This window comes from Salmo salar, chromosome 03, assembly GCF_965601325.2.
Source record: "Salmo salar chromosome 03, fSalSal1, whole genome shotgun sequence".
NCBI lineage: Eukaryota > Metazoa > Chordata > Actinopteri > Salmoniformes > Salmonidae > Salmo > Salmo salar.
This window is the reverse complement of record NC_138293.1, coordinates 81,084,286-81,156,374: the sequence shown is the minus strand read 5'-3', so window position 1 is coordinate 81,156,374 and position 72,089 is coordinate 81,084,286. Positions and strand designations below refer to the sequence as shown.

Genomic DNA, 72,089 nt, shown 5'->3' with positions numbered 1-72,089 from the left:
CACAGTGGATAACAGCTAATGAAACACCCAGAGAGAGAGAGAGAGAGAGAGAGAGAGAGAGAGCTCACAGGCCAAGGCCAAGACATACATCTGCAATGTAAAGGCAACTACAATAGTAGTTTCACGTGCAAATTAGTGTTTAATCTCAGTGCCTTAATAGAGAACCATGGCAACAGAGACAGTCCTAATGAAGCAGAGGCTCAGGTTAAGAGCTGCCTACATGTTGCTACCACTCACATTCAATCAGCATATACATACATATACACACTCACTCAAAAACACACATGCACTCACACACGTTCTATAGCAGTTTATACATCCCTCAGCTGTGTTCATTGTCATGTGACTATGACTCTAGGTTCTGCCTCTCTTATTTCCAGCCATATCAAAGCTATTAGGAGACCAGACCTCCTACTGCCAGACAAGACCCAGACGGCACTGCAGACTGATGAAAACTACTGCCAGACAAGACCCAGACGGCACTGCAGACTGATGAAAACTGCTGCCAGACAAGACCCAGGCGGCACTGCAGACTGATGAAAACTGCTGCCAGACAAGACCCAGACGGCACTGCAGACTGATGAAAACTACTGCCAGACAAGACCCAGACGGCACTGCAGACTGATGAAAACTACTGCCAGACAAGACCCAGACAGCACTGCAGACTGATGAAAACTACTGCCAGACAAGATCCAGGACGCACTGCAGACTGATGAAAACTACTGCCAGACAAGACCCAGACGGCACTGCAGACTGATGAAAACTACTGCCAGACAAGATCCAGACGGCACTGCAGACTGATGAAAACTACTGCAAGACAAGACCCAGACGGCACTGCAGACTGATGAAAACTACTGCCAGACAAGACCCAGACGGCACTGCAGACTGATGAAAACTACTGCCAGACAAGACCCAGACGGCACTGCAGACTGATGAAAACTACTGCCAGACAAGACCCAGACGGCACTGCAGACTGATGAAAACTACTGCCAGACAAGACCCAGGCGGCACTGCAGACTGATGAAAACTACTGCCAGACAAGACCCAGACGGCACTGCAGACTGATGAAAACTACTGCCAGACAAGACCCAGGCGGCACTGCAGACTGATGAAAACTACTGCCAGACAAGACCCAGGCGGCACTGCAGACTGATGAAAACTGCTGCCAGACACATACAGGCTTTTACTGTCATGCATGACAATTATACAAAGAGAGAGTCACCCACACACAGAGAGAACGAGATAGAAAGAGAGAGAGGGAGAAAGAGAGAGAGAGAGATAGAAAGAAGAGAGAGAGACAGAAAGAGAGAGAGAGAAATAAAGAGAGAGAGAGTGAGAGAAAGAGAGAGTAAGAGAGAGAGAAAGAGAAAGAGAGAGAGAGAGAGAGAGAGAGCGAGAGAGAGAGAGAGATTACCTATTCAAAATAATAAACTTACAAACATAGACCGTGACAGTCCTTCTGGCACGTCTGAAAGCTTCATGTACAGAAGTGTATTATCATTCATTCATATTGTGTTGATCTATAATCCGAGTCAGGGCTTTACAGTAAGATTGACAACTGGTGGCTGGGCTGGGGACTATAAACACATGTGCATGTCTCCAACACTTCATTCATTTTACTAATAATTCCCACCTCTCCTACACTGGAGGTTGGGGGTTGGCATCCAAGGAAATGTTCAACTCTCAGACCTTTTATTCTATTTTCATGTCAGTCCTTTTATTTTATTTGTTTACGCATAATGTACACGTAGCCTTATGTACGGTAGGTGTTAATGTGGGGAAACAAGAAAAACACCACCACTAGAACCACACTAGTTCACTTCCCCTTCCTGTCACTATCCAGTCTCTCCACTGTCTCTCCAGAGACCTTCTCCACTACCTTCAGAATAAACATCCCTCACCACGTAGGACACACCAGGAACAGATGGACACATGTATCTTCTGCTCCTACGGTTTTAATTGCCTGTGAATATAAACACATCAGTCTCACCTTGTTCCTGCAGTCTGCTGTCTGTACGTGCTACTGTCCTAATTATCAGGTAATCACCAGAGCCCTGTAAACAAACATCCTCAATAATGCCAACACAGAATAAAGGTGTGTGTGTGGAAAATGATTGTTTGATACGACAGGTATTTGCAACAAGGACAGAAATATAATCCATGAGCTATGTGTTAGGTAACTTTTCTTCATCTTATCTAAATCTCTCTAAATTGATCAATCAGAAGAAAATCAATGGCATTTGGACATCTTGGAATGCGTCCATAAATCAATACAAAACCTGAACGCAAGACACCGTAAATCCTTTTGTTCACTGGAACTGCCAACTAATAAAAGGCATTAATTTATAGCCGGTGCAGGAAGGGAAGTGAAGTATGAAATATGAGTAGGTAATCACAGGCTGGGATTTCTTCCGGCAGGACGGGATGCTGAGAATGCGGAACCCTGCGGAACATTGAGTGTCCGAGTGTCAAAGTTCCACTGAAATAAATAAAAATAAGAGACAAAGAGAGAGAGAGACAAAGAGAGTGAGAGATAGAGAGAGAGAGAGAGAGAGAGAGAGAGACAGAGAGAGAGTGAGAGACAGAGAGAGACAGAGAGATAGAAAGAATTAGAGAGAGAGAGAGTGAGAGACAGAGAGAGACAGAGAGAGAGAGTGAGAGACAGAGATAGAGAGAATTAGAGAGAGAGAGAGAGAGAGAGAGATAGAGAGAGAGAGACAGAGATAGAGAGAATTAGAGAGAGAGAGAGAGACAGAGAGACAGAGAGAGAGAGACAGAGAGATAGTGAGAGACAGAGATAGAGAGAATTAGAGAGAGAGAGAGAGAATTAGAGAGAGAGAGAGAGAGAGAGACAGAGAGAGTGAGAGACAGAGAGAGACAGAGAGAGAGAGAGTGAGAGAGAGAGAGAGAGTGAGAGACAGAGAGAGAGAGAGACAGAGATAGAGATAATTAGAGAGAGAGAGAGAGAGAGACAGAGACAGAGAATTAGAGAGAGAGAGAGAGAGACAGAGAGACAGAGAGTGAGAGACAGAGATAGAGAGAATTAGAGAGAGAGAGACAGAGAGAGAGAGAGAGAGAGAGACAGAGAGACAGAGAGAGAGAGACAGAGAGACAGAGACAGTGAGAGACAGAGAGAGAGAGTGAGAGAGAGAGAGACAGAGAGAGAGAGAGTGAGAGAGAGAGAGAGAGTGAGAGACAGAGATAGAGAGAATTAGAGAGAGAGAGAGACAGAGAGAGAGAGAGTGAGACAGAGAGACAGAGAGAGAGAGACAGAGAGACAGAGAGAGAGAGAGTGAGAGACAGAGAGAGATAGAGTTAGAGAGATAGAGAGAATTAGAGAGAGTCATGCTCAACATGAGCTCCCGATATATTTCATATTTTTTTGTTTTTAGAATGAGAAACACTCTAATCGAAAAAGAATTCCAGACAAGAAGTGATGAAGAACAACTCTATTAATTCAGAATAGAAAATAAAGTAACTTTGCGCCTCAAGTTAAGAAGTTTTGACTCTAGCTAGCTAGCTACACAACAAAGACCTAGCCAGCAGACTAAAAAGCTAGCCAGAAGAAATGAGCTAGAACAAACCTAGCAAGGGGAGTTATTACAACTACATCAAACGACCAAACTGAGTGAGTAAACCAAAAAGGAGCACGGACTAACTTTAAACATATCTTCTGTTTTTTTGTGTGAAGATTTGTCACTCGTTTTTGCTGGTTTTGAACTAAATTAGAGCTAGCTAGCAACAGCAGCAGACAAACAAGCCGGTTGCTATGGCAACGGGGCAGCGGAACAGAGCAGCAGCAGCAGCAGTAGTAGCAGAGCCCACGGGCACCATGTCCCCACTCCCCCTCAGCGCTGAATCCATTCTCTACCCTCTAGAGGCCAAAAATGACACAACGAGGAAAGCTTTTAAACAGAAATTACTAAAGGGGAGGCCAGAAACCCTTTTCGCAGACCTCTACAAAAACGGTGATGTGAGTAATCTCATCTTTCTCACTGACTAGCCAAATGCATGGTGCTCAGCAGTCTGTTCTCACTACCCATCCATAAAGAAAGAGGGAATCTGTAATGGGTGGAAGCTGAAAATCAAAGAGACAGATGACCCTGACAGCACCATGATAACAATCAACCTCTACAAGACTGGGACTGTCATGGTGCCAGGTAACATTAGGCTGTTTGAAACAGACTGGGACTGTCATGGTGCCAGGTAACAGACTGGGACTGTCATGGTGCCAGGTAACAGACTGGGACTGTCATGGTGCCAGGTAACAGACTGGGACTGTCATGGTGCCAGGTAACATTAGGCTGTATGAAACAGACTGGGACTGTCATGGTGCCAGGTAACATTAGGCTGTTTGAAACAGACGGACTGTCATGGTGCCAGGTAACATCAGACTGTTTGAAACAGACTGGGACTGTCATGGTGCCAGGTAACATTAGGCTGTTTGAAACAGACTGGGACTGTCATGGTGCCAGGTAACATCAGGCTGTTTGAAACAGACTGGGACTGTCATGGTGCCAGGTAACATTAGGCTGTTTGAAACAGACTGGGACTGTCATGGTGCCAGGTAACATTAGGCTGTATGAAACAGACTGGGACTGTCATGGTGCCAGGTAACATCAGGCTGTTTGAAACAGACTGGGACTGTCATGGTGCCAGGTAACATCAGGCTGTTTGAAACAGACTGGGACTGTCATGGTGCCAGGTAACATTAGGCTGTTTGAAACAGACTGGGACTGTCATGGTGCCAGGTAACATTAGGCTGTTTGAAACAGACTGGGACTGTCATGGTGCCAGGTAACATTAGGCTGTATGAAACAGACTGGGACTGTCATGGTGCCAGGTAACATCAGGCTGTTTGAAACAGACTGGGACTGTCATGGTGCCAGGTAACATCAGGCTGTTTGAAACAGACTGGGACTGTCATGGTGCCAGGTAACATCAGGCTGTTTGAAACAGACTGGGACTGTCATGGTGCCAGGTAACATCAGGCTGTTTGAAACAGACTGGGACTGTCATGGTGCCAGGTAACATCAGGCTGTTTGAAACAGACTGGGACTGTCATGGTGCCAGGTAACATCAGGCTGTTTGAAACAGACTGGGACTGTCATGGTGCCAGGTAACATTAGGCTGTATGAAACAGACTGGGACTGTCATGGTGCCAGGTAACATTAGGCTGTATGAAACAGACTGGGACTGTCATGGTGCCAGGTAACATTAGGCTGTTTGAAACAGACTGGGACTGTCATGGTGCCAGGTAACATTAGGCTGTATGAAACAGACTGGGACTGTCATGGTGCCAGGTAACATTAGGCTGTTTGAAACAGACTGGGACTGTCATGGTTCCAGGTAACATTAGGCTGTATGAAACAGACTGGGACTGTCATGGTGCCAGGTAACATCAGGCTGTTTGAAACAGACTGGGACTGTCATGGTGCCAGGTAACATTAGGCTGTTTGAAACAGACTGGGACTGTCATGGTGCCAGGTAACATTAGGCTGTATGAAACAGACTGGGACTGTCATGGTGCCAGGTAACATTAGGCTGTATGAAACAGACTGGGACTGTCATGGTGCCAGGTAACATTAGGCTGTATAAAACAGACTGGGACTGTCATGGTGCCAGGTAACATCAGGCTGTTTGAAACAGACTGGGACTGTCATGGTGCCAGGTAACATCAGGCTGTTTGAAACAGACTTTCAGACCATTAAGGAGAGAGCGGAGAGAGAGAAGGACACCACCAGTGACATGCCCTCCCACAAGACAAACTCCACCAGCACCACCCTCACCCCTCACTATCCCCACCCAAAAAGGCACATCCAGCACCTCTCTTCCCACCATAGAGGAGGACACGCCCCAGGAGGAGAGCGACCCCCTCAGTGCAGAGCAGGCTCAGGCCCTCCTCACCACCATGGCTGCCATGAGGGATGAGTTCACCAAACTGGAGGGAGAGGTGGTCCTGCTCACCACCATGGCTGCCATGAGGGATGAGTTCACCAAACTGGAGGGAGAGGTGGTACTGCTCACCACCATGGCTGCCATGAGGGATGAGTTCACCAAACTGGAGGGAGAGGTGGTCCTGCTCACCACCATGGCTGCCATGAGGGATGAGTTCACCAGACTGGAGGGGGAGGTGGTCCTCCTCACCACCATGGCTGCCATGAGGGATGAGTTCACCAAACTGGAGGGAGATGTGGTCCTGCTCAGGAGAGCAAACAGCAACCAGACAACCTCACCTTAGAGGAGCTCCTAACCAAGGTGTTAACATCAACCACACCTTAGAGGAGCTCCTAACCAAGGTGCAGACAGAGCAGGGCAGCAGCCTTGCAACACAGCTGAAAGAGGTTCAGCAAGAGAGAGACGGACTCAAGAGAGAGCTGGCTGATCTAACAAAGGAGGTGAAAGAGCTCCAAAAAGACAGGCAGAACAGTAATAACGATCTGACCTCACTAAGAGAGGACAGGCTGGAGAGAAAGAGAACAGAGGACAGGCTGCAGGAGAGAAAGAGAACAGAGGACAGGCTGCAGGAGAGAAAGAGAACAGAGGACAGGCTCCAGGAGAGAAAGAGAACAGAGGACAGGCTGGAGGAGAGAAAGAGAACAGAGGACAGGCTGCAGGAGAGAAAGAGAACAGAGGACAGGCTGCAGGAGAGAAAGAGAACAGAGGACAGGCTGGAGGAGAGAAAGAGAACAGAGGACAGGCTGCAGGAGAGAAAGAGAACAGAGGACAGGCTGCAGGAGAGAAAGAGAACAGAGGACAGGCTGGAGAGAAAGAGAACAGAGGACAGGCTGCAGGAGAGAAAGAGAACAGAGGACAGGCTGCAGGAGAGAAAGAGAACAGAGGACAGGCTCCAGGAGAGAAAGAGAACAGAGGACAGGCTGCAGGAGAGAAAGAGAACAGAGGACAGGCTGCAGGAGAGAAAGAGAACAGAGGACAGGCTGCAGGAGAGAAAGAGAACAGAGGACAGGCTGCAGGAGAGAAAGAGAACAGAGGACAGGCTGCGGGAGAGAAAGAGAACAGAGGACAGGCTGCAGGAGAGAAAGAGAACAGAGGACAGGCTGCAGGAGAGAAAGAGAACAGAGGACAGGCTGCAGGAGAGAAAGAGAACAGAGGACAGGCTGCAGGAGAGAAAGAGAACAGAGGACAGGCTGCAGGAGAGAAAGAGAACAGAGGACAGGCTCCAGGAGAGAAAGAGAACAGAGGACAGGCTGCAGGAGAGAAAGAGAACAGAGGACAGGCTGGAGGAGAGAAAGAGAACAGAGGACAGGCTGCAGGAGAGAAAGAGAACAGAGGACAGGCTCCAGGAGAGAAAGAGAACAGAGGACAGGCTGCAGGAGAGAAAGAGAACAGAGGACAGGCTGCAGGAGAGAAAGAGAACAGAGGACAGGCTGCAGGAGAGAAAGAGAACAGAGGACAGACTGCAGGAGAGAAAGAGAACAGAGGACAGGCTGCAGGAGAGAAAGAGAACAGAGGACAGGCTGCAGGAGAGAAAGAGAACAGAGGACAGGCTGCAGGAGAGAAAGAGAACAGAGGACAGGCTGGAGGAGAGAAAGAGAACAGAGGACAGGCTGCAGGAGAGAAAGAGAACAGAGGACAGGCTGCAGGAGCAGCTAGATCGCCACTCTATGACCTGCCCTCACACAGCAGAGGAGCCGAGCTCAACCAGCCAGGCTTCCCCAGCCCTGCCTGCTGTACCCCTCCTCCCCAACCCACAGAACAGCCTCCCACTGACAGCGGCACCGGCACAGACCAGCCACACCCCAGCTCCAACACCCACCAGCCACACCCCAGCTCCAACACCCACCAGCCACACCCCAGCTCCAACACCCACCAGCCACACCCCAGCTCCAACACCCACCAGCCACACCCCAGCTCCAACACCCACCAGCCACACCCCAGCTCCAACACCCACCAGCCACACCCCAGCTCCAACACCCACCAGCCACACCCCAGCTCCAACACCCACCAGCCACACCCCAGCTCCAACACCCACCAGCCACACCCCAGCTCCAACACCCACCAGCCCCCCCTCTGCCCCCTCCAGTCCAGAAGAAACACTGGCTGACATCGTCCTGTTGATGGACTCAAATGGGAAGTTTGTTCAGGAGAAGAAACTTTTCCCTCGACACAAAAGGAGAAAGGTGTGGTGCCCAACAAGGCAGAGTGCCATGGAGCTGCTTGATAAGGCCCATCTGGTCGCCAAGCCACATAATCATACACACCGGAAGCAACGACCTGCGTGCTCAGCAGGAGAGGGTGGCGTCTTCACTGCGGGGAGTGATTGAGAAGGCCTCCGCAATCTTCCCCAACTCAAGAATCGTGGTGTCAACCCTTCTACAGAGGAAGGACTTCCACCCTGCCACAATCCAAAGAATAAACGCAAGCCTCTCCCGGGACTGTGCGCTGTGACCCAATGTACACCTGGCCCACCATCCCACCCTCCATCTGGACTGTCTCTATGACCATGTTCACCTGTACAGGGAGACAGTCCCCATCCTTGCCAAGACTCTCAAGGACGTCGCTTTAAACCGCAGCCCGACCTCTCCACCCAGGAACAGCGGAGCAATCTCCACCCCGCCGAGATCACTGAGACAACACCCCGGACCAGCAACCTGGACCTCCAGCCACGACCACAGCACCACCAACCTCAATGCCCACCACAGCTAGCGCAGCACAGACCACCCCAGCCCAGCTTCAGAGCCACCCAGACGAGGCCTCCCACCCCCCTGCCCCCCACCGCAGACCCACACTTGGAGGAGCCACAGCCCAGCAGGCAGAGCTACGCACAGGCTGTGAGAGGAGCAACTGGCCCAGCCCCCACCAACCAAATGAGTGACATTAAACAAATGCTGAGTCTACTATGCTCACGTGATAGGCCGAGGGTCATGGTAAGATGAGCACAACAACTCCACCATCCTCACACTACATCCACCCAAGTGGCATGACACAAATGCTATCCTAAATGATAAACACATGACATTTGCATAATAAGAGTTTACGTTAATTGAAAAATCTAATAGTTCTTGTTGGATTGTGAGTGTTTGTCTCATTTTGAAGGTAAAGAAAAAAAAAGTTATGAAATCTTTTTACATTGCGTGTTGGAATTTACAAGGATTGAAGTTCTCTGCTTTTGGGCTAAAGAGTAGAAACCCAGACTTCCTGAAAGAAATTGATGATGTTGATATTGTAGTACTACAGGAAACATGGTGCAGAGGTGATGTTTCCACTGGCTGTCCACTAGGTTAAAGGGAGATAATCCTACCATCCACTAAATTAAAAGGAATCAGACAGGGCAGAGACTCAGGACAGGGCAGAGACTCAGGACAGGGCAGAGACTCAGGCAGGGCAGAGACTCAGGACAGGGCAGAGACTCAGGAAAGGGCAGAGACTCAGGAAAGGGCAGAGTCTCAGGACAGGGCAGAGACTCAGGACAGGGCAGAGACTCAGGACAGGGCAGAGACTCAGGACAGGGCAGAGACTCAGGAAAGGGCAGAGACTCAGGAAAGGGCAGAGACTCAGGGGGAATGCTAATATGGTATAAATCTGAACTAATTCATTCAATCGAATTGATCAAAACAGGAGATTTCTTTATCTGGTTAAAAATCAACAAGGAGGCTATCTTGACAGATAAAAACGTTTTCCTCTGTGCCACATACATTCCCCCCTCAGAGTCACCCTATTTCAATGAAGAGAGTTTCTCCATTCTAGAGCAGGAAATTAGTCACTTTCAGGCCCAAGGCAACGTACTGGTCTGTGGAGACCTGAACGCTAGAACAGCAGAAGAACAAGACACTATTAACAGTCATGGAGATAAACACCTACCAGGAAGCAACAACCTTTCCCTCCCCACAGACCCCCACAGAAACAACTATGACAAAGTGAAAAACAAAAATGGAGTACAGCTCGTGAAGCTCTGTGGAACACTGGGTCTGTACATAGTCAATGGTAGGCTGAGAGGGGACTCATTTGGTAGGTACACCTACAGCTCATCCCTTGGCAGCAGCACTGTAGACTACTTCCTCACCGATCTAAACCCAGAGTCTCTCAGAGCCTTCACAGTCAGCCCACTAACACCTCTCTCAGACCACAGTAAAATCACAGTGTATCTGAGAAGAGCGGAACCCAACCATGAAGCATCACGGCCCAGTAAATGACATGGTACTAAACAGGCCTATAGATGGAGTGCAAACCGTACAGACATCTACCAAAAAAGCAATTAGTAGCCAAAAAATACAATCTCTCCTGGACAACTTTTTAGCCTTCTCTTACAGCAACGAAGGTGTAAATTTGGCCGTTTGGAACATAAACTTTATATTTGACAAATTAGCCTCCTTGGCTAATCTAAAGAAGCTTAAGAGCAAACCAGAAATAACAGAAAATTAAAAATGGTTTGATAATGATTGCAAAAATCTAAGAAAGTAATTGAGAAATATACTGCTCAAAAAAATAAAGGGAACACTTAAACAACACAATGTAACTCCAAGTCAATCACACTTCTGTGAAATCAAACTGTCCACTTAGGAAGCAACACTGATTGACAATAAATTTCACATGCTGTTGTGCAAATGGAATAGACAACAGGTGGAAAGTATAGGCAATTAGCAAGACACCCCCAAAAAGGAGTGGTTCTGCAGGTGGTAACCACAGATCACTTCTCAGTTCCTATGCTTCCTGGCTGATGTTTTGGTCACTTTTGAATGCTGGCGGTGCTTTCACTCTAGTGGTAGCATGAGACAGAGTCTACAACCCACACAAGTGGCTCAGGTAGTGCAGCTCATCCAGGATGGCACATCAATGCGAGCTGTGGCAAGAAGGTTTGCTGTGTCTGTCAGCGTAGTGTCCAGAGCATGGAGGCGCTACCAGGAGACAGGCCAGTACATCAGGAGACGTGGAGGAGGCCATAGGAGGGCAACAACCCAGCAGCAGGACCGCTACCTCCACCTTTGTGCAAGGAGGAGCAGGAGGAGCACTGCCAGAGCCCTGCAAAATGACCTCCAGCAGGCCACAAATGTGCATGTGTCTGCTCAAACGGTCAGAAACAGACTCCATGAGGGTGGTATGAGGGCCCGACATCCACAAGTGGGGGTTGTGCTTACAGCCCAACACCGTGCAGGACGTTTGGCATTTGCCAGAGAACACCAAGATTGGCAAATTCGCCACTGGCACCCTGTGCTCTTCACAGATGAAAGCAGGTTCACACTGAGCACATGTGACAGACGTGACAGTCTGGAGACACCGTGGAGAACGTTCTGCTGCCTGCAACATCCTCCAGCATGACCGGTTTGGCGGTGGGTCAGTCATGGTGTGGGGTGGCATTTCTTTGGGGGGCTGCACAGCCCTCCATGTGCTCGCCAGAGGTAGCCTGACTGCCATTAGGTACCGAGATGAGATCCTCAGACCCCTTGTGAGACCATATGCTGGTGTGGTTGGCCCTGGGTTCCTCCTAATGCAAGACAATGCTAGACCTCATGTGGCTGGAGTGTGTCAGCAGTTCCTGCAAGAGGAAGGCATTGATGCTATGGACTGGCCCGCCCGTTCCCCAGACCTGAATCCAATTGAGCACATCTGGGACATCATGTCTCGCTCCATCCACCAACGCCACGTTGCACCACAGACTGTCCAGGAGTTGGCGGATGCTTTAGTCCAGGTCTGGGAGGAGATCCCTCAGGAGACCATCCGCCACCTCATCAGGAGCATGCCCAGGCGTTGTAGGGAGGTCATACAGGCACGTGGAGGCCACACACACTTCTGAGCCTCATTTTCATTGTTTTAAGGACATTACATCAAAGTTGGATCAGCCTGTAGTGTGGTTTTCCACTTTAATTTTGAATGGGACTCCAAATCCAGACCTCCATGGGTTGATAAATTGGATTTCCATTGATTATTTTTGTGTGATTTTGTTGTCAGCACATTCAACTATGTAAAGAAAAAAGTATTTAATAAGATTATTTCATTCATTCAGATCTAGGATGTGTTATTTTAGTGTTCCCTTTATTTTTTTGAGCAGTGTATATCTAATCAAAAACACAGAGAACCAGACAACAAAAATATACACCTTCAATATGGGGAAACACTGAAACAATACAAACACACCCTAAGAACAAAAAAGGAAAAGCACATTAGAAAACAGCTGGATGTAATTGAGGAATCCATAGAATCAAACCACTTCTGGGAGAATTTGAATAAATTAAACAAACCTCATCAGGAGGAATTGGCTATCCAAAATGGGGATGTGTGGAGAAATCACTTTGCAAACCTCTACAGCAATATAACAAAAAGCCCAGAACAAAAAGTTATACAAGAAAAATTACAAATCCTTGAATCAGCAGTCAAAGACTATCAGAATCCTGTGGATACCCCAATTACAGAAGAATAATTATTGGGAAAACTACGCACTCTCCAACCCAAAAAGGCCTGTGGTGCTGATGGTATTTTAAATGAAATGATCAAATATACAGACCACAAATTCAAATTGGCTATACTCAAACTCTTCAACATTATCCTCACTGCAGGTATTTTCCCCGATATTTGGAACCAGGGATTGATCACACCAATCTATTTTATTTTTTTTCTACTGCATCATTGATTGTATGTTGTTTTACTCCATGTGTAACTCTGTGTTGTTGTATGTTGTCGAACTGCTTTGCTTTATCTTGGCCAGGTCGCAATTGTAAATGAGAACTTGTTCTCAACTTGCCTACCTGGTTAAATAAAGGTGAAATAATATTTTTTTTTTTTAAATAAAATAAAATGGAGACAAATTTGACCCAAATAATTACAGAGGAATTTGCGTTAACAGCAACTTGGGGAAAATTCTCTGCAGTATTATAAATAGCAGACTACACCATTTCCTTGACGAACACAACGTCCTGAGCAGAAGACAGATTGGATTTTTTTTTAATTATCGTACAACAGACCACATTTACACCCTCCACACTCTAATTGACTAACAAGTAAACCAAAACAAAGGCAAAATCTACTCGTGTTTTGTAGATTTCAAGAAAAGCATTTGATTCAATTTGGCACGAAGGTCTTTTTATAAACTAATAGAAAGTGGTATTGGAGGGAAAACATATGATGTTATTAAATCAATGTACACTAAAAACAAATGTGCGGTTAAAATTGGCAACAAGCAAACAGTCTTCTTCTCTCAGGGACGGGGAGTGAAACAGGGCTGCCCAATAAGTCCAACACTATTTAACATCTACATTAATGAATTGGCAAAAACATTAGAAGAATCGGAAGCACCTGGTATCACCCTACACAACACTGAAATCAAGTGTCTGCTATACGCAGATGACCTGGTGCTGCTGTCTCCCACTACAGAGGGGTTACAGCAGCACCTAGATCGTCTTCACAGGTTCTATCAGACCTGGGCTCTGATCTTTAACCTAAAAAAAACGAATATAATGATATTCCAAAAAAGGTCCGGAAATCAGGATGACAAATATAAATTCAATTTGGACACAGTTCTATTAGAACACACCAAAAACTACACATATCTAGGACTAAATATCAGCAACACAGGTAGCCTTCACATGGCTGTGAATGAGCTGAGAGACAAAGCAAGAAGAGCATTCTATGCCATTAAAAGGAGCAGTTATGGTGGATCGAGACAGATACGACCCGTCTCAATCTCTCTAGTTGAAAACGGATACATTTTAATGGGTATTTTTTACATTAATTTACTTTGATTCACGTACTGATGCGTCAATCGACTCAAAATAAAGGAGTTCCAATCTTTTTGAAGTCTTATTTTTTCATTTTCTCTTTTAAAATAGTAATTGATCTCATTTTGCTCTTTATTCATTTACAGTTTGCATTTACATTTCATCATCAGTTTGCTGTCGCGGCTGAAGAAGACAGAATGTGAAAGACACAGCAGATGAACTACAGAAGACTTGAACTGAAGCCTGGTCAACAGTTTGGAAGACTGTTATGCTCACAAGTATAGCACAAACGCTCACATGAGGTTCAATCTTTCCAAGCACCATGGACAAGTCAATCGATATCCTCACTGTCATTGCTGCAGAAAGCTAAAGAATATAATTTTGTATAAGGCTCGTTGGTCTAGGGGTATGATTCTCGCATAGGGTGCGAGAGATCCCGGCTTCAAATCCCAGATGATCCCTTTTGCAGATCCTTTAAAAGGAACATTAAAATCGAAATTCCAATTAGAATCTGGCTCAAAATGTTCCAATCGGTTATAGAACCAATTGCTCTATATGGCAGTGAAGTATGGGGTTCACTCTCTAATAATGAATTCACCAAATGGGACAAACATCCAATTGAAATACTGCATGCAGAGTTTTGCAAGACTGTATTGCAAGTGCAAAAAAAACCTCCAAATAACGCATGTAGAGCAGAATCGGGCTAATACCCCTTCCTCATTCAAATAGAAAAAAGAGCCATCAAATTTTACAACCATCTAAAAACAAGTGATCCCAAAACATTCCATCACACAGCTCTTCAGTGTCAAGAGATGAAACCAGAGAAGAATCCCCTCAGCCAGCTGGTTCTGAGGCTCAGTTCACTAACCCAAACCAACCCCATAGAGCCTCAGGACAGCACTCAGAAAATCTGGCCCAACCAAATCATCACAAAACAAAAAGAAAAATATATCACCTATTGGAAAGACACCACAAAAAATCTAAGTAAACTTCAATGCTATTTGGCTCTACCACTGTGACTGATAGAAAACTGAGGAAAACACTGACTAGGTACAGACTCAGTGAGCACAGTCTGGCTATAGAGACTGGTCGTCACAGACAAACCTGGCTGCCCAGAGAGGACAGGCTGTGCTCACTCTGTTCCAGGGGAGAGGTAGAGACAGAGCTGCATTTCCTATTACACTGTGACAAATATTCAGCCCTAGGAGAATATTTCTTTCCCAAAATTACAATTCAATACAAAGAATTTGAAACTATAAAAGATGAAGAAAAAATCCAATATTTATTGGGTGAAAAGACAAAATGTGCAGTTTTGGCAGCCAGATATGTGTCCTCCTGCCACAACCTGAGGGACAACCAGTGAAAAGTGCAATGTAATGTTGATAAATTTTCCCATCTTGTTTTGTTTCATCTTTCATACCATGTCATGTGTCTTCTCAGTCATGTTGACACTGATGTACTACCATTGCTTTAATGTATTGTTGTTCTGATTAATATTGTTGTTGTAGTTGTTGTGATTGGTAATCCCATGTCCACTACTACTATTATTATTGCTGTTGGTCCCACCATTTATTTATATATAAATATATATATATTTTATATATCTTTTAAAAAAAATTCTATATGTATACTTTCACAATGTAAGTAATAATGAACTTACCATGTCAATAAAGTCAATTGAATTGAATTGAATTGAGAGAGAGAGAGAGAGAGAGAGAGAGAGAGAGAGAGAGAGAGAGAGAGAGAGAGAGGAGAGAGAGGCTGAGTGAAGGAGGAAGAGCTGTAGGAAACTGAGGATAGGAAAGGTATTTAGGTGACAAGGAAAGGGGGAATAACCACTATGTGTATACAAAGGATTTGTGTATTTTACAATTTGTGTAATGTACAGATCATACAATTTACATGTTGATAGTACATACATTAAATACAGTATACACAACATAATCAACTCTTTGAGTATTCATTGAACTAATATCTGAGTCTCACTGAGCCCAACAGTATGATGGGCATGTGAGAATGTTTATTATGGAGTGTTTATTATGGAGCTCACTACCCAACTCATCCCAAATCCATTTAGAAAGGATTTGATGACAATCATCTCTTATTCCTCACCCTTTCTTTTCCAGCCCCCAAAACCTTCTCCCATAGTGGTAATATACTGGACCATCCCACCATTCACCATCCACCTCATTAGCATGTTCTGTACATGCAGCTCATGAACTCATCCCGCTCAACAAAGATCAGAATTCACTATAAATAAGGAAAGTCTCACATCCCGAGGGAGAAAAGATGCATGAAAAGATGCATGAAAAGATGCATGAACCCCGTTGTACAATACAATTCAGAGGTGTGAAAATCTCCCCCTTAATCCAGAAATCTGAGCGCTATAAAGAGGGGGTTTGTGTCTGTCAGTGCTAAGGTCCTTGTCCCTGCTGCATTATTCCAGTCACAGTGTAGAGGAGACAACAACCAGACCATGTTGCTGCAGCATCTTCAGAGTCACGTTGTTGATGTGCTGGAAGAAAAAGTCATTTCAGTCCATCTCAGCACACCATTTCAGTGCATGTCAGTCCATTAGCTACTGAAATCTGTTTGACACATGCTATTTTGCTCATCTCAACACAGCTGTATTAGTGACTATGAAATGCAACATTTCCATTTAGCACTGCCATCTTCAGTTACATAGCTGACATGCTGAGATGAGCATCAGGGACTGACTGAATAGACCCCCGACACCCCATAGGATAAGCATCTAAACAATGGAAGTGAATGCTAATCCTAATGTCTGCATGAATAAACACGTCTGGTACTGTAGAGTTCCATTCAAAGGAACAATCAAGAGAAAATGATTTAAGATGAATGTGCCTCCTCAGTTTATTCTTTCCCCATTTAGTGCATTTGAACATGACACAGGATGTATTCCCTGCAGACCTGGTGAAGACAGTAGTTAGTGAGCTGGTGTTAGGTATGCGTAACTGGCTGTAAGGGAGTCAGGCGCAGGAGAGCAAAAGTTGGGTAGCCAAAGGAGCCTTTTATTTCGGCGAACAAACACACGGCACTAAGAACACTAAACACAATACAGGTTGACATAACCCAGCGCAAACCAGTGGAGTGTGTACATACACGAATCAACATGAAAAGTGGATCGATGATGGCTAGAAGACCGGTGACGCCGACCGCCGAACGCTGCCCGAACAAGGAGAGGAACTGACTTCGGTGGAAGTCATGACAGTACCCCGGCCCCAGCCGCGCACCGACACCGGCCTCGAGGACGACCCGGAGGGTGAGGTGCAGGGCGATCCGGACGGAGACGGTGGAACTCCCGCAGCATTGAAGGGTCCAACACGTCCTCCACCGGAACCCAGCATCTCTCCTCCGGACCGTACCCCTCCCAGTCCACGAGATACTGAAGGCCCCTCGCCCGACGCCTCGAATCCAGTATGGATCGAACGGAGTACGGCGGGGCCCCCTCGATGTCCAGAGGGGGCGGAGGAACCTCCCGCACCTCAGACTAGAGCGGGCCAGCCACCACTGGCCTGAGGAGAGACACATGGAACGAGGGGTTAATACGGTAATCGGGGGGGAAGATGCAACCTGTAACTCACCTCGTTCACACTCTTCAGGACTTTAACCTGTTGGGTCTAGGGGGCAGCATTTGCACGTCTGGATAAAAAAAATGTACCCGATTTAATCTGGTTACTAATCCTACCCAGTAACTAGAATATGCATATACTTATTATATATGGATAGAAAACACTCTAAAGTTTCCAAAACTGTTTGAATGGTGTCTGTGAGTATAACAGAACTCATTTGGCAGGCAAAACCCTGAGACATTTTCTGACAGGAAGTGGATACCTGATGTGTTGTATTGACTTTAAACCTCTCCCATTGAAAAACACAGGGGTTTAGGAATATTTTGGCACTTCCTATTGCTTCCACTAGATGTCACCAGCCTTTACAAAGTGTTTTGAGTCTTCTGGAGGGAGATCTGACCGAACAAGAGCCATGGAACGGTGATGTCCCATTAGACACCTGGCGCGCTACTTCATGTTGGGTACCCTCGTTCCAATACGTTATAAAATGGCCTCACAAACAGCGGACCTAGCTTCCGGCAGGGCAGGCGGAGGGGCAGGTTTCGGGTCGAGAGCCAGACCCGGTCCCCCGGTGCGAACACCGGGGCCTCACTGCGGTGAAGGTCTGCACTGGCTTTCTGGTGCAGCACGGCGCGCTGAAGGTGAACATGAGCGGCGTCCCATGTCTCCTCCTCGCGCCGGAACCAGTCGACCACCGCAGGAGCCTCGGTCTGACTCTGATGCCAAGGATACCCCAGTATGCACTGGCTGATACCCCAGTATGCACTGGAAGGGGGAGAGGTTAGTGGAGGAGTGGCGGAGCGAGTTCTGGGCCATCTCTGCCCAGGGCACAAACGTCGCCCACTCCCCCGGCCAGTCCTGGCAATAAGACCTCAGAAACCTACCCACATCCTGGTTAACTCTCTCCACCTGCCCGTTACTCTCGGGGTGATAACCCAAGGTAAGGCTGATCGAGACCCCCAGACGTTTCATGAACGCCCTCCAGACCCTCGAAGTGAACTGGGGACCCGATCAGACACTATATCCTCAGGCACCCCGTAGTGCCGGAAGACGTGCGTAAACAAGGTCTCCGCAGTCTGTAGGGCCGTAGGGAGACCGGGCAGAGGAAGGAGACGGCCGGACTTAGAGAAACGATCCACAACAACCAGGATCGTGGTGTTTCCCTGTGATGGGGGAGATCGGTCAGGAAATCAATCGATAGGTGCGACCATGGCTGTTGTGGAACGGGTAAGGGGTGTAGCTTACCTCTGGGCAGGTGCCTAGGAGCCTTACACTGAGCAAACACCGAGCAAGAGGAAACATAAACCCTCACGTCCTTGGCCATGGTGGGCCACCAGTACTTCCCACTCAGACAGCGCACCGTCTGACCGATGACTGGATGACCAGAGGAAGGTGACGTGTGGGCCCAATAGATCAGCCGATCACGGACAGCAGACGGAACGTACAGACGCCCAGCGGGACACTGGAGGGGAGCGGGCTCTGCACGTAACGTCTGCTCAATGTCCGCGTCCAGCTCCCACACTACCGGTGCCACCAGGCAGGAGGCCAGGAGTATGGGGGTGGGATCCATGGGCCGTTCCTCTGTGTCATACAGCCGGGACAGTGCGTCTGCCTTCACGTTCTGGGAACCTGGTCTGTAAGAAAGTGTGAAAATAAAACAGGTGAAAAACATGGCCCACCTTGCCTGGCGAGGGTTCAGTCTCCTCGCTGCCCGGATGTACTCCAGATTGCGGTGGTCAGTCCAGATGAGAAAAGGGTGTTTAGCCCCCTCAAACCTATGTCTCCATGCCTTCAAGGCCTTGACAACAGCCAACAGCTCCCGGTCCCCCACGTCATAGTTTCGCTCCGCAGGGCTGAGCTTCCTCGAGAAGAAGGCACAGGGGCGGAGCTTTGGTGGCGTACCCGAGCGCTGAGAGAGCACGGCTCCTATCCCAGCCTCGGACGCGTCCACCTCCACTATGAACACCAAAGAGGGATCCTGATGGGCCAGCACGGGAGCCGAGGTAAACAGAGCCCTCAGCTGACCAAAAGCCCTGTCCGCCTCAGCCGACCACTACAAACGTATCGGTCCCCCCTTCAGCAGTGAGGTAATGGGAGCCGCTACCTGACCAAAACCCCAGATAAACCTCCGGTAGTAATTGGCAAACCCTAGGAACCGCTGCACGTCCTTTACCATGGTGGGAGTCGGCCAATTACGCACAGCTGAAATGCGGTCACTCTCCATCTCCACCCGTGAGGTGGAAATGCGGTACCCTAGGAAGGAGACGGACTGTTGGAAGAACAGGAATTTCTCAGCCTTGACGTACAGTTCATGCTCCAACAGTCGACCAAGCACCCTGCGCACCAGGGACACATGCTCGGCGCGTGTAGCGGAGTATATCAGAATGTCATCAATATACACCACTACACCCTGCCCATGCAGCTCCCTGAAAATCTCGTCTACAAAGGCTTGGAAGACTGATGGAGCATTCATCAACCCGTATGACAAGGTACTCATAATGTCCTGAGGTCGTACTGAATGCCGTCTTCCACTCGTCTCCCTCCCTGATACGCACCAGGTTGTAAGCACTCCTGAGATCTAGTTTGGTGAAGAAGTGCGCCAAGTGCATTGACTCAATCGCTGTGGCGATAAGAGGTAGCGGGTAACTGTACCTCGCCGTGATCTGATTTAGGCCTCGGTAGTCAATACACGAGCACAGACCTCCCTCCTTCTTTTTCACAAAAAAGAAACCCGAGGAGGCGGGTGAAGTGGAGGACCGAATATATCCCTGACGCAGGGATTCGGAGACATATGTTTCTATAGCCGCCGTCTCCGCCTGTGACAGGGGATACACGTGACTCCTGGGAAGTGCAGCGTCTACCAAGAGATTTATCTCACAATCCCCCCCGTCGATGGGGTGGTAATTGAGTCGCCTGCTTTTTGGAGAAGGCGAGAGCCAAATCGGCATATTCGGGGGGAATGCGCACGGTGGAGACCTGGTCTGGACTTTCCACCGTAGTAGCACCAACGGAAACCCCTAAACACCTCCCTGAGCACTCTCGTGACCACCCCGTGAGAGCCCTCTGTTGCCATGAAATGGTGGGGTCATGACGAGCTAACCAGGGAAGGCCTAGTACCATGGGAAACGCAGGAGAGTCAATGAGGAAGAGACTGATTCTCTCCTCGTGACCCCTCCGCGTCACCATGCCCAGGGGGATGGTAGCTTCCCTAATTAACCCGGACCCTAATGGTCGACTGTCCAGAGCGTGAACTGGGAAAGGCCTAACCGCTGGAACAATAGAGATCCCTAACCTATGGGTGAATGCTCTGTTGATACAATTCCCAGCCGCGCCTGAATCGATGAGCGCCTTATGCTGGGAATGCGGGGAAAACTCAGGAATGTAAACATGCACAAACAGGTGTACAACAGAGGGCTCTTGATGAGAGTGGTGCATGCTCACCTAGGGAGTGCCCTGCCTGCTGCCTCGACCCCTAGAGGAACCAACCCAGCACCGACCAGCAGTGTGACCTCTGCGGCCACAGATGGTACACGTGAAAGCCCCTCCTCCGGCCTCCCTGAGCCCAGCACCTCCCAGCTCCATAGGCACCGGAGCGGTGGTGCTGGGAGAGGGAATTGACAGAGCCCTCTCTGGACGTCCGCGGGTGACCAGCAGGTTATCCAACCGAATGGACAGGTCCACCAGCTGGTCGAAGGTGAGGGTGGTATCCCTGCAGGCCAACTCCCGACGGACATCTTTGCGCAGGCTGCAATGGTAGTGGTCGATAAGGGCCCTGTCGTTCCATCCCGCTCCTGCGTCCAGGGTCCGAAATTCCAGGGCGAACTCCTGGGTGCTCCTCGTCCCCTGCCTCAGGTGGAAAAGACGTTCACCCGCCGCAGTCGAAGACTGAACTCCGTGAAGTCGTCCAACGCCTCATCTCCTTCTCCCCACAGGGCGTTAGCCCACTCCAGAGCTCTCCCTGAGAGGCACGAGACGAGGGAGGACACCCTCTCTTTTCCCAGGTATAGGTCCAGCTGTAGCAGGAAACCCTGGCACCGTGCTGCCGTCCCATCATACTCCCTGGGAAGGGCGAGACGCATCCCACTGGGACCGGGTACAGGAGGGACGAGTAGTGGGAACCCCTGTTGTGCTGGTGGAGGCGCTGGGTTGGTTCCATCACGACGTCAAAATGTTGTAGCATCGCTGACGTGCTCCTCGACTCCTATAACCGGCGTACCTGCTCCTGCTGACTCCATGGTGTGGTGTAGAATTCTGTTAGGTATGCGTAACTGGCTGTAAGGGAGTCAGGTTGGGTAGCCAAAGGAGCCTTTTATTTCGGCTAACAAACACACGGCACTAAGAACACTAAACACAATATGGGTTGACATAACCCAGCGCAAACCAGTCTAGTGTGTACATACACAAAACAACAAACAATTCCACACACAGACATGGGGAGGAACAGAGGCTTAAATACACAACACTTAATGAGGGAAATGAGAACCAGGTGTGTAGGAAAACAAGACAAAACAAATGGAAAATGAAAAGTGGATCGACGATGGCTAGAAGACCGGTTACACCGACCGCCGAACGCCGCCCAAACAAGGAGAGGAACCGACTTTGGTGGAAGTCGTGACAGCTGGCTGGATCACGACACAGGATGTTTTCCCTGCAGACCTGGTGAAGACAGTAGTCAGTGAGCTGGCTGGAACATGACACAGGATGTGTTCCCTGCAGACCTGGTGAAGACAGTAGTCAGTGAGCTGGCTGGATCACGACACAGGATGTATTCCCTGCAGACCTGGTGAAGACAGTAGTCAGTGAGCTGGCTGGAACATGACACAGGATGTGTTCCCTGCAGACCTGGTGAAGACAGTAGTTAGTGAGCTGGCTGGAACATGACACAGGATGTGTTCCCTGCAGACCTGGTGAAGACAGTAGTTAGTGAGCTGGCTGGAACATGACACAGGATGTGTTCCCTGCAGACCTGGTGAAGACAGTAGTCAGTGAGCTGGCTAGGTTACTGTAGAGCAGGGCTAAGTGTAAGGGCTGGCGGGCAGGGAGGCACGGAGGTGAGTGGTTCGCTGTTCGCTGTTCCAGCCCTGAGCTAAACATAGACCCAGACGATTGCAGGTTCACCCTCCAGGGAACGGAGTTGATGGAGAGGGAGAGGGAGAGGGAAAGAGAGAGGGAGGGGGAAAGATAATAGGGAGATGGTGGAAGGAGGGAAAGATTGAGGGGAAGAAGAAGGAGATGAAGGAGAGAAAGGGGGATGGGAAAGGAGAGGAAGAAAGAGAGAAAGGGGGATGGAGAAAGGAGAGGTAGGAGAAGAGAAAGGGGGATGGAGAAAGGAGAGGAAGAAAGAGAGAAAGGGGGATGGAGAAAGGAGAGGTAGAAGGAGAGAAAAGGGGATGAGAAAGGAGAGGTAGGAGGAGAGAAAGGGGGATGGAGAAAGGAGAGGAAGAAAGAGAGAAAGAGAGATGGGAGAAAGGAAAGGTAGGAGGAGAGAAAGGGGGATGGAGAAAGAAGAGGAAGAAAGAGAGAAACTGGGGTGGAGAAAGGAGATGAAGAAGGAGATAAAGGGGGATGAGGAAGAAAGAGGGATGGAGAATGGAGAGGTAGAAGGCAGAGGAAAATCAAGGTAGAGGGAAGAAGGAGCGGCTGCAGGAGAAGTAGGAGGAGAGAGAAGGAGATGAAGGGAAATGGAGAGAGAAAAGGAGAGGGAGAGAGGCAGAAAGGGAGAAGGAATGGAATAGGGAGAGATAGAGGACAATAGGATGAGTCATTGTAATAACTGTAATAAAGGATTGAATTAAAAAGTGTTTCAATCTTTCCATTCATTCCATTCCAGCCATTACAATGAGTCCCATCCAACGATTTGTCCAATCACAAGCCTCCGCTGGATGAGTTGGTGAGATAGGCTTGAGGACCTTACACACACTTCAGATCCAGAAGCATGACAGACCTGTTTCAATGCAGCCATTGCAGTGTTCTGTTCTAAAGGGGGAACAAACATCCCTGTGCACTGGAGAATGTATCCTCCTGGTCTCACTCCAGTGCTCTCTCTCATGAACCCACAAGGCCAGACAAAGGAAGAGACTAGCCGCCACAAACATGGACATGGTGCTTTTCTGACAGCCTGGCCCTGCCTCTGTCACCACCAGCTGTGACGTGAGTCTTAGAGTCAGAGAGGCTGGTGTCACTGGGATGATTGGGATGATCCTCTATGACCTGGTTACTCAACCCTGCACCTTAGAGGCTGCTGCCCTATATACATACACATGGAATCACTTTAATAATGTTTACATACTGCTTCACTCATCTCATACGTATATCCTGTATTCTATTCTACTGTATTTTAGTCAATGCCACTGTGACATTGCTCGTCCTAATATTTATATATTTTTTAATTCTATTATTTTACTTTTAGATTTGTGTGTATTGTTGTGAATTGTTAAATACCACTGCACTGTTGGAGCTAGGAACACAAGCATTTCGCTACACCCACAATAACATCTGCTAAATGTGTGTATGTGACCAATAAAATTAGATTTGATATCTGTGACCACATTGTGATCGGGACCCAGAGGAATCAGAAGAATCATCTATCACCTGCATCTAAATCTTCTGGTCCAGTGTGAGGACTCCAGGAAAACTCCTTCCCTACTTCACCTCCGTACCGTCAACTTCAACAGATATCAGCCCTCAGTGTCTCCTACTACGTCTCAGCCTGTCTGCATCTCAAATGGTACCCTATTCCCTGTATAGTGCACGACTTTTGCCCAGGGCCTATAGGGTAAGTAGTGCACTACATAGGGAATAAGATGCCATTTGAGACGCAGACAGTCTCTCTCCATTATGTCTGTCTGTGTTCCTCCTGCCAGATTCCAGAGAGGGAGGAATGCAATGAGGAGAGGCCCTCATAGCGCGCCAATTAACATTTCAACAGTGTTCCCACACCTATGAGGTCACACCTATGAGGTCACTGCTTAATGACAACATATTCATGAAAGGAAAATATTTGCCCAAAGCTGTTTCCAAGCGGCCACGGAGCGGTGTACAGTAAACACTATAAGATCATAGAAAGCCGTTGGATCGGGGGTTTAGAAAGATGAGGGGAGAGGAGGAGAGAGGAGGAGAAGAGACAAACGACGGCATTGGCTTTGAAGACGCGGGTCGGCGTGCTGAGTGGACTCCCTGTGAAGGGTCTCTAATGACAGAAGAATGCCCCCACTGTTAGAGCTGGCACCAAGCAGAGGGAGGTAGACAACATTACCAGATAACCACCCAACCAGGAGGGCATCTGCACAGAGGGAGAGAGAGAGGGGGGGAAAGACAGAGATGCATACATGGGTAGAAGGAGAGAGCAAGAGAGTGCTAGAGGGATGGATAGAGACATGTTGAAAGGAGAGACAGGGTTAAATGGTGAGAGAGAGGGAGAGCAATTACAGAAAAGAAAGAGTTACAGTCTCAATCAAAGAGACAGAGAGAGGAGAAAGAGAGAGAGGAGATGAGAGAGAGAGAGGAGAAGGAAAGAGAGAGAGAAGGAGAGAGAGGAGAGAAGAGAAAGAGAGAAGGAGAGAGAGAGACACAGCAGGAGGCAGATCGTCCTCCAAACGAGCAGACTGCACGCTGTCCTCCATTTCCCCAAATAACATCCCTCCCTGCTGCTGCCCCCGACTGAGAGATACACACCACACAGCCCCAGTCTGGGGGAGGGGAACAGAGACAGAGAGACGGAGGGAGGGAGACGGAGAGACGAAGGAGGAGGGAGGGGGTAGGAAGAGCAAGGGATAGCGAGGGAGAGAAATAGAAGGGAGAATGAGAAAGGGAGAGGGAGAAGGAGGAAGAATGGGAGAGAATAAGAAAGATACAGAGGTGAAGGAAAAGAGAGGAACGGGGGAAGGAGAAATGAAAGTAAGGGGAAGGGAAGGAGAGATGGTAGGACGAGATGGAAGACTAATGGAAGGAATATGAAAGATATCCAGAGACTTGGGATTGAATGAAATCCATTAACCACTTTCCAGGATAGGTGGATATTAGCATTTGTCCTGTGCAGTGAGAAAATCCATGTTGGAATGATGAGTCCAAGTCCACACCTGCTTCTCTTCACCATGGAAACATTATCCACATCTACAACATCCCCCACCTGACTCAGCATCCACACACACACACACACACACACACACACACACACACACACACACATTTAACTAGGCAAGTCAGTTAAGAACAAATTCTTATTTTCAATGACAGCCTAGGAACAGTGGGTTAACTGCCTTGTTCAGAGGCAGAACAACAGATTTGAACCTTGTCAGCTCAGGGATTCAAACTTGCAACCTTTCGGTTACTAGTCCAACGCACTAACCACTAGGCTACCCTGCCGCAATAATACCACTATGACATAACCACACTCCACCATCATCATCCTCCTCCTCCCATCCACAACCAAGCAGCAGCAGTAGACAGCTGGGGCTATCAAATCAAAGCCTGGGAGACTTCCTCTTTCAGATGGGTTTGAGATGGTGGGCTTTACGCTCTCGTCTGGCTGCCAGGGATCTACTGCTGGGAATGAGACAGCACTTGAAGCCACTGCAACCTTATAAGGCAAGACTCTCTCTGCCAGAGTGGGGGAGGGAGGAGGCTGCTTTCAATTATCTGTGACAAAGACCAAATTAAGGCACCTGTCTTTTTCAGTATGGTTCGTTATGATATCGTTTCCTGGGATCACAATCAATGGGATGTGATTCAGATTTAGTCAAAGTGAAAATATAGATGGGTTCATTGCAGGGAAATTAGATGAAGTATGGTATTTCATTCACATCCTTAGAAATGTAGGCCTAATATTTTGATTGTATGAATTATTGATCACAGGTCCACCGCTTCATATTGGGAGAATGCTAACTGTCCTCTCACATTGACTGGTTCTCAATCAATACCACCTGATTATGGGGGTGGACTGACCAGCCATATGCTGGCGCACACACACGAATATTTGAGGCTTTGAGTGTAATACTATTTTAGCTGTACTGGCCACACAGTTAGCCCACACAGTTATGTGCCACACAGTTATAGCCCACACAGTTATGTGCCACACAGTTATAGCCCACACAGTTATGTGCCACACAGTTATAGCCCACACAGTTATAGCCCACACAGTTGTGTCACACAGTTATAGCCCACACAGTTATGTGCCACACAGTTATAGCCCACACAGTTATGTGCCACACAGTTATAGCCCACACAGTTATGTGCCACACAGTTATAGCCCACACAGTTATGTGTCACACAGTTATAGCCCACACAGTTATGTGCCACACAGTTATAGCCCACACAGTTATGTGCCACACAGTTATAGCCCACACAGTTATGTGCCACACAGTTAAAGCCCACACAGTTATAGCCCACACAGTTATGTGTCACACAGTTGTGTCACACAGTTATATGTCACACAGTTATGTGTCACACAGTTATAGCCCACACAGTTATAGCCCACAGTTATAGCCCACACAGTTGTGTTACACAGTTATAGCCCACACAGTTATAGCCCACAGTTATAGCCCACACAGTTGTGTCACACAGTTATAGCCCACACAGTTATAGCCCACACAGTTATGTGCCACACAGTTATAACCCACACAGTTATGTGCCACACAGTTATAGCCCACACAGTTATGTGCCACACAGTTATAGCCCACACAGTTATAGCCCACACAGTTATAGCCCACACAGTTGTGTCACACAGTTATAGCCCACACAGTTATGTGCCACACAGTTATAGCCCACACAGTTATGTGCCACACAGTTATAGCCCACACAGTTATGTGTCACACAGTTATGTGCCACACAGTTATGTGTCACACAGTTGTGTCACACAGTTATAGCCCACACAGTTATAGCCCACACAGTTGTAGCCCACACAGTTATGTGTCACACAGTTATGTGCCACACAGTTATAGCCCACACAGTTATGTGCCACACAGTTATAGCCCACACAGTTATGTGCCACACAGTTATAGCCCACACAGTTATGTGTCACACAGTTATGTGCCACACAGTTATGTGTCACACAGTTGTGTCACACAGTTATAGCCCACACAGTTATAGCCCACACAGTTGTAGCCCACACAGTTATGTGTCACACAGTTATGTGCCACACAGTTAGCCCACACAGTTATGTGCCACACAGTTATAGCCCACACAGTTATGTGCCACACAGTTATAGCCCACACAGTTATGTGCCACACAGTTATAGCCCACACAGTTATAGCCCACACAGTTGTGTCACACAGTTATAGCCCACACAGTTATGTGCCACACAGTTATAGCCCACACAGTTATGTGCCACACAGTTATAGCCCACACAGTTATGTGCCACACAGTTATAGCCCACACAGTTATGTGTCACACAGTTATAGCCCACACAGTTATGTGCCACACAGTTATGTGCCACACAGTTATGTGCCACACAGTTATAGCCCACACAGTTATAGCCCACACAGTTATGTGTCACACAGTTATGTGCCACACAGTTATGTGTCACACAGTTGTGTCACACAGTTATAGCCCACACAGTTGTAGCCCACACAGTTATGTGCCACACAGTTATAGCCCACACAGTTATGTGCCACACAGTTATAGCCCACACAGTTATGTGCCACACAGTTATAGCCCACACAGTTATGTGCCACACAGTTATGTGTCACACAGTTGTGTCACACAGGTTATAGCCCACACAGTTATAGCCCACACAGTTGTAGCCCACACAGTTATGTGTCACACAGTTATGTGCCACACAGTTATGTGCCACACAGTTATAGCCCACACAGTTATGTGCCACACAGTTATAGCCCACACAGTTATGTGCCACACAGTTATAGCCCACACAGTTATAGCCCACACAGTTGTGTCACACAGTTATAGCCCACACAGTTATGTGCCACATAGTTATAGCCCACACAGTTATGTGCCACACAGTTATAGCCCACACAGTTATGTGCCACACAGTTATAGCCCACACAGTTATGTGCCACACAGTTATAGCCCACACAGTTATGTGCCACACAGTTATAGCCCACACAGTTATGTGCCACACAGTTATAGCCCACACAGTTATGTGCCACACAGTTATAGCCCACACAGTTATGTGCCACACAGTTAAAGCCCACACAGTTATAGCCCACACAGTTATGTGTCACACAGTTATAGCCCACACAGTTATGTGTCACACAGTTGTGTCACACAGTTATATGTCACACAGTTATGTGTCACACAGTTATAGCCCACACAGTTATAGCCCACAGTTATAGCCCACACAGTTGTGTTACACAGTTATAGCCCACACAGTTATGTGCCACACAGTTATAGCCCACACAGTTATGTGCCACACAGTTATAGCCCACACAGTTATAGCCCACACAGTTATAGCCCACACAGTTGTGTCACACAGTTATAGCCCACACAGTTATGTGCCACACAGTTATAGCCCACACAGTTATGTGCCACACAGTTATAGCCCACACAGTTATGTGTCACACAGTTATAGCCCACACAGTTATGTGCCACACAGTTATGTGCCACACAGTTATGTGCCACACAGTTATAGCCCACACAGTTATGTGTCACACAGTTATGTGCCACACAGTTATGTGTCACACAGTTGTGTCACACAGTTATAGCCCACACAGTTATAGCCCACACAGTTGTAGCCCACACAGTTATGTGTCACACAGTTATGTGCCACACAGTTATAGCCCACACAGTTATGTGCCACACAGTTATAGCCCACACAGTTATGTGCCACACAGTTATAGCCCACACAGTTATGAGCCCACACAGTTATGAGCCCACACAGTTGTGTCACACAGTTATAGCCCACACAGTTATGTGCCACACAGTTATAGCCCACACAGTTATGTGCCACACAGTTATAGCCCACACAGTTATGTGCCACACAGTTATAGCCCACACAGTTATGTGCCACACAGTTATGTGCCCACACAGTTATGTGCCACACAGTTATAGCCCACACAGTTATGTGTCACACAGTTATGTGCCCACACAGTTATGTGTCACACAGTTGTGTCCACACAGTTATGAGCCCACACAGTTATAGCCCACACAGTTGTAGCCCACACAGTTATGTGTCACACAGTTATGTGCCCACACAGTTATGTGTCACACAGTTGTGTCACACAGTTATAGCCCACACAGTTATGTGCCACACAGTTATAGCCCACACAGTTATGTGCCACACAGTTATAGCCCACACAGTTATGTGCCACACAGTTATAGCCCACACAGTTGTAGCCCACACAGTTATGTGTCCACACAGTTATGTGCCACACAGTTATGTGTCACACAGTTGTGTCACACAGTTATAGCCCACACAGTTATGTGCCACACAGTTATAGCCCACACAGTTATGTGCCACACAGTTATAGCCCACACAGTTATGTGCCACACAGTTATAGCCCACACAGTTATGTGTCACACAGTTATAGCCCACACAGTTATGTGCCACACAGTTATAGCCCACACAGTTATGTGCCACACAGTTATAGCCCACACAGTTATGTGCCACACAGTTAAAGCCCACACAGTTATAGCCCACACAGTTATGTGTCACACAGTTATGAGCCCACACAGTTATGTGTCACACAGTTGTGTCACACAGTTATATGTCACACAGTTATGTGTCACACAGTTATAGCCCACACAGTTATAGCCCACACGTTATGAGCCCACACAGTTGTGTGCCACACAGTTATAGCCCACACAGTTATGAGCCCACAGTTATAGCCCACACAGTTGTGTGCCACACAGTTATGAGCCCACACAGTTATAGCCCACACAGTTATAGCCCACAGAGTTATAGCCCACACAGTTATGTGCCACACAGTTATGTGCCACACAGTTATGTGCCACACAGTTATGTGCCACACAGTTAAAGCCCACACAGTTATAGCCCACACAGTTATAGCCCACACAGTTATGTGCCACACAGTTATGTGTCACACAGTTAAAGCCCATACAGTTGTAGCCCACACAGTTATGTGTCACACAGTTATAGCCCACACAGTTATGTGCCACACAGTTATGTGCCACACAGTTATAGCCCACACAGTTATAGCCCATGCAGTTATGTGCCACACAGTTATGTGCCACACAGTTATGTGCCACACAGTTATAACCCACACAGGCAGTACCTGCAAAACAGGTGAGGTGGCCGTACAACTGCCATCGTGCCAACTGGCATGGAGTAATGCCATGAAGAAAACTGGCATGGTGTCACACTGAATATATGAACGTGAGGGTTTTTAGACTCGTATCCACATTTTTTGTTAAGCATGCTGTCTAATGTGGAATACCTGAACTGTAGCATTTTTCTAGTGTGAAATGAATGTTTGAGTAACATTTAAAATAATATACAACATCACCACTCAAACATCCAGCACTCATCTTACTGATCACCCCTTGTATAGTTGACACTGTATTCAAGAAACCTAAAACAAGGACCTAAAGTACCAACACCTCTCCAGTGTGAGTGTTCTCTGACACCTTCTCCCGTCTCCACATAGTGACCTGGCTGCAAAAGGAGCAAGCAACCCCTCGCAGAAACCAAGGCCTCGTCGTGCCTCGTCTGTGTTGGGTAATCCCTTGAGCTGCTAAAGAAGAGAGTGCTGACTGTGCCCTTTCCCATCCTAATCCCGGGCTGTGGGCCCTGCCAGAATAATCCTGGATTTAGGAGCTGCTCCCTACGGAGCGACCGGGGACTCCAAATGTCGCTGATCGTACACAGCTGCGCCTCAGGCACCGGCTTTACCCCCTCACAGTCACTCACAGAGGAACGGAGAGGAGACAATCCATCCAATCCAATAACACAGACAAACACAGGCTTATTAGACAAAATGGCATCAAACCCTACCCCAGCCAAGGCAGGCAGTCGCCTCAGGGGCATTGCATTGATTCAACCAGTTATGAGAGAAAAGCAGGGGGAGATGAATGATATTGAATGATGATGGTTGATAAAGAGGGATAATAGTGGATGATATTTGTATTCAACAGAATTTAATTTACGATCTAAGAGGTTGGTGGTGAGATTGTTAGAAGAGAGCCACCAACGATGTGTGGTTATGGTGCAGCACTAGACTAAATCATCTTCATAGCCCAAGGCGGGCCATTTTGTCATTGAACGCTCAGCCGCTCACCACACATAACACACTCCCACTCTGTAAAATATCAAATTTTATTTGAAGAGACAATGAAACATGAAACAAACATGCCTTCTGTACACGTATAAAAGCATTGGGCGAGGCTGCTGTACAGGAATAATCCTGTATGCTGACATACAGAGAGCCCTTCCAGGTGTCTTCTGTCTGGTAAAGGGATGTTTTGACAGTCATTGTAGGTCACAGGCTCGGCAGCCATTAGGGTAAGGCCTGAAACAATCTCAAGTAGATATACGCCAAAGACTTTTGGTTTGAATGTTCCATGGCATTGACTGGGACCACTGGAATTTATTATCACATATTCACGTCATGAGTAAAACAAAATAACAAAGTAGACGTGTCAGGTGAACGCCCTGAATGGTGGGAGGGAGGAAAGGAGGAAGGGGGAGAGAGAGACAGAGAGAGAGAGAGAGAGAGAGAGAGAGATACAGAGAGGGAGAGAGATACAAGAGAATGAGAGAATAGAAAAAGGTATGACCGAGAGAATGAAAGAATGAAAGCGTGAACCACAGATATGGAACAAAGCCAGAGTTGCCTGAGGGGACAACCAGAGGTAGGGACCACAAAAGAGGGACCTCACCATCCTTTCTAAAACCACAAGGGGGTTTTACAGGACATTAGAGAGTGACAAATCACCCCTTTAATGTTGGTCCTCCTAGACGTGAGAGAGTCACCATGCTCTGAGCAACATCAACAGGTGTGTCAACACATCCAGCCTGCTAGGAATGACCCCAGTACTACCCTCCCAGAGAGAGCACATCATAGGGAACGCTAGTTAACAGCAGATCCAGTGACTGTCCTCCCAGAGAGAGCACATCATAGGGAACGCTAGTTAACAGCAGATCCAGTGACTGTCCTCTCAGAGAGAGCACATCATAGGGAACGCTAGTTAACAGCAGATCCAGTGACTGCCCTCCCAGAGAGAGCACATCATAGGGAACGCTAGTTAACAGCAGATCCAGTGACTGTCCTCCCAGAGAGAGCACATCATAGGGAACGCTAGTTAACAGCAGATCCAGTGACTGTCCTCTCAGAGAGAGCACATCATAGGGAACGCTAGTTAACAGCAGATCCAGTGACTGTCCTCTCAGAGAGAGCACATCATAGGGAACGCTAGTTAACAGCAGATCCAGTGACTGTCCTCCCAGAGAGAGCACATCATAGGGAACGCTAGTTAACAGCAGATCCAGTGACTGTCCTCTCAGAGAGAGCACATCATAGGGAACGCTAGTTAACAGCAGATCCAGTGACTGTCCTCCCCGAGAGAGCACATCATAGGGAACGCTAGTTAACAGCAGATCCAGTGACTGTCCTCCCAGAGAGAGCACATCATAGGGAACGCTAGTTAACAGCAGATCCAGTGACAATCCTCCCAGAGAGAGCACATCATAGGGAACGCTAGTTAACAGCAGATCCAGTGACTGTCCTCTGTACTGTTTGAGTTCGGCTTGAAGAATGGATGGTTAACGGATGATAGCCAGAACCTTTATCATTTCCTTTGGCGTTTAATTTGTCAAAACAAGGACTGATAGTAAGATGGTGTTCAATCAATGGTAAATCAGTTTTCAGATGCTTACATTTCACTGTGATGGTTAAAACTCAAACAGAAATATAAACCAGGTTGCTGAATACAGATGACACAGTGTAAAGCCCTGGGGAATTGGACTGGAGATATTGTATGTCAGTGACAAAATATTAACCTGATAACTACTGCACTATGATACTAAAATATAACCTACATTGTAAATTACATTAAGTCAATCAAATCAGTGTATAAAATAAAAGGATAGCCTTCCAGTGAAAATTCATCATATATTTTGTTTTGATCAACATGGCTCACTGTTTATCATCGGTGTTACTGTGCCTTCAACCGCTGAGCTCTGCTAACCTGACTGCTTATTTACTTGCTGGCTCGTGTCGTGTGGGGTTTTAACTTGCGTCATCACCCGTATCCCATGGCTCCGGTGGAGCATGTCAGGGGAGAGACTGGAGCTAAAGTTTTAACCCTTAACAACCCTTAAATGTCCAATGCAGCTGTTTTTTATCACAATATCAAATCATTTCTGGGTAACAATTAAGTACCTTAATGTGATTGTTTTCAAATAAAATTGTCAAAAAGAAACAAAAATAGCTTCTTAGCAAAGAGCAATTTCTCAAGCAATATTTTGTATCTAGGACTATCTGGGATTGGTCTAAGTGGGGAGGGGGAAAACTAGCACTTATTGGCAGAGGAGCTTGAAACTCTCTTTCTATTGGTCTATCAACTAATTTACCGCCTGGTGATGTCACCATGGAATGCCAAAACTCCATCCCACCAAAACAGGCAGAAATTTCAGGCGGTCTTTTCAAAACAGCTGTTACACAAAAAATGCATTATCATAATTTTCACAGTATTATTCCAACCTCATGTTGTGGAAATCTATATAGCACACAGGAAAATCTAGTTTGACTGCACTGGGCCTTTAACAGCACCACTGTGACCATGTTACATCATTCACATTATACAGTACATGAGTCACGTTACCCCAAGCAAGAGTTTCATCATCTTCACAGAGCAGTTGTTATTCTAGTCTATTGTATTTTATTCTATTCTGAGAGTCTTACGTTGAGAAAAATACTAATATCTTATATAGTTTCTTACATACATTTTATTTTAAGAACGATGCAATATTTAAAAAACAGAGGTTCAACCTAATGTATCAAAAGCAGTCAACAATCTTTTGTTGTATGAGCCATTGAACGACTGTGGCACAGAAACAGTGACGTTTAGTCTGATGAGGTGATATGACATAGAGGCTACAGTAAATTCATCACCATGGCAACACATTTTCCATGCTTCATTCCATGTGGTCTACATTAACCTGAAAGCTGAGTTACAAAGTGAGGGCTGCACCTGAACAGCTGATCTAACATCAGTTTTCCTCACCCTGACTTTGCCATTATAAGTCAGAGAGCCCAACTGTTCCATAGTATCCAAATATTTTCCATCTCCACTCAATTCCAGAACCATTATGATTACAATTTTAGAAAAATAAATACGCAGCTCTCTTAGTTATTCATTTTCTCTCTCTCTGGATGTTCATTACAGTAGCTTACACACATCCACAAGCATGCACATACAGTTGAAGTCGGAAGTTTACATACATCTTAGCCAAATACATTTAAACTCCGTTTTTCACAATTCCTGTCATTTACTGTAATCCTAGTAAGAATTCCCTGTTTTAGGTCAGTTAGGATCACCACTTTATTTTAAGAATGTGAAATGTCAGAATAATAGTTGAGAGAATTATTTATTTCAGCTTTTATTTCTTTCATCATATTCCCAGTTGGTCAGAAGTTTACATGCACTGAATCAGTATTTGGTACCATTGCCTTTAAATTGTTTAACTTGGGTCAAATGTTTCGGGTAGCCTTCCACAAGCTTCCCACAATAAGTTGGGTGAATTTTGGCCCATTCCTCCTGACAGAGCTGGTGTAACTGAGTCAGGTTTGTAAGCCTCCTTGCTCGCACACACTTTTTCAGTTCTGCCTACAAACTTTCTATGGGATTGAGGTCAGAGCATTGTGATGGCCACTCCAATACCTTGACGTTGTTGTCCTTAAGCCATTTTGCCACAACTTTGGAAGTATTCTTGGAGTCATTGTCTATTTGGAAGACCCATTTGCGACCAAGCTTTAGCTTCCTGACTGATGTCTTGAGTTGTTGCTTCAATATATCCACACAATTTTCCTTCCTCACGATGCCATCTATTTTGTTAAGTGCACCAGTCCCTCCTGCAGCAAAGCACCCCCACAACATGATGCTGCCACCCCGTGCTTCATGGTTGGGATGGTGTTCTTTGGCTTGCAATCCTCCCCCTTTTTCCTCCAAACATAACGATGGTCATTATGGCCGAAGTTCTATTTTTGTTTCATCAGACCAGAGGACATTTCTCCAAAAAGTATGATCTTTGTCCCCATGTGCAGTTGCAAACCGTAGTCTGGTTTTACTGTGGATATAGATACTTTTGTACCTGTTTCCTCCAGCATCTTCACAGGGTCCTTTGCTGTTGTTCTGGGATTGATTTGCACTTTTCGCACCAAAGTACGTTCATCTCTAGGCAACAGAACGCATCTCCTTCCTGAGCGGTATGACGGCTGCGTGGTCCCATGGTGTTTATACTTGCGTACTATTGTTTGTACAGATGAACGTGGTACCTTCAGGCATTTGGAAATTGCTCCCAAGGATGAACCGGACTTGTGGAGGTCTACCATTTATTTTCTGAGGTCTTGGCTGATTTCTTTTGATTTTCCCATGATGTCAAGCAGAGGCACAGAGTTTGAAGGTAGGCCTTGAAATACATCCACAGGTACACCTCCAATTGACTCAAATAATGTCAATTAGCCTATCAGAAGCTTCTAACGCCATGACATCATTTTCTGGAATTTTCCAAGCTGTTTAAAGGCACAGTCATCTTAGTGGATGTAAACTTCTGACCCACTGGAATTGTGATACAGTGAATTATAAGTGAAATAATCTGTCTGTAAACAATTGTTGGAAAAATTACTTGTGTCATGCACAAAGTAGATGTCCTAACCGACTTGCCAAAACTATGGTTTGTTAACAAGAAATTTGTGGAGTGGTTGAAAAATGAGTTTTAATGATTCCAACCTAAGTGTACATAAACTTCAGACTTCAACTGCACACACAATTTGACACAAAGTGCCCATTTCAAAGTTACTACTGTTTCGCACAGACGACCAAGCATAATATGTTGCTATTATTTCTGTAATAAGTCATACTTTTCACCAACATGCCACCAATGTTAGAATAGTACCGTTGTGGCAGAGTTGAGTTTTGACATTATGGTGAGAGGCAAGTTAAGCAAGTTAAGCAAGACAAGTTAAGCCATTTGCATTAGAGAGTGAACATGAATCTATTTTTGCCCTGATCCTAACATGGACAGGGAACACAGAGTACAGGCAAGATGGCTGCTCCCAAAGTGACAGATCGGAGGCGATATACAATGAGTGTACAAAACATTAGGAACATTTTCCCTCAGAACAGCCTCAATTGATTGGGGCATGGACTCTACAAGGTGTCGAAAGTGTTCCACAGGGATGCTGACCCATGTTGACTCCAATGCTTCCCACAGTTGTGTCAAGTTGGCTGGATGTCCTTTAGGTGGTGGACCATTCTTGATACACACAGTAAACTGTTGAGTGTGGAAAAACCCAGCAGCGTTACAGTTCTTGGCACACTCAAACCGGGGCACCTAGCACCTACTACCATACCACGTTCAAAGGAACTCAAATATGTTGTCTTGCCCATTCACCCTCTCAATGGCACACATACACAATCCACGTCTCAATTGTCTACGCTTAAAAATCCTTCTTTAACATGTCTTCTCCCCTTCATCTACACTGATTGAAGTGGATTTAACGAGTGACATTAATAAGGGATCATAGCTTTCATCTGAATTCACCTGGTCAGGTTTTCGTACTTCTATCAATAAGGCAGTCATCTGAGTATATTCAATAAGTCATATCTCTCTCTCTCGCTCTCTCTCTCAGCTTCCCTTACTGAATTGCAGCCAACAACCTTTGAGTGACAGTGTGGGGCCTCACTCACTCACTCACTCACTCACTCACTCACTCACTCACTCACTCACTCACTCACTCACTCACTCACTCACTCACTCACTCACTCACATGCAATGATAATAGCATAGATAGTGTGGCCAATTTAGGAGAGCAAAACTGTGCCTGTATCATTGATCATAAAATATCTAAGCTCCATAATCGCATTGAAAGCTAAACTAAGCCTGTGGACTGGGTCTTTATAAAATGATGTTTCAGAGTCATTGTTGTATCCAGTACTTCTCCATATAACACTACTGTATATTTATTCTGGACTACTGTTACTGTACTGAAGAACACAACATATCATATCATGAGTTTGAACAAATTAACTGGAAAACGTCAGTAATGAATAAAAAAATTTGTACAAAGCCTAAATAAATTCCAAAACAATAAACCAAAACAAACATAAAATCCAACCGAACAATATCAGGAAATGAGCCAATGAACACAGAGAACATAGTAGCTTCCACAAGCACCAAGCTTCCCCGTCACTCTCCATTCACTACTGTTTTATGGTGGTGACTGACTGTGGCAGTGGCAGGTCCATTAACACCTCCGCACCACACCGCCCAGCCCCCTCGATAAACAGCCCAGCCGGGGTCCACCCTCATGGGCCAAACTCATTCTCAGCCCAGCCTGTCTCCAGGTGTGGAAGTGTGGCCCTGTAATTGATAATTAAGGGGCAATAGCCCAGTGGTCAATGCAGACCCACAGCAGGGGAGGGAGAGGGAGGGGCCAGGCCCCACACTGTCACTCAAAGAAAAGAGAGAGGGAGAGAGATGGGGGGTAGGTTGTTGGCTGCAATTCAGTAAGGGAAGTTTGGAGAGACAAACACACAAGCATGGCTTGCACATAGGCAGGCATGAACGCAGGTCTGAACTTAAGCAGGCAGGCATGCCCTTACGCACACACACAATGCTGAGAAACAGATAGATGTGATCATCAAAACAATCAAAACAAACACACACACACACACACACACACAGTGTTAGTGCTGTAGGTGTGGCACAGGTACTGACTGGAACGTGTCTGTATGTCTATGGTGGCAGCAGTGTGAGGTTGCAGACGGTGCTGGTTGGTTGGTTGGTTGGTTGGGCTTCCACCCAAGTCTGAGATAGATAGAGCACTTACAGTTACACCTCAGATCTTATCAATCACACAGAGCTGTGATGACAGCTGTTTAATCCACCTCGCCACTGTAGGTTTAAGCAAAGCAGCACATCACGATGAGCGCCTCTCAGATGAACACTTTACATGAACACGAAGGCAGAAGATGACAACATCTGCTTTTCCTGCAATGCTGCTGCACACAGATCAGTTTATCCTTTAGATCATAATGTATAAGATATGTTCAGGGGGAAAAATTATCCTAGATCAGCACTCCTACTCTAAGACGCTTCATGAATACGGGCCCCCACAGATCTTATAGTGCTCTTCCTTCACATGTGCAATTCCTCAGTCAGCTTCCATCATCATTCAACAGTAATGTTGTTGTGTAGATGAACCTAACAGGAGTTACTCAAAGGAGACTGTAGATAGGAGTAATGAGAAGTGGCGTTTTATTCATTTATGTATTTATTGTCATTTTCCCTTTATCTGGTTCACTGCTCTTGAAAAGCATTAAGCCTGACAGGGGCTATCAATCAGCTGCTAATGGGTTGTGTAATTGCAGTCAGTTCCAAGCATAGAAATATAGTTATTAGAACGGAAATAAAACGTGCATTCTAATGGGTACACTCAATATGGCTGCCGATCCACCAATTAAAGATCATTGACTTGAATGGGGATGTCCGTTCTAGTCATGGTATTTCTTTGGTTAAAATCTGAGAGGCAGTAGCGTCACTCAGGATGAAACTGGCCAATAGGCCTGCAGCATCAGCCAGTGAACTACAATGAACATTACCACATTTTGAAATCATGTCTAATTTATTTTACATTTCTAAATGTCATAGAACATTGCTATCAAATTCTTGTTGGCTAGTTTCAGCAACCTCCCCCTTTTCAAACGATGAACTACGATAAATATGTCAGAGTTGCAGTGATATCTTAAATTAAACAGACAGAGACCATCTTCTTATAAGGCTTCAATCGATCCAACATGAGTAAAGAGCAGAGACCGGGGGATTTAGACATATCTGGCAACCCTGGTTTGAGTGTTCCTGTTGCTCTCCAAGACAAGGCCACCTGGCGATCATTCTGATGCCATCTTAACAGATGTTGATGACAGGCAGTTTAAGAATCCAGCACGTGTTACAGTCCTCCAACCATAATGAGAAGCTACAGCAAACAATCATTCCAGATTAAATTGGGTACTAAATAGCCTAGTTTTCAGGGTGGAACTCGAGGAAAAACACCTGTACTGTCACCATGTTAACAACCCTTTACTGGCAGACACCGATTCTATCTGGTTCTTGTTCATTAGCAATAGAAATCATTTTAAAACAGCTTCAACAGGAAAACAGAAAAATGGATTCTTATTGGACAAGTCCAAGTAGTCCCTCGCTGTTATTGAGTTCTCTTTCATTTGGGGGCCAATTCAGACCTAGGAAATGTATGCCTTTTCCTACACTCACTTCTCAGTAGTTGCTATTAGACTTAAAGACGATTTATGGTTGATCTAGGAATGTGGTCCGGAGGCTCCGTATGGAGGTGTGACACAATTGAGGAGCCTCCGGAAGCTTGCAGAGGCCAAATCGAGCTCTGTACTGCGTTGTCATGCACCTCCTAAATGTTGTAACAATGTGGAGGGCTCCGCATAGCTCCACATTGACATGATTGGTTGACGGTAGGTGGGGGCGGTACATCCTGTATAAACACAAACTCACTTCCTTGACATCACACACGGATAATCTTTGACGAAAGGCTATTATAACAAGATCACAAATAAAATACATCTTTATGATACCTTGTGTTGGGATTTCAAAAGACACCAAAATGGGTTTGAACTCCTGGAAAGAGATCGGGATGTAATGGGGATAGATGGATGTTATGGGGATAGATGGATGTAATGGGGATAGATGGATGTAATGGGGATAGATGGATGTAATGGGGATAGATGGATGTAATGGGGATAGATGGATGTAATGCGGATAGATGGATAAAATGGGGATAGATGGATGGAATGGGGATAGATGGATGGAATGGGGATAGATGGATGGAATGGGGATAGATGGATGGAATGGGGATAGATGGATGGAATGGGGATAGATGTATGGAATGGGGATAGATGTATGGAATGGGGATAGATGTATGGAATGGGGATAGATGTATGGAATTGGGATAGATGTATGTAATGGGGCAAGATGTATGTAATGGGGATAGATGTATGTAATGGGGATAGATGTATGTAATGGGGATAGATGTATGTAATGGGGCAAGATGTATGGAATGGGGATAGATGGATGGAATGGGGATAGATGTATGTAATGGGGATAGATGTATGTAATGGGGATAGATGTATGTAATGGGGCAAGATGTATGGAATGGGGATAGATGGATGGAATGGGGATAGATGTATGTAATGGGGATAGATGTATGTAATGGGGATAGATGGATGGAATGGGGATAGATGGATGGAATGGGGATAGATGGATGGAATGGGGATAGATGGATGGAATGGGGATAGATGGATGGAATGGGGATAGATGTAATGGGGAAGATGCGGTAAAGAGGTTAATGGAATTCAGACTGTTTGGGATAGAAGGACAGTGGATAGGCGCACATTCAACAAATCTGATTCTAACAAAGTGGATATTTGTCAAATCCGTCATGATTGAGTTATTGCAACACACCCACAATGTGGTTACTAAAATCTGATTGTTTTCGCTGCATAACATTTAGAAGTGACTGCTCATTTAGAAGAAACCCTTTTCAGGTTTAGAAGAAGTGACTGCTAAATGCTAACTCCCATTGGTATAAGCTGATTCGTATAGCTAGCATAGAGAAATGGGTGGTGGTAGACAGTCATTTTTAACTGTAATGCAGTTGATTGGTAACGATGACATGAACATGTATTGGGGTTGACATCATACCAGCATTATACTCCGATGTTTACCTCAACATACTGTCAAATACACATATAAACAGCAGCCTAAATGTAGGCTAATTTTGCTGGGGGGCAGTGAGGAGATTCAGGATGGAGATGCAGGTGGGAAAACAGTGCAGCCTTTTTACTTCATGCCATCTTGGCTGTGCTCTTATATCAACCACCGGGAAACAGACTCCAACATCTCAAAAGCGGTAAGGTCTTGTCTTTTTGTTTAGCCAGTTGCTCATAATTAGCTGGATGCCTATAGAGATCAGTCCTGAATCACTACGAGTGGTGCGGTGCAGAACAATTTATTGGATGCATATGAAAGCTCCCTGATGCACAAGAAGTCTGAGTGCTCTGACTTCTGCAGAGGCCCCATTGCTGTAAATGCTGTACTGCTTCTGCAGATGTCCAATTGAGCATAAAACGTATTTTACCGTATGAAGGTGTGTAACAAGGTTTGCGGGTGTGGCTCCCTTGCGCACACTCAATAAATATAATTCCACCCCAGAATACACACCCACTGGGTAGCCTACCAATTTGATGAGGGAGTTGTTGTTCAATTTGTTTTTCTGTTATTTTATCTAAAATAATCCCTTTAATACTGTGTACCTTTAATTTGAATTGGGTCAGCACCAGACTAGAATGTAGACTATGGAGAATGTGTTCACAATATGGAAAGATAGCCATGAAAACATATACACAGTGTACAAAGCATGCCAGGCCAATCCAGGCCAATCCTGGTGAAAGCTATGATCCCTTATTAATGTCACCTGTTATATTCATTTCAATCAGTGTAGATGAAGGGGAGGAGACAGGTTAAATAACGATGTTTAAGCCTCGAGACATGGACATGTGTATGTGTGCCATTCAGAGGGGTGAATGGGCAAGAAAAAATATTTAAGTGCCTTTGAACAGGGTATAGTAGTAGGTGCCAAGGCAACCGTTTGAGTGTGTCAAGAACTGCAACACTGCTGTGTTTTTCACACTCAACCGCTTCCTGTGTGTATCGAGAATGGTCCACCACCCAAAGGACACCCAGCCAACTTGACACAACTGTGGTAAGCATTGGAGTCAACATGAGCCAGCATCCCTGTGGAAGGCTTGACACCTTGTAGTCCATGCCCCAACGAATTGAGTCATGTTCCTAATGTTTTGTACAATCAGTGGATAATTGTCTCCATTTCAGAACCCACAATTAGATTGAAAAACAGTGATTTTACACATTTATGTTTAGGGAATAATCACGAATCCTACTTAATGGAAAAATAGCATAAAGGTGTTGAAGTTATTAGGGAAGGTCAGAAAGTTCTGAATACATGTAGAGAATCTGTAGACACACCTCTGCCAGACCGCCATTTATGTGATCTCCACCCAAACGAATAGCTGGCTGGCACATGCAGTTCCTCATGCTTAAGTTCAAGGTCAGAATGCAGAGAGAAAAGTGTGTGAAAAATAAAAGTTCCATTTACACCATTTATTTCAAATCACCAATGTTTCTGCCTTCACCACGGCCCTTCAGCATGTGAAAGCCAGTCTTGCATGTGTTGGCTATACTAAAGCAGAGGACCACAGTAGACCCTCATCAGTGGCCTGTGTATTATTATAGAACCTTATAGAACTGTACATTCAGTGATAACTCAGTCACAAACCGTTTTTAAATAGAGCTAAACCCAAAGACATGTTACAGTGACTCACGTGCAGAAACAGTTTCAACATGTGAGATAAGCAGTCCATGGAAAGAGATGAAGAATCGAGATAAGCAACACACACACACACAAACACACACACAGCCCCGCCGCCTTGCCACCCAATTATTTTCCAAATCACGTTACCATCCATCGGTTAGCCCTTTATAAAGTGGTTGGTACAATCTAAATCTCCAGGCTTTTTCAGCGAGCAGCAGCCACAGATGACTAATGGACGCAGGGGCCAGTAATGCATGTCATTTGCAGAGACTGCATGTTGAGCAGGAGAGAGAGGGGAAGCAGCTTGAAGATCCTAATGTTACCTTTTAGTGGCAATTTGAAGATGTTTTTCCCCCAGGAGTGGCACTCTAACACCCACCCCCAGAACCCTCGCCACCGTGAGAACTCACAGATTACAGGAAACATGCAGATCTCAACACTTCACTTGATAGGCCTTGATAATTCTCTGGGAAATAAATTCAAATGTAAAAAATTTAAATCTTTCAAATACTTTAAGCTTTTGGTGTCATCTGCCTGCCTTTTGGGACTAATCTATTGGCCCATTATTCAGCCAGGCAAGCTCACTCAACCACAAATAAACCACTTAAAATTAGTTCAAATAGTATTTGGACCAGGTCGGGTTCTCTTTCGCCCGCTCTCCCCCTTTCTCTCTCTCTCTCTGTGATGTGTTGTGTAATTGAGATCGGTCAGTGGAGGCCTATTGGTGGCTGCTCCCCAACTCATTACCAGATGTTGGGAGGTCACTGCCGTTTACACACACACACACACACACACACACACACACACACACGTGAAATAAACAGTGAAGAGAATAGAAAGCAACAAAGTGGATACATTCATATGGACAAATTCACTTGGTTGGTGCAGGTGAAGAACCTTGAGATTTCATTGTATTTGATTGAAGCTGTGCTGTACAAATCAAATTACTTATAATATTGTTTAGTGCAGTGACAACAATGTGGTGTTCATTCACTTGGAGGTCAAGGTGGAGGTCAATGTGTTTCTAGATATGAAAAAAAAAAACACTCTGTTGAGCTTATACACAACCGCCATGTCTGACATTTAACAAAAACAAACTTAAAGTAAACTTACAAACACAATGTCTAATATCCTGCCTCGTATTCGATATGTAGCTAGCTGACCAAACTGTACACTGACTGGTAATGGTGTGATATCCACAACCATCACTGCATATTTTTCACAAACTCTACATCTAGTCTAATTTTTATTTTTCAATCCCTATTGCTTTGATAGATGCCATATTTATTCATATCCCCTCTTATCAAAGATAAATTAAATCCCACCTTCCTTGTGGCTGACAGGCAGTGTCATCTGATAACGTCAGAATAAATGAGCAGGTTTCTGAACAAGAATCTAATAATGTCAGAATAAATGAGCAGGTTTCTGAACAGGAATCTAATAACGTCAGAATAAATGAGCAGGTTTCTGAACAGGAATCTGATAATGTCAGAATAAATGAGCAGGTTTCTGAACAGGAATCTGATAATGTCAGAATAAATGAGCAGGTTTCTGAACAGGAATCTGATAATGTCAGAATAAATGAGCAGGTTTCTGAACAGGAATCTGATAATGTCAGAATAAATGAGCAGGTTTCTGAACAGGAATCTGATAATGTCAGAATAAATGAACAGGTTTCTGAACAGGAATCTGGATAAGGATGTTTGTAGAAAACTGTTTCCACAACACGTTTCCTACATACCTCTGTTTTGGGCTTTGTGTTATTCGCTAAACAGGTTGTGCCCTATATACTTAAAGGGTTGCTCATGCAAGGATATAATTGTACTATATTGCTAAATATTGTAATCGCAAACCCACAGATACACATACTCCCTCTTTGAAGGGAACGGAAAAAATATATGATTGGAAAAGTAACAATATTTCAAGTTACTGACAGTTGAAATGACAACTTGCCTCTCTTGGTTGATGGAGGTTTATAAGTGTGTAGTGTTAAAAGGCTTCATTCAGCCTGATTGCAATATGCTGAGATAATATATAATTCCATTATTCACACAAACATTCCATTGTCAGCATATGAAAACCTTTCGATGGAGTTCAAAGTACGACAACACACCTCAAGTCAGTATCTGACCGTTGGAGTCACCTTGAATCCAGTCCAGCAACCTTAGACCACAGTGTGGACCCTGAACGGTTACAGTCCAACACAGAGTGATGATTGGACAATCTCCTCCAATAGCAGAGCAGCTTCTTCTTCTTCATGGGAACCGTAGTGCCAAGTGTCTGTGGTACTGAATGTTCCAAATAAATATACATTCTTATAAGGCAGTGTTCCATGTCACACCGGACAAAAGGATCAGGTGGAAAATCCCTTTAATAAGATGGGGATTGTGAAAAGGGGGAGAGTGTGAAGAGAAGTATCAGAGAGAAGCACATACAGTATGTTGGGAATCCAAGTGGCAGAAAAGTGGTACTGGAGCTCCTGATCGACTCAACAGTTACAGTTAGCACCATTGTCTCCCTCCCCCCTATTTCAACTCAGGACTGCTTCCGAAACATGAAGATGTCTCTGGTCTTGGAGCCTCTCTTGCCCTCGGGGAGTGGGGTGGGGTTGGGTGAGGGGGAGGGCGACGGGGAGGGCTGGGGGGTGGCTGTGCCTCCATAGGGGCAGCTCTGGGAGTCGGGATGCTCCCCGGAACACTCCACGGCCGGGATGTAGCGACTGTCCCACATCCCTGGACCGCACAGCTTACACAGGTCATGGAGGCTGCACGGGATTCTGGGTAACAGACGGAACTGGTAGAGTAGACTACGGGCCTGGTAGTAGGAAGGGTGGGAGAGAGAGAGGAAGAGAGAGAACATAAGAGAGGGTCAAGAAATGGAGAGAAGAAATGGAGAGAAAGAGAGCATGTGAGAGAACAAGGGACTGGAGGAGAGGAGGAGTGGCAGTGTATGAGAGAAAGGTTAAACATGAGGAAAACACGTAGAGAGGAGGAAATAGAAGGCAGCTAAACCTCTAGACTTGCAAAACAGCTAACAGTATCACACTTAGTATCATGGAGATTTGAATAACATTTGACTAAATCAATAGCTCCTTCAGACGTGGAAGAACATGATCTAACGCAGCCAAAATCAATTAACGTGATCTAATTTAAACTAAATAGGGCTGAGCTGTTCACAGACACAGAGATATCAAATCTGATAGGGGTTCTATAACAGTCCTAACACCTGCATGCTAAAATGTGCTGTTGCTGCAGCAGCAGTACTAACATGGCATCCATAAACATGAGGAGAAGACAAACACACTACAGGCCATGACTCAGAAATCCTCAACATGGCAGGATCACAGCAAGTATTTCAACACTCCTTGAGGGCTGGGGAGCAACAAGGACTATTATGCTTTGTTGTATTACAAACGCCATTCCTTTAAATCCATTCGGTGCAGTCGATGAGTGTACACTGAGGGGATGAGTTAAGAATTAAACAACCACCATAGTATGCTAACTAGAGGGTAAAATGCTAGCGTTGCATAAAATGCTAGTATAGCCTAGCATAGCATGAGGTAAAGTAGCCCAGCCTTGGATGGAGTAGCGCATCATCATGCTAAGGCTAACTGCTGGCGTTACCTTGCGCAGCACCAGCTCCCCGTTCATGTGCATGGAGAGGTTGCTGAAGTGGAGCAACATCTGGTCAGTGGCTAACTGCTGCTCCGTCACGTCATCACCGTACAGCACGATGATGGCCACACACGCAAACAGATGGAAGTAGTCCGTCTGAGGGAGCGACAGCGTGTTATTGACAAAGTACATTTATACTGGACTGTGGAGAGCCTGCCTACAGTACAGTTTGTGTGTGTGTGGTTGTGTCTACATCCAACTCTAATCTCTATAACTAGTGTGTAGTATGAATGATGGTTATACCTATACCAGGCTAAAAACTCCTAACACTGTTACACACAGTTGTTAATACACACATTGTTTGATATTGGTGTATGTATGCCAATGTTGTGTGTTTGATATTGCTCTGTGTACACCAATGCCATGTACAACATGTTGCTGTGCGTATGCTGATGTAAAGTTGCGTACCTGGTAGTGTGCCCAGCAGGCCTCCCACATACGCAGGGCCTCTGTGTCGGGGAACTCCCGTTTGAAGCAGAGCAGGATCCAGCGGTGACAGAAGAGCAGCTGGAGCCCGTCCTCCCCCAGCTGGGTCAGGTGCTGGTGGAACCGGGGCAGCATCAGACGCAACAGCTCCCTCAGGTACATCTGGAACGGGAGAGAGATGGTTAGGGCACTAATGTGGATATGAATGTAACGCCACACACACACACACACACACACAAAACAATACACAAACACGAGAATCTCAGATAGCGAGAGAGAAGAGAGAAAAGTGTGTATAATAAAAAGAGAGAGAAAGAAAGACACTCTCCCTCTGTCCCCTTACCAGTTGTCTCTCCATGTCCTCGTCGCGGGGAGAGCTGATGAAGATGGTGTTCTCCATCAGGCCTACGAAGCACCAGAACGTGTCACTCTCATCCTGCACCTCGGTCAGCAGGGGGGCCACCAGGTCAGACATGCCCTGGCAGTAGCCCATCTCTGGGTTGAACACCGCGTAGTTCAGCAGCACACACCTGGAGGAATGGAGGAACACCACCACAGACAATATCAAGAGATCATAGTCACCTCATCCTAAGTTATACATATTACCTCAAACTAAGTTATACATATTACCTCAAACTAAGTTACACATATTACCTCAAACTAAGTTACACATATTACCTCATACTAAGTTACACATATTACCTCATACTAAGTTACACATACAAAGTCATACTGACCGATCACACTAACCAACAGGTCATATAGATGTTTAGACACTGTCGTTAAAACAATCAATTAGATCAAATCAAATTGTATTTTTCACATGCTTTGTAAACCGGTGTAGACCAACAGTGAAATGCTTACTTCTCATCCCAACTATTCAGAGAGAAAAATGCAGAAATAATAGGTAACAGGATAGATAATAAACAGTAACAGCAGTGTATGTACATATAGGTAGGGATAAAGTGACTAGGTAACAGGATAGATAATAAACAGTAACAGCAGTGTATGTACATATAGGTAGGGATAAAGTGACAGGTAACAGGATAGATAATAAACAGTAACAGCAGTGTATGTACATATAGGTAGGGATAAAGTGACTAGGTAACAGGATAGATAATAAACAGTAACAGCAGTGTATGTACATATAGGTAGGGATAAAGTGACAGGTAACAGGAGAGATAATAAACAGTAACAGCAGTGTATGTACATATAGGTAGGGATAAAGTGACTAGGTAACAGGATAGATAATAAATAGTAACAGCAGTGTATGTACATATAGGTAGGGATAAAGTGACAGGTAACAGGATAGATAATAAACAGTAACAGCAGTGTATGTACATATAGGTAGGGATAAAGTGACTAGGTAACAGGATAGATAATAAACAGTAACAGCAGTGTATGTACATATAGGTAGGGATAAAGTGACAGGTAACAGGAGAGATAATAAACAGTAACAGCAGTGTATGTACATATAGGTAGGGATAAAGTGACAGGTAACAGGATAGATAATAAATAGTAACAGCAGTGTATGTACATATAGGTAGGGATAAAGTGACAGGTAACAGGATAGATAATAAACAGTAACAGCAGTGTATGTACATATAGGTAGGGATAAAGTGACTAGGTAACAGGATAGATAATAAACAGTAACAGCAGTGTATGTACATATAGGTAGGGATAAAGTGACTAGGTAACAGGAGAGATAATAAACAGTAACAGCAGTGTATGTACATATAGGTAGGTTTAAAGTGACTAGGTAACAGGATAGATAATAAACAGTAACAGCAGTGTATGTACATATAGGTAGGGATAAAGTGACTAGGTAACAGGATAGATAATAAACAGTAACAGCAGTGTATGTACATATAGGTAGGGATAAAGTGACTAGGTAACAGGATAGATAATAAACAGTAACAGCAGTGTATGTACATATAGGTAGGGATAAAGTGACTAGGTAACAGGATAGATAATAAACAGTAACAGCAGTGTATGTACATATAGGTAGGGATAAAGTGACAGGTAACAGGATAGATAATAAATAGTAACAGCAGTGTATGTACATATAGGTAGGGATAAAGTGACTAGGTAACAGGATAGATAATAAACAGTAACAGCAGTGTATGTACATATAGGTAGGGATAAAGTGACTAGGTAACAGGATAGATAATAAACAGTAACAGCAGTGTATGTACATATAGGTAGGGATAAAGTGACTAGGTAACAGGATAGATAATAAACAGTAACAGCAGTGTATGTACATATAGGTAGGGATAAAGTGACTAGGTAACAGGATAGATAATAAACAGTAACAGCAGTGTATGTACATATAGGTAGGGATAAAGTGACTAGGTAACAGGATAGATAATAAACAGTAACAGCAGTGTATGTACATATAGGTAGGGATAAAGTGACTAGGTAACAGGATAGATAATAAACAGTAACAGCAGTGTATGTACATATAGGTAGGGATAAAGTGACAGGTAACAGGATAGATAATAAACAGTAACAGCAGTGTATGCGATGAGTCTAAAAAGTTAAGGCAAAAAGGGTCACTGCAGATAGTTAAATAGTTAACCAAATAGCCACCCAGACTAACTATTTAACAGTCTAATGGCTTGGGGATAGTAGCTGTTCAGGGTCCTGTTGGTTCCAGACTTGGTGAATTGGTACCGCTTGACGTGCGGTATCAGAGAGAACAGTCTATGACTTGGGTGGCTGGAGTCTGACAATTGTTAGGGCCTTTCTTTGACACCGCCTGGTCCTTAATGGCAGGAAGCTTGGCCCCAGTGATGTACTGGGCCGTACACACTACCCTCTGTAGAGCCTTGCGGTCAGATGCCAAGCAGTTGCCAAACCAAGAGGTGATGCAGCCAGTCAAGATGCTCTCAATGGTGCAGCTGTAGAACTTTATAACGATCCGAGGGTCCCTGCCAAATCTTTTCATCCTCCTGAGGGGGAAGAGGTGTTGTTGTGCCTTCACGACTGTGTTGAGTGTGTGGACCATGATCATTCCTTAGTGATGTGGACACAGAGGAACTTAAAGCTAATTAACACTATGGCATTAAAACAGAGTAAGCGAATGAATAAGACATATGAAAAGTGGTGAGATAATATTGGGCCATAATAATACATGAGAGTTCTAACCTCCCCACCCCTACTCTACTTGACCCAGTTACTTTCACCAATACTGAGATCCAGCCATGAGAGTCACTTAAACAGCCTGGTTTTGAAAGCCTTTAGCTCCTCATTTAGGAAGCTATTAGCTGTAAGTATGCATCAGAACTAGTCCTCTAACAACTTACTGGGAGTCAATAAAGCATGAAAGTCATTAGTTAGTTTCCCCCAGGGTTCAGAATATGATATTCATGTACAATATTACCTCCTGTGCACTGGACTACGGGATAGGAAAGATGATGAGAAATTGAAAAGGTGAGGAAGAAAGGGGGGAGAATAGAGTGGGGAAGAGTGGTAAGAGAGGAGAGAGTGAAAAATAGAATAAAGACAGAGAGGAAAGGATATGGATAGAGATGAGAGGAAAGAGAAGTGGTAGGGGAGAGAAAGTATAAGATTGAAAGAAAAATAATGACAGCAGAGAGGAGAGTGAGTAAGAGAAAAGAGGGACATGCCCAGACAGAGCCATCTGTCCTGACCTCATGATCTCCACATTGGGGTTGTTCTCTCCCCTGAAGAAGTGGTTGCTGCGGTCTGTCCTCACCACGTCCTTGTCCACGGTGAACTGAACCTTCCTCCAGAAGTCACTGTGCTCCTCAGGACTCATAGACAACCTGGGGATGGCAGGGACAGACACAGGGAGGAAGGGGATTTAAACTGGGTTAAATACTGGGGCTATGCACTAATGTCAACCAAACTGAAAGGCAGTTACTCAACTTAAAAAATGTACTTTTAATTTAACCCTTGATAGGATGTCAGAAAAAGGGTAGGGTGAGGATGTTGGGGCAATGTAAACCACTTAAACAACCTATGATCTAACCCTAACCCCCTCCTATCACTCTCTGGCTGAGAACCTGAACACTGAGGACCTGACCCCTACCCTAACGAGCAGAGCAGAGGGGATTTAATTAACACTATTTGTTTTCCATTGAGCCCCGCCAGGAACAATAACACTAGGCCTGATGCAACTTCACGCAACTGTTTACTTTCTGGGTCTGTGTTGTGTCTGCCTCTCCCTCAGCATCTCCTCCCTCACTCCTTCTCTCTCCCAGTCCCTTGATCCCTCTTTCCCTCTCTCCCAGTCCCTTGTCCCCTCTCTCCCTCCATGCCTCACTCTCTCTTCTTCCCTTTCTGGAGAACTGTCAGCAGCTGTACCTGGTCCTGCTACCAGAATCCCCTAATCGTGTAACTCAACATTAACATGTAAGACCACAGAGACATAAGACCTTGTAGAAAATAGACGAGCAAACTGAATCAACTCTCCACAACTCTCTCCTCCTCCTGTGTTTGTTCAGAACAGGTATATATTGACATCTCTCTCCTCTCCAGCAGGATCATCCATGTTTAACATCTTCAACAGTACTGGCTACGGCACAGAACATCAAATCAAACAAGCATGTGACTTATAAGCATGTGACTTCAAAATGTGACTTATATAAATAATCTAATGTTATATTTCCATATAGAACTAAATTATTTAATTAACAGGGGCTGGTCTTTAGTCAGGATCATAAACAGATGATTATAAGGGTGTCATACATGTTCATGACAAGTCTAATCAGTTATGATACCTGCATCATAATGCATTATATCTGCAGGCTTTAAGTAGAGTGGTACCAGTGCCACCACCTTTAGAAGGCAGAGACTGTAGTTCCAGGGTCTTAATGATGAGCCAATGGCCCCTGGAGGCTCAGTCAAGTGTTTTTCCATCAGCCTCATCACATCACAGGAGGAATAGAGCGTCTAATTGGCTGGTTTGGATTACATCTTCTGATGTATTCTAAAGGTTAATATGCCATTCCGCTGAAGACCGGCCAATTATCATATCAATTCTGTGCACTCGTGCACACACACTTGCGCACACATGCACACTGTGTGGAAGCTTAGGAAGCCTAGCGGTTAAGAGCGTACGGCCATTAACCAAAAGGTCGCTGGTTCGAATATCCAAGCCGACTACGTGAAACATCTGCCAATGTGCCCTTGATCAAGGCACTTAACCCTAATTGCTCCTTTAAGTTGCTCTGGACAAGTGTCTGCTAAATGAGTCAAATGTCAAATGTAAATGTATTGAAAAAGAAAGAGGATTAGGGACAGTAACGCTGGGAGGTTAAAATAAACTCTGACTGGTTGCACCCTTTATTCTCTTTTAGTGCGTGTGTGCTGCGTGCATCGAGCTGCAGCCATCATATTGATAGAATATGAGAATATGATTTGATCAGCGATGACATGTTTTTACCCAGGAGGCCTGTTAATTTACACCCAGCACTCCCATAACACGTTCTGTAATTGTGTCTATTGATTGCTCCATTTGCAAAGTGAAACCACAAGGTGTGTGTGTAACAGTTAGCAGGATATGGCTTGGTGCCACCTTATTCCTTTGTATAAATTAACCACATATGTTCCAGTGTTATGAATGTCCTTCTTTCATCGAAAACGACACACTAGAACCCCCCCCCCCCCCCCCCCCCCCGCACACACACAGACACTGAGAGGCACATGGTCAGCAGCAGTGCAGCTGCCCTGGATGGAGAGCCATTAGTTATAGTAAACCCCCAGCTACCTACCTCCTCTACTGGATGGAGAGCCATTAGTTATAGTAAATCCCCAGCTACCTACCTCCTCTGCTGGATGGAGAGCCATTAGTATAGTAAACCCCCAGCCACCTACCTCCTCTGCTGGATGGAGAGCCATTAGTTATAGTAAACCCCCAGCTACCTACCTCCTCTGGTGGATGGAGAGCCATTAGTATAGTAAACCCCCAGCCACCTACCTCCTCTGCTGGATGGAGAGCCATTAGTTATAGTAAACCCCCAGCCACCTACCTCCTCTGGTGGATGGAGAGCCATTAGTATAGTAAACCCCCAGCCACCTACCTCCTCTACTGGATGGAGAGCCATTAGTTATAGTAAACCCCCAGCCACCTACCTCCTCCTACTGGATGGAGAGCCATTAGTTATAGTAAACCCCCTGCTACCTACCTCCTCTACTGGATGGAGAGCCATTAGTTATAGTAAACCCCCAGCTACCTACCTCCTCTACTGGATGGAGAGCCATTAGTTATAGTAAACCCCCAGCTACCTACCTCCTCTACTGGATGGAGAGCCATTAGTTATAGTAAACCCCCAGCCACCTACCTCCTCTACTGGATGGAGAGCCATTAGTTATAGTAAACCCCCAGCCACCTACCTCCTCTACTGGATGGAGAGCCATTAGTATAGTAAACCCCCAGCCACCTACCTCCTCTGCTGGATGGAGAGCCATTAGTTATAGTAAACCCCCAGCTACCTACCTCCTCTGCTGGATGGAGAGCCATTAGTTATAGTAAACCCCCAGCTACCTACCTCCTCTGCTGGATGGAGAGCCATTAGTTATAGTAAACCCCCAGCCACCTACCTCCTCTGCTGGATGGAGAGCCATTAGTTATAGTAAACCCCCAGCCACCTACCTCCTCTGCTGGATGGAGAGCCATTAGTATAGTAAACCCCCAGCCACCTACCTCCTCTACTGGATGGAGAGCCATTAGTTATAGTAAACCCCCAGCCACCTACCTCCTCTACTGGATGGAGAGCCATTAGTTATAGTAAACCCCCAGCCACCTACCTCCTCTGCTGGATGTCGTGGTACTCGGAGCGTTTCTGCAGTCTCCAGGCCTCTCTCTCCTGGGAGGAGGAGTCACAGCTGTAGTAGTGCAGTAAGAAGGGCCACACCTCCCCACGGATGGAAGGGTCAATGCCCCCAAAGAAGATGGCCTGAGGGGGGAACAGAGAGGACATGATCAGCCTGAGTAGTAGAAGTCTAGAATTCAACAATGTTAGCTACAGTAACTACACCAGGGTTCTCCAACTGGTGGCCCATCGGCCGATTTAGTGATGCAGGAGGTTTTATTTGCCCCCCTAGAATTTTGTGAATTTTGTGATTTTTTTTTCATTTCCATTGTTTGACATAAGACTAAAAACACCAGGAAATCAGCTCCATGTCATTTTTATTTAAGAAATCTTTTCCCAAATATTCCCATGCATAATTGACAGACACATGATCGTATACAAATGTAAACAAGTCTGTCAGTCTTCCAAGGTCTTATCCCAGCTACACACTCACCTTGCGTAGCTTGTACTCCTCCTCCACCTGTCCGTTGTGGTTGAGGTGTCGGAGCCAGGTGGTGACGTCCAGACGGCGGTACAGACGCTCCTCTGGGTGGGTCTCAGCGGACGGCAGGGTGGGCCTCCGGATGGAGAACTGCATACATGACTTCTCATCCACTACCTGGAAGAGAGAGGGAGGAGAAAGAGCAAGATCGATAGGTGGGGGACAGAGAGAGAGCGAGAAGGATGGGTGTGGGGCAGAGAGCGAGAGATAAAGGAACTAGCCATTATACTAACACTGAAATAACATGGTATCTAACCACAATCCTAACACTGAAATAACATGTTATCTAGCCACAATAATAACGCCGAAGTAAGATGGTATCTAGCCACAATGCTAACATGTCTCACCTGGTCTTTGAGCTGGGTCTCTCTGCAGCACTTCCACTGTTGGAAGATCTCAGCCAGCTTGTCCAGACCTGCGTGGTGGAAGTGGAGGACCTTATACTGGCTCTCTCTGCTGGCGATCACCAGCTGACCACTGTTACATGCCTCATCACTGGAATCACAACATACCATTCAAACATACAGAAACACTGGCTGAAAGAAATACACATACAATGTTACTGCTAAAACATGGCTTATAACATATACAGCAAACTCTCAGTTGGAGAAGAATTTCAGAAACATTTCCTGGATTGTCAAATACAGTCCTTTTTTTTTTTACATACATATAGGCCCACTTTCTGAAGTGACTTTTTCATTTTTGTAATCGTTTGAGTTGGACAATGATAATCCTCCCCTTTACCCTCACAGGTCAAACAACACAACTGTACGCAGGTAAGTTGTTATGAGAGTAAAGTTCCTGAGGTCATAAAATATCCAGACATCATGACCCCTCCATGACCCCTGGCTGACCTGAAGAAGAGGCGGAGCGACCTCATGTGACCCAGGTCAACCCGGAACACTCCCCCCAGCTGCTCCAACGCCAGCACCTTCTGCTGTTCCTCCCATCGCATGCCCTGTGATTGGCTGTTGTTCTCAGAGGGAGCGTGGCTGTCCAGGCTGGAGGCGGAGCTGGCAGAATGGGTCATGGACTCGTCGCACAGCTCCCTGAGAAAATGAGGGGGGAGAAGTTAAGTTGGTTATAGGATCAGATTAATTTACACCCACAACTATTACTGGCTAAATTAAAACAGACCTTAGATCAGCGTCTAAGGGAAACTGATGGGACCATGATTTTGGAGAATCATTGCATTGCACACAGATGTAATTCTAACAACACATAAGCAATAGATATGGCAAACAGGGTCCAGAGGGCTATGTACTGCCTGTAACTAGTGTTGAATATCAGGAGTCTATTTACTGCCCTGTTGTGGTCCCTTGTTTTATGTCCTGGGATTGTTCTGGCTTAGACCATGGGACAGAGAATGAGAAGAATGCATGGCGGTTACTGTGCAGGGGGGAACCACGCACGTCACACACACACAGTGCATACAACAGAAACTGTGCACACACACACAAATCACAGCGTCTGCCTTCCAATTTCCCCAGTCATTCCCCCACGGCCACTGTAACCCGAGCTGGGGGTTCCTCTACTGTGTTAACACACACACACACACACCTGGGTAAGGGGGTAAATCAAACTATTAACAACCAAGACACGTCTCGGAGAGCCAGACCTGAGAAGCACAGTGATGTATTAATTGCAAATGGGGCCAGTAAACACAAGTCAATAATATGGAAAAACATTTACATTTAAATGCTGTTTCCTTGTATGCTGATGGAACAGTATTTCTCTAAGTCCATAATAAATACAAACAGCCTATTGGTCCCATGAGAGGAGCCAGAGCTGGTCAGTTTCAAACTAAATCAATGGTTGTGAATTGATCATGTCTCGGGTTGTCACATACCTATATATGGGAAAATAATGTGAGATCCATCAAGACAGCAAGGTCTCCCCTCATTGGTCAGATTCACTGCCCTCTGGATCATGTATCAACCTGGGTTCAAATACTATTTGAAATCTTTCAAATATTTTGAGCCTTTGCTTTAGCCTGTCCGGAGTGCCAGGTGAGTGGGATTTGCAGATTTGGGACTTTTCTATCGGTTCCATTGCAACAGGAAATCTCAATCAAGCCCTGCAGAAGCATTTGAAATGATTTTTAAGTATTTGAACCCAGGTCTGAGTCATAGGCCTATTGTATAACATTGAGGTGCTGAGAGAACATACAGAAACCAAAAGTCTCAACACTTAATGGTCTGCTTGAATAAAACCTGGCAACATTTGATTGATTAAAACATTGTCTCAAAGGAATATTTAAACTGCGCTACATGCTAACTATTGTAACTGTCAGAGATATTGCTAAGCTAACTGTCTCTGGTCTTTCCAGTTAACTAATCAGCATCAACAGAAGGTGTTGAACATGGACCTGTTTTAAATGGGGTCTACTTAATCAATGAAGTGAAGATAGCTTACGCTAACATAAGTGGGTGCTTACAGAGAGGTTTTAAATGCCATCTACCTCATCAGTGGATCTCAATTAGCTAATGCTAAATGTTCACACTAATAGCTGATGCTGTTCTCTATAGCGACTACACTATAGCCTATGTATACAGTGTTATACACAGACTATGCACTGCGTGGACAAAACATTAGTAACACCTGCTCTTTCCATGACATAGACTGAATCCAGGACAAAGCTATGACCCCTTATTGATGTCACTTGTTAAATCCACTACAATCAGTGTAGATGAACGGAAAGAGACGGGTTAAAGAAGGATTTTCAAGCTCTGAGACAATTGAGACATGGATTGTGTGTGTGTGGCATTCAGAGGGTGAATGCACAAGACAAAAGATTTAAGTGCCAAGAACTGCAACGGTGCTGGGTGTTTCATGCACAACAGTTTCTGGTGGGTATCAAGAATGGTCCACCACCCAAATGACATCCAGCTAATTTGACAACTGTGGGAAGCATTGGAGTCAACATGGGTCAGCATCCCTGTGGAACGCTTGACACCTTGTAGAGTCCATGCCCCGACAAATTGAGGCTGTTCTGAGGGCAAAAAGTGGTGGGGGGTGCAACTCAATATTAGGAAGGTGTTCTTAATGTTTAGCACACTCAGTATATGTCAACAGCATGTTTTGATGGAAAAGCTGTTTTAATGGCATGTCCCTCGTCAGGGGAGCTACAGCTACAAGCTCCCCACCTACGTGATGCTCTACCCTAGGGACAGAGCTCTGGCGTCACCCTGAGAACCAGAGCCTGGGGCTCAACCCCCATGGTCCCTAAACTCAATGAATAATGTGGCTGTTGAGCAAGTAGAAGAAACTACACTTCTTGGTGTTCTATTAGATTGTAAACTGTCAAGGGCAAAGCATATTGATTGCATTGTTGTAAAGATGGGGAGAGGTCTGTCTGTGATAAAGAGATGCTCTGATTTTTTTACATCACATGCAACCAAACAGTTGTACGGTAATGGTGCGGCAAAAAGATACCTAGAAAAGCTGCAGCTGGCCCAGAACAGAACAGTACGTCTGGTCCTCAAATGTACAAAGAGGGCCAATGTCAATAATATGCATATCAGTCGCTCCTGGCTCAGAGTGGACGAGAGATTGACCGAGTCACTGTCGATTATTGTAAGAAATATTGATGTGTTGAAAGTACCAAATTGTCTTTTCAGCCAGTTATCACAGCTCAAAAACCCAGTCCCCAAGTAAGAACAGAGGCTGGGAAAATGACTACATGGTAACTCAGGCAAGAAATATGAAACACCTTAAGGAACAACGTGGACTGTGAAGAGACACACTAACACAGTTTTCTTTAGATGTTTTAAATGTAGCTTTACATTAGTGTTCTTATCTATTAGTGTTCTTATCTATCAGTGTTCTGCATGTTGTCATGTTCTATGTTGTGTGGCTGCTGCTTTTTCAGCAGCTAATGGGGATCTGAATTAAATACACAAATACGCAACAATTTCAACGATTTTACTGAATTACAGTTCATATGAGGAAATCAGTCAATTGAAACAAATTCATTAGGCCCTAATCTATGGATTTCACATGACTGGGACTACAGAAATGCATCCGTTGGTCACAGATACCTTAAAGAAGTAGGGGCGTGGATCAGAAAACCAGTCAGTATCTGGTGTGACCACCATTTGCCTCATGCAGCGCAACACACCTCCATCGCATAGAGTTGATCAGGCTGTTGATTGTGGCCTGTGGAATGTTGTCCCACTCCTCAATGGCTGTGCGAAGTTGATGGATATTGGCAATAACTGGAAAACGCTGTAGTATGCGTAGATCCAGAGCATCCCAAACATGCTCAGTGTGTGACATGTCTGGTGAGTATGCAGGCCATGGAAGAACTGGAACATTTTCAGCTTCCAGGAATTGTGTATAGATCCTTGTGACATGGGGCAGTAAATAATCATGCTGAAACATGAGGTGATGGCGGCAGATGAATGTCACGACAATGGGCCATAGGATCTCGTCATGGTATCTCTGTGCATTCAAAATTGCCATCGATAAAATGTAATTGTGTTTGTTCATAGCTTATGTCTGCCCATACCATAACACCACCATGGGACACTCAGTTCACAACGTTGACATCGGCAAACCACTTGCCCACACGACGCCAACTGACCGTTACAGTTGAAATTGGGATTAATCCATGAAGAGCACACTTCTCCAGCGTGCCAGTGGCCATCGAAGGTGAGAATTTGCCCCCTGAAGTTGGTGAACTGCAGTCAGGTTAAGCCCCTGGTGAGGACGACCAACACGCAGATGAGCTTCCCTGAGACGGTTTCTGACCGTTTGTACTGAAATTCTTCGGTTGTGCAAATTCACAGTTTCATCGGCTGTCTGCGTGGCTGGTCTCAGACGATCCCGCAGGTGAAGAAGCCGGATGTGGAGATCCTGGGCTGGCGTGGTTACACGTGGTCTGCGATTATGAAGCCGGTTGGGCTCTGCCAAATTCTCTAAAACAATGTTGGCGGTGGCTTATGGTAGAGAAATTAACATACAATTATCTAGCAACAGCTCTGGTGGACATTCCTGCAGTCAGCATGCCAATTGCATGCTCCCTCAAAACATCTGTGGAGTTGTGTTTTGTGAAGAAAAATGTCCCCAGCATAAGGTAATGATCATGCTATTTAATCAGCTTCTTGATATGCCACACCTATCAGGTGGATGGATTATCTTGACAAAGGAGAAATGCTCACTAACAGGGATGTAAACAAATTCATGCACAAAATTTGAGAGAAAAAAGCTTTTTGTTCGTATGGAAAATGTCTGTGATCTTTTATTTCAGCTCATGAAACAGGGGACCAACACATTACGTGTTGCGTTCATATATTTTTGTTCAGTATAAAAACATCTAATCAAAATTCTGGGGAGGGCAGGGAGAAGAGGAGAGCTAAAAATAGGTTTAATGTTATATAAAAATATTACTGTACATTTACATGGAAATGTACTATCATTTAATTACCTATGTTTAGGATTCTAACAATTGTACAGGGCAGCAAAATACTTTTGAGATATATTATGAATTTAAAAGTTTTAAAGATAAAGAAAAATAATAGCAATTTTGTCCTACAGACGCACTACATTCAGTGGTTTAGAATACTGTACTGGAGCCATATAGATGCTGTACTGGAGCCATATACTGTTGAAGAAGGAAGTTTACATATACCTTAGCCAAATACATTTAAACTCAGTTTCACAATTCCTGACATTTAATCCTAGTAAAGATTCCCTGTCTTAGGTCAGTTAGGATCACCCCTTTATTTTAGTAGAGAGAATTGTTTATTTCAGCTTTTATTTATTTCATCACATTCCCAGTGGGTCAGAAGTTTACATACACTCAATTATTATTTGGTAGCATTGCTTTTAAATTGTTTAACTTGGATCAAACAGTTCGGGTAGCCTTCCACAAGCTTCCCACATTAAGTTGGGTGAATTTTGGCCCATTCCTCCTGACAGAGCTGGTGTAACTGAGTCGGGTTTGTAGGCCTCCTTGCTCACACATGCTTTTTCAGTTCTGCCCACAAATTTTCTATAGGATTGAGGTCAGGGCTTTGTGATGGCCACTCCAATACCTTGACTTTGTTGTCTGTAAGCCATTTTGCCACAACTTTGGAAGTATGCTTGGGGTCATTGTCCATTTGGAAGACCCATTTGCGACCAAGCTTTAACTTACTGACTGATGTCTTGAGATGTTGCTTCAATTTATCCACACAATTTTCCTGCCTCATGATGCCATCTATTTTGTTAAGTGCACCAGTCCCTCCTGCAGCAAAGCACCCCCACAAGATGATGCTGCCACCCCCGTGCTTCACGGTTGGGATGGTGTTCTTTGGCTTGCAAGCCTCCCCCTTTTTCCTCCAAGCATAACAATGGTCATTATGGCCAAACAGTTCTATTTTTGTTTCATCAGATCAGAGGACATTTCTCCAAAAAGTACAATCTTTGTCCCCATGTGCAGTTGCAAACCGTAGTCTGGCTTTTTTATGGCGGTTTTGGAGCAGTGGCTTCTTCCTTGCTGAGTGGCCTTTCAGGTTATGTCAATATAGGGTTCGTTTTACTGTGGATATAGATACTTTTGTACCGGTTTCCTCCAGCATCTTCAAAAGGTCCTTTGCTGTTGCTCTGGGATTGATTTGCACTTTTTGCACCAAATTATGTTCATCTCTAGGAGACAGAACGCATCTCCTTCCTGAGCGGTATGACGGCTGCATGGTCCCATGGTGTTTATACTTGCGTACTATTGTTTGTACAGATGAACGTGGTACCTTCAAGCGTTTGGAAATTGCTCTCAAAGATTAACCAGACTTGTGGAGGTCACAATTTTGTTTCTGAGGTCTTGGCTGATTTCTTTTGATTTTCCCATGATGTCAAGCAAAGAGGCACTGAGTTTGAAGGTAGGACTTGAAATCCAACCACAGGAACACCTCCAATTGACTCAAATGATGCCAATTAGCCTATCAGAAGCTTCTAAAGCCATGACATCATTTTCTGGAATCTTCCAAGCTTCTGACCCACTGGAATTGTGATACAGTGAATTATAAGGGAAATAATCTGTCTGTAAACAATTGTTGGAAAAATGACTTGTGTCATGCACAAAGTAGATGTCCTAACCGACTTGCCAAAACTATAGTTTGTTAACAAGAAATTTGAGAGGTGGTTGAAAAACGAGTTAATGGCTCCAACCTAAGTGTATGTAAAATTCCGACTTCAACTGTAGACGCTGTACTGGAAGCCATATAGACGCTGTACTGGAAGCCATATAGACGCTGTACTGGAAGCCATATAGACGCTGTACTGGAAGCCATATAGACGCTGTACTGGGAGTCATATAGACGCTGTACTGGGAGTCATATAGATGCTGTACTGGGAGTCATATAGACGCTGTACTGGGAGTCATATAGACGCTGTACTGGAAGCCATATAGACGCTGTACTGGAAGCCATATAGACGCTGTACTGGAAGCCATATAGACGCTGTACTGGAAGCCATTTAGACGCTGTACTGGAAGCCATTTAGACGCTGTACGGAAGCCATATGGACGCTGTACTGGAAGCCATATGGACGCTGTACTGGAAGCCATATAGACGCTGTACTGGAAGCCATATAGACGCTGTACTGGAAGCCATATAGACGCTGTACTGGAAGCCATATAGACGCTGTACTGGAAGCCATATAGACGCTGTACTGGAAGCCATATAGACGCTGTACTGGAAGCCATATAGACGCTGTACTGGAAGCCATATAGACGCTGTACTGGAAGCCATATAGACGCTGTACTGGAAGCCATATAGACGCTGTACTGGAGCCATATAGACGCTGTACTGGAAGCCATATAGACGCTGTACTGGAGCCATATAGACGCTGTACTGGAGCCATATAGACGCTGTACTGGAGCCATATAGACGCTGTACTGGAGCCATATAGACGCTGTACTGGAGCCATATAGACGCTGTACTGGAGCCATATAGACGCTGTACTGGAGCCATATAGACGCTGTACTGGAGCCATATAGACGCTGTACTGGAGCCATATAGACGCTGTACTGGAGCCATATAGACGCTGTACTGGAGCCATATAGACGCTGTACTGGAGCCATATAGACGCTGTACTGGAGCCATATAGACGCTGTACTGGAGCCATATAGACGCTGTACTGGAGCCATATAGACGCTGTACTGGAGCCATATAGACGCTGTACTGGAGCCATATAGACGCTGTACTGGAGCCATATAGACGCTGTACTGGAGCCATATAGACGCTGTACTGGAGCAACTAATAGCTTAACCATATAGATGAGTTTCAAAAGTGTGAAACAATAATAGCATTGTGAACACGTATGCATGCACACACAAGTTACAATACACAGGCTCTCCCACACACCAACATAATGTACTCTCTTGATTTCTTACACACTCCCTCTTTCTCCCTCTCCCCACTCACTTTCTTACACACAGATTATTTCTCTCTGCATGATTCCTAGTGACATGTTTCCAGTCCCAGGCCCCTTAACAGTGTCAATTAAAGCTGAGAGCTGTGCTGTTCCAGAGGGGTTGCTGCTGCCTGTAGGCCCGGACCAGACCACTCTCCATTCCTCTAATCCACCCAGTTGACACACAGCCCAGCACAACAACCTCAGGAGCGGGGAGGAATCAAAGAGCGTTTCACACAGACCCAGGGAGGGAGGGAGTGAAGAGGGGAAAGGAAGTACAGGGAGAAAAAAATGGAGATTGGGTTAAAGAGAAACATTAGCGAAGGATAAAGAAAGAGAGCGAGAGAACGAGTGAAAGAAGAAGAAAGAAAGAAAGAAAGAAAGAAAGAAAGAAAGAAAGAAAGAAAGAAAGAAAGAAAGAAAGAAAGAAAGAAAGAAAGAAAGAAAGAAAGAAAGAAAGAAAGAAAAGGTTAGAGGCAGTGCAAGAGAAAGCTGCCAAGTCACACACTAACTGCACTTACAGTGTTAAATAGACAAAACACACATTTCAAACTCCCTCATCCTGGGCTGTGTTTCTGGCCAAATACCTCTGTGTGGAAACGACCTCTGAGGGATGTATAAAGGAGAATGGCCATAAGGTCAGTACAGCAACATGATAGTGGTTTAGTCCAGATGGTTTAGTTGGTTGGAGCAGAGTGTTGGCAACACCAAGGCTGTCGGTAGAATTCCTGCATGGACCACATAATGAATGTGTGTGCTAACTGCTAACTCCTAACTGTTAACTAAGCTGCTTTAATTGGATTGATTTAGCGAAGGACAATGTGTGTGTTTTGGCCCATGTTGCCAATAAGAACCTGAATCTACTGGATATTACCATAACCTTGTAATTATCTGCTTTAACAGCCCTTTCTCTCCCTACAAAGAACAAATTCTCATTTACAGACTTGCCTAGTTAAATAAAGGTTTAATTAAAAAATGCTGTGTGAAGTGTGAACCTCCCCCAATGACAGTAAGCGTACACTTATCCTCTTCTCTGTGGCTCCACCATGTGGTAGGTTTGGCCTATTACAACTACCTCGATCTGGTGAGAAATTCTGTCTTGTGAGGTGAGAAACTGGCATCTGGAGTGTGGGTTCAACATTATTCAAGGTTACAGCCTTTAAACACAGACAACTGTTGCTGCTCTCTCTCGCTCTCTCTTTTAAAAACTCTTTTATAAAGTGGTGGGGAAACGATCAAATTGCCGGTTACCTAAAATAAGCATATGATATTTACGCAAATGGGTTGCAGGTTCTTGTTTGCATTCAGGCAGTCAGTTTCAAATATGTATTTAACAAGTTGGATGCTTCTCTACCCAAATAATTGGAAAAGCATTTCTGTCATGTGCTTATATGCTTAAACTATTTCAATGTCTCCACTGCAAGATAAGACACCAATATTCAGCGTCTGAACTGACAGAGACTGGATTCAATACATACATAAATTATAAATACCAAGGAAACTACAGCTCCATTTGTGCCCTGCATATCAATAGCTACCTCGCATAGATAATTCACACAAATCCAACTGAAAATAACTTTCATTTTTTCCACCAAAACACCCTATTCGTATCTATGTCTAACACAAGTCACAAACAACTACGTACACATAACAGACCTGCATTTAAATACTGAAATCTTTCAAATACTTTTAGTATTTGCATTAGCCTGACTTTTTCTATTGGTTTAATGACAACATGCAAACTCAATCAAGCCCTGATAAAGTATTTGAAATTATTTAAATTACAATTTGAAGCAAGGTCTGTATTATCCACACACACAAACCCATCCCCTCCCAGCTCACCTGCTCTCGTTGTCCAGGAACACAGAGCCGCTGCTCTCAAAGAGGGACTCGCTGACGGGCGACAGGCAGAAGGGTGAGGAGAAGGTGGTGTCCGAGTCCGAGCCCATGGTGCTGTCCCTGCTCACCTCGTCAGCCGACAGCTCACAGGACCCCTCATCCCCCTCATCCCCCCCAGACTGGGACTGCTGCTGCTGGGGAGGAGGGGGCTCTATGCTGGCCTCCAGACCCAGGCCCCCTCCATTCCCAGTTCTGCTCCCGATCCTCTCCTCCTCCTCCCGGTCCTCATCTTCCTCCTGGGCTGGAGGGTGTCGGGAGTGGGGCCTGCAGGTAGGGTTAACATTACAGTGTTACCGTAAAATAGTTTTTTTCAGAAGATGAAATTCAGTTAGATAAGACCAGATGGAAATTAAGTACCATCCTGAAAAAGTGTTCACCTATATTACAAAAAGTTCAGGCTCAGTTGTCAGGATACAAGCAGTTATCACAATAAAACTAGTTACTGCAATAAAACCTGTTACGGCGATACAAGCCGTTTTCACGATAACACCAGTTATTGCAATATCACCACCTACAGAAGTCCATTACGTTCCCCTCTCCCCACTCTACCTGCGGGGCCTGCGCCGAGCGTTCCTGCGGACAGGTGAGCTCTCTGGGGTGATGTAACGCAGGGCCTCCTCGTCCTGTTTCTGGATGCGGGAGTTGGGAACCCAGGTTAGGATCAGAGTGGTTCCCAGGCTCTCATCCTTCTCCATGTGGACACACAGGTACCCTGAGGAGAGAAGGGAGTCATGAGAGAGATGGAGAAACATGGCCGCAAACACACAGGAACACAGACATGTGGACAAGAACACAAAACACATATGAGATCATATCATCAGAGGATTGGAGACAGGTTGAGAAAGAGAGGACACACACACACAAGAACACACAAGCACCGAAGTCACCTGAGAAGATCACACTATAAGATAAAAGGATCCCTGAACCAAGTCAGTTCTCCTCAGGACAAAACCTTCTTCCCATGAACCAGAAGTCAGATAGATGGATATACCACATCTGGAGTCAATCTGACTTATGGTTCATGGGAAAAAGATTTTTGCCTGAGAACTATAACAGATTAGACATCTATAACCTTAATAAGTTGATACACAAACATACTGTCCATAGCTAACATACCATACCATGATGGAAGAGGTGGCAAAGCAGTGGCATACTGTACATGGAAACATTACTAGGTATGATACAAAACAAGTGAGACAAAGAGGAAATAACCTGAAAAGAAGATAAGATCTGACTCATGAACAAACAAGGAAATGCAGAGGCGAGAGATAATGAACCATACAGTCTCATATCTCTCAGGTGAGAGTTCATCTGTACAATGTGGAAAGAGAGTGAGACACTATAGGACACACTGGGAAGAGAAGAACAGCAGAGGAATAGGTGAACGCTATAGTCATAGCTGGGGCCTGTTCAGGAGGATGTAATGTTACAGAACATTCCGATAGAAATGTATGGTGTAGAACAAATATGATTGTGTCAGGTAGAATAGGGAATCGTGTTAGTGCTATTCATTACATGTCTATGATGTTCAGAATAGTTCAGCTCACTGAATACACCCCAGGGTTGTATGTATTAGGCACCAAATGCAAGAAAATGGACTGAAACAGGAAGGGACTGCCTGAACTTGTCCGATAAGAAATGCTCTTCTCCGTTGCAAAGACGTTAGCTACGGTGTGCCCTAATGAATAGGACCCTTATGTAGGGGACTCCTAAACAGCTATATACTGTACCTGGGTGGTGTTCGGGCAGGCCCGGCAGGGGCTCGGCAGGGTGCACACACACATTGTTCTTGGAGAAGATGATTTCTCCGTCCAAGCTGTTCCGCGACCCCGCCGACCCTGGGTTAAAGGTCAGGAGGTCCGAGGCCTTGGAGGAGGCGCGTCGCAAGAGCCGACCGAGAGACATCTACACCGACACCAGGACTCTGCGCCCATCCTCTGGAGTGGGGGGAGGAGGAAAGGTGAGAGAGGGGGACAGGGATGGAGAGAGACAGAATCAGGTCAGAATGGAGGAGATGGGGCACTAGTGTCTTACAGTACGACATTTGCCTATTCAAATTAACAAATCATATATACAGTGCCTTCGGAAAGTATTCAAACCCCTTGACTTTTTCTCCATTTTGTTACGTTACAGCCTTATTCTAAAATGTATTAAATATTATTTTTCCCCTCATCAATCTATACACAATACCCCATAATGACAAAGCAAAAACAGGTTTTTATAAATGTTAGCTAATTTATAAAAAATAACTGAAATATCACATTTATATATTCCTTAATTCCATTATTTTACTTTTAGGTTGTGCGTATTGTGTGTATTGTTGTGAATTGTTAGACATTACTGCACTGTTGGAGCTAGGAACACAAGCATTTCGCTACACCCGCAATAACTTCTGCTAAACGTGTATGTGACAAATACAATTTGATCTACATAAGTATTCAGACCCTTTACTAAGTACTTCGTTGAAGCACCTTTGGCAGCGATTACAGCCTCGATTCTTCTTTGGTATGACGCTACAAGCTTGACACACCTGTATTTGGGGAGATTCTCCCATGCGTTGTTTTGGCTGTACGCTTAAGGTCATTGTCCTGTTGGATGGTGAACCCTTGCCCCAGTTGGAGGTCCTGAGCAGGTTTTCATCAAGGATCTCTGTGTACTTTGCCCCGTTCATCTTTCCCTCGTTCCAAACTAGTCTCCCAGTCCCTGCCACTGAAAAACATCCCCACAGCATGATGCTGCCACCACCATGCTTCACCGTAGGGATGGTGCCAGGTTTCCTCCATACGTGACGCTTGACATTCAGGCTAAAGAGTTCAATCTTGGTTTCATCAGACCAGAGAATCTTGATTTTTTTGTATGAAAAGAAACAAATAGAGCTAAGCACAGGCAAGATCCTAGAGGAAAACCTGGTTCAGTCTGCTTTCCAACAGACACTGGGAGACAATTCACTTTTCAGCAGGACAATAACCTAAAACACAAGGTCAAATATACACTGCAGTTGCTTATCAAGATGCCATTGAATGTTTCAATGTGGCCTAGTTACAGTTTTGACTCAAATCTACTTCAAAATCTATGGCAAGAATTGAACATGGCTAAAATAATAATGTGCAAATATTGTACAATCCAGGTGTGCAAAGCTTTTAAAATGTCCTAACATTTCTAAAAACATGTTCTCACTTTGTCATTATTATTGTGTGTAGATGGGTGTGAAAAATATTGTATTCATTTTTACTTCAGGCTATAACATAAATCGAGCGGTGTGAATACTTTCTGAAGGCAACGTATATAATCATACATGGCAAAGCTAACTCTTTTACAGTTTGAGCTTTCATTTAAAGGCAGTGACAGACATTTGTACTCAAGTTACACTGTGATGTTTGTATAGTATTAGTGTGTTCTTACCCAACAAGTCAACCCTGGCATGCAACAAAAATTCACAGTTAGTGTTTTCCTATGCCACGTCAACTATCTTGACTCAGACACTTACTTGGCTCTGTCAGTGTAGGCGTGTGTGTGCAAGTGTGTCCCCCACCTTGAATAAACAAACACACACACACACACTACAGAAACCTGGTCAATCATTCTATGTGAAATCCTAGTCTGTTATTAGGAGCTAACAGATGTCAGCATCTATGACTATTCTCAACATGTCACACAACTGTGCACTATGACTGGTCTCACATGCCAGACTCATAGCTTTCACAGCAGCTGATGAAAGAGACTACACTATGACTGGTCTCACATGCCAGACTCATAGCTTTCACAGTGGCTGATGAAAGAGACTACACTATGACTGGTCTCACATGCCAGACTCATAGCTTTCACAGTGGCTGATGAAAGAGACTACACTATGACTGGTCTCATATGCCAGACTCATAGCTTTCACAGCGGCTGATGAAAGAGATTACACTATGACTGGTCTCACATGCCAGACTCATAGCTTTCACAGCGGCTGATGAAAGAGACTACACTAGGACTGTAAATAAAATAATTTTGCAGTTCATTCCAGTCAACCTTTCTGCTGACTGGAATTGGCCACTATCGCTACTGGCACATCAGTGTTATTCCATACTGTGTAAGTTCCTCTGTGCGACCCTATGATAATGTAGCCTAGTTCCCTATCACTACAGTCTATGACATCGGCTACATTCCCAGGGCCCCACTACTCCTGAATGTGTGGAATGTTCCCTCCTTTTCCTCTTCCTCAGAACCCTGAGTCATGACCTGTGACCCAAATGGCACCCTATCCCCTATATGGTGCACTACTTTAGTCCAGAGCCCTATGTGCCGAGGTAGAAAGTAGTGCGCGACAGAGAATAGAGTGCCATTTGGGAGGTAGCCATGTTTACCTCTTTTGATTAACTCTATGCCCCATGACTTCCTGTTAACAGGGCTCCAGGGTGATGCTTCCCCTCTCCCAATCCTAACCATAACCATTTGTGGGGGAAATGCAAAACTGACACAAGATCAGCATCTAGGGGTAACTTCACCCTACTGGCTTATCAGGACTCGGACAGGAAGTCTTCTACCCCGAAATCCGGGCAAGGCCAGTGAGTATGTACTGTAGCCTCGTCCCAGATATGTTTGTGCCGTCTTGCCAACTGCTATGGTCTTTGGACTGACAATGATCATAGGAGTTGGCAGGACAGCACAAACAGACCGGGTACCAGGCTAGAGAGAGTGAGTGAGGTTCCTAGGAATGCAACAAATGTACTCATTTGGCCAGGTAACACTTTACAATGATTAAGTTTCTCTCTTAGGCTACCTTTCTTAGAACACTGCATGTGTAACCGATGTGAAATGGCTAGTTAGTTAGCGGTGGTGCGCGCTAATAGCATTTCAATCAGTGACGTCACTCGCTCTGAGACTTGAAGTAGGGTTTCCCCTTGCGTTGCAAGGGCCGCGGCTTTTGTGGCGCGATGGGTAACGATGCTTCGTGGGTGTCAGTTGTTGATGTGTGCAAGGGTCCCTGGTTCGAGCCCAGGTTGGGGCGAAGAGAGGGACGGAACCTACACTGTTACACATGTACACACTATACTTCAGTACTACAACCATCCTAAAACCACTCTGGCCATAGCGCTGAGCTGCTCACATGAACATTTACATGGTAACTGCTTACAGAACAAAGCCAATCCATTGACTCCACTTACAAATGAGCAGTAGTAAACTAGGATGAACTCACTATACCAGGTGTTCAGTGTCAACCATACCCCCCTGGACCTTCCAGCCATACCTCAGCAGATTAAAGCTACATTTCATAGTGCATTTTTCTCCTTCTGGTCACCCCAGACAACAGCTACCCCTAACCAGTTGATAGACAGTGGAGATCTCCACCAAAACAGGGAAGTTAGAGGTTATTTGGTGGTAAAACAGCTATAAGCAGTTCTCTGTGTGTATCCATAGCCGGAGGTTATTCTGGTGGGTATGATAGCAGCAGGGCGAGAAGAGGTCAGAGTGTGATATGACTCCATATTCAGCATGTGACTAAGCAGGGAGCCTGACTGATATAGCACAATGCTCTCTCCTTCTTCCATGCTGTCATCACCTCAGTGTGTGTTCACACATTGCCTTGTCTCCTCCACTTTAGCCTCTGTCACCTCACACTGGTCCTACTGTAGCATTCCAACATGGAGACATCTTTCCAAAGAACGTGTTACTCTCCTGTGAGTGTGAAGTCTGCATTCGGTCATCATTTTTTCTGTAGCCATTCATCTCATTTAGTATTCATCTCCTTCTGCCTTGCTGTATGGAGTTGTTTTGTTCAGAAAAACTTCAAACAAAACAGTCCTAAGGATTTTCTGAGACAACTAAACGTTCCCCAATGAGATTACAGAGCGAGAGTATCAGTACAGTATCCCACTGTGTCCTGCCAGCCTCAATGACTATAAACACAGAGGATTCCAGTGCCTCAGATCAGTGGGTCCAAGTTCACCTCCGGGCCACGCTAACAAACTTGTCAGGCTGCTGACATTTGAATAGAGGAGGCTTCCATAATTAACTGCCTCTCCCGTTCATCTGGATTGTGACACCAAACCACTGCCTGGGGGGGCAGCAAAGACTTTAAATAACCACACGCACTCTCAGTGAGTTGCAATCCCTCAGGCTGACTCACTTCCATGAGGAAAAAGTCAATAGACTATGCATCAGACACAGACAGAGCAATAAGTATTCTGTTTACATTTGACCTAGTAAAGTAGAGCTTGAATAGAAGTAGCCTAGGTGAGACAACTCGAATGTGAACTGAAAATGGTTGGCTTAGACCACCTTCCCAAATCACATTCACAAGGCATAGGCCTAGAATTTGACCCTGTTATAGCTATAAACAGATAGATATGAAGTCAATGCGATAGCCATATGGAAATTATAGCTGTAAGCTATCAATAGCCTACGCGACATAGGAAGAGGAAAATCCTCAAGAGTGGCGTGCCGTCCGTGATGACGAGGCTACATCAACTATTGACACATTGTTTCAACGACAGGAAACATCCATTTGACAGGAGGATGGAACAGCGGGATTCTCGCTGCCGCAGCATTCTTTTTCACGGGCCCGGTCCTTCTCCTGCCTCTCCGACATTGCTATCGGTTTGGCCGGGCAGGGATTTTATCTGTAGTTAAGCCTACCATCACGAATACATATTTTAGTCTAACTGGCTGGCCTATGTCCTCAAATTTCTCCCCATCACATGCAGTGCACATCCCAACCAACCCGTATAGTTCGCCAAAGGAATAGCCTAGCCTAGTTAATAAGGGGTCGTGTAGGCTACAAACACCATAACCTTATCCATAATAAACGAGGTCGTTTGGTTCCTTCTCGGTCATCGGTGTACACCTGTGCGAGCAGAGGACTTAATAAATAAATGCACACTCAAAAACACAGGCGATGCGGTCTTTGCTTTCTCACCCTCTGTCCCACCCGAGACTACTGTCTTTTCCGCTTATCCATTCCGAAGCGATGTTTATGGTGGTTGTATCCGTGTAGTTTGAGGTCACGTCTTCGGTATTTTGTTACGCGGTGTGCGTGTTTGTATCCGTGCGGTCTTCCTCTACCGCACGCGGAGCTGCTATGTTTCTCTAACCCAACCCCCAAATTCCTCCGCTTCCGGGATGGCAGACTGGATAAAGGCTGCTTCTGTGAAAGCACGGACCAGTCAACTATTAGGATCACATTACATTTGGAAGTATGTTTGTCTTATTAGCAAAAGCAAATGATCGTCAACACATCACAATGACATATCTAAGTAAGGCTAACCTTTTAACATAGTATGACGTTTTAGAGGTCAATGCCGAAAGCTTCACTGCAGTTGGCTGATCCTGAACTCACATGAGCATCATCAGGACCAGTGGAGTCGGAGCATCATGACGCGGATCTCAGATGTCCCGCTGGAACTCTTATATATGGCAGGTAAACCACTAGCAGCAAGGACAATGAGCAATCATTTAAACAATAAACAGCACATATCAAAATGACTGTTTCAAAACAAGGTATTTCGAGGCCAATGTTTTAAACAATAACAAAAAATAATTTAAAACATAAGCTAACATAACCATACTACAGGTATGATA

At 45.3% G+C, this 72,089-nt stretch overlaps 1 protein-coding gene across 1 annotated transcript; it reads right to left on the bottom strand.

Moving 5' to 3' along the window:
• Nucleotides 1-42,587: 42,587 nt before the first annotated feature.
• Nucleotides 42,588-71,765, bottom strand: LOC106601774 (TBC1 domain family member 16). The gene is made up of 13 exons (XM_045715521.2): nt 71,428-71,765; nt 66,257-66,463; nt 65,076-65,238; nt 64,470-64,790; nt 55,088-55,282; nt 54,581-54,728; nt 54,186-54,350; nt 53,688-53,836; nt 50,567-50,701; nt 47,257-47,443; nt 46,896-47,075; nt 46,437-46,583; nt 42,588-45,627 (listed from the first exon to the last, which is right to left on the bottom strand). Exons 2-13 carry the CDS (start codon nt 66,429-66,431, stop codon nt 45,349-45,351), a joined length of 2,244 nt encoding a protein of 747 aa, XP_045571477.2. The 5' UTR covers nt 66,432-66,463; nt 71,428-71,765; the 3' UTR covers nt 42,588-45,348.
• Nucleotides 71,766-72,089: the final 324 nt, after the last annotated feature.

Excerpts from the sequence above, each read along its gene's own strand:
- LOC106601774 (XM_045715521.2), bottom strand. The coding sequence starts at position 66,431 with ATGTCTCTCGGTCGGCTCTTGCGACGCGCCTCCTCCAAGGCCTCGGAC. Across the intron at positions 65,239-66,256 it reads CCTGCCCGAACACCACCCAG|GGTACCTGTGTGTCCACATG; the intron begins GTACAGTATATA and ends TTCTCTCCTCAG. Across the intron at positions 54,351-54,580 it reads AGACCCAGCTCAAAGACCAG|GTAGTGGATGAGAAGTCATG; the intron begins GTGAGACATGTT and ends TCTCTCTTCCAG.